Source organism: Phoca vitulina, unplaced genomic scaffold, assembly GCF_004348235.1.
Source record: "Phoca vitulina isolate PV1807 unplaced genomic scaffold, GSC_HSeal_1.0 scaffold74, whole genome shotgun sequence".
Taxonomy (NCBI): domain Eukaryota; kingdom Metazoa; phylum Chordata; class Mammalia; order Carnivora; family Phocidae; genus Phoca; species Phoca vitulina.
In genome coordinates, this window is record NW_022589777.1 from 792,461 (window position 1) to 864,549 (window position 72,089).

Here is a 72,089-nt window from a genome sequence, read left to right on the forward strand (position 1 = left end):
ATCTTTGAAGGCACAGACTTGGAAATACTTACAGAAATACTTCAGGGCTTACAAGGCTTTCTGAACAGTCCAGTAGAAGCAATGACTGTTCTGAAGATCATACACCACTGTGGCCTTAGAAAACTCACATATATTCAATGACATCTTGGTAAAGTGAAACTAAAAATAACTAGTTTTTTTCCCCTCCTGCATTCTCTATTTTGATTTTGCTAGATATCAGCAGATTTAGATAAACATAAGAGAAATATTACCTCTGCTTGGGAGTATCTATTGCTGCAATAGCTACTATAGTACTAAATTTTGCAGTCAAGGGACTGGTGTAGCTCTATACTTATGTGATTGTAGAATCACTGAACTTGGGAAAGTGAACACATGAGAAACTAGGGGCTTTGGTTTTCAACATTAGAGTGTTCTAAGTGAAATAACTAGATATACCTGCTCCAGGGAGAACATAACCCATGATGTAGCTGATGAAGACATGCTCCACCCTGGCCAGAAATGAGGGTGCTTTTAGAAGAAATAAGGGAAATAATCAAGAAGAGAGTTTGAGGTTCCAACTACCTCAGGGGTGGGGGGGTTAGATGAATTTTATATTTATATTCCTATTTTTTTATTTCTTTTTTTTTAAAGATTTTATTTATTAACTTGTCAGAGAGAGAGAGAGAGAGTACACACAAGCAGGGGGAGTAGTAGGCAGAGGGAGAAACAGACTCCCTGCTGAGCAAAGAGCCAGATGCAGGACTTGATCCCAGGACCCTGGGATCATGACCTCAGCTGAAGGCAGACACTTAACCGACTGAGCTACCCAGGCGTCCCTGGTTTTTTGTTTTTTTTTTTTAACAGTTTATTAAAGGAGGCACAGGAGGTCATTCATAATAAAGCATTGTAACATTTGGGCTGTTGAGGTGAATTAGTCTGGAGAATGTGGGACAGCATAATATAAAAAGTAGATTTAAAATAAGGGGATGTGAAGTTTGGCTTAATTTACAAAGTGGTTTTGAAGTTAATTATTGTCCTGACTCACTTAAGGGACTTCTGAGATTTTCAGTTAAACCCTCTATTTCACTGGTCAAAGACACAGAACAATGACTAGACCTTACAGGCAGCCATGTAGACATAGAGAGAGGCTTTCCTTGAAACTCCAGTGATCCATCTCTGAGTGATCCATCATAGGAGTGACTGCTTAACTGAGCACAAACCGAGCCACAAGCCACATGGGGGAACTGAGGCAGTAGGAACTGCCCTCAGTCTGTGTGCTGTCTCTCATTCCTTCACTCCCTATTCTTCCCAAGGGAAGAAAGGAGAAATTTCTAACCTTACACATGAGAGCCCAGCATGTTGACTGGGAGTCATAGGGTCAATGTGGCTTTAAAAGTTATGCATTGCCCATGGCTGCCTTTATCTCTCTCCTATTTCCTGTACTCATTATGTATAGGACTTGATAAGGCAATTCAAGTCCTCTTCTCTCAGCATACATGTCTAAGGGTGCTGCTCATTGAATTGAGTTCCTAAACCATATAGGTCAAAGACGATACGACTGGTCATCTTTAATTTGGGAGGAGAGAAGCAGCCCCTCTTAGATCTTAGATTCTAAATCATAGGTACCTAGCAGTTCCTTCACCAGAGTTTTACATGGAGTAATTGGAAACTAATCTAACAAATTTTCATGTGGGACTTTGTGTTCCATTCAGTTGCTCTTCCATGTAGCTTCTTTTAGAAACTTTTTCCATACAGGTTAATATTGAGAGGGCAATATTGCTCCATCCTAGTCAAATGCCATCAATACCAGCAATATACAACAGACTGCTTATGTGCTCCATACATTTATTTTCTACGGGCTAAATTCTGCTTTACCTATTCTTCAGCATAGTATTTTACAAAATTCCTTCAGAAATGTCTCTGCTGGTCAGGATGATTAACACATAACCCGGGTCTGAAAATACAAGCCAAAGTTTCTCTAAAGTTCTGTAAAACAGCAGAGCAGCAGCAAAAACAACAACAAAAATAATAATTATGCAACTATAAGATATGGCCAACTTATGTTTTTAATTATGTTTTAACTTAGTTATTACTGATTAAAACCAATTGAGCAGGGGAGGTAAGGAATCAGGCTTTGTGATCATGCAGTGTGGGTTCGAATCCCAATTTTCCATTTACTAGCTGTGTATCCTTGAGCAAGTTATTTACCAAACTTTGAGCTTCACTTTCCTCATCAGTAGAAAAGTATGAAAGAAAAAAAAAAATCTACCTCGTTGGTTTAATATGAAGATTAAGTTATTGTGTATAATATTACAATGTATGCACAATAAATGTTATCTTTTTTTAGATATCCCCCTCTTTTGCACATCATATACCTCTAGCCCAGTGTCTTCAGTTTCCAGGAGTAAGCCTGCTCTAGTTTGAGAAGCATGAATCTAGGTGATGAGAGCCATTTCTGGAAGATGCATTCTCTCCTCCAGGCTCTTTGCTCTACATGGACAGACACAGTGATTTGTTCTACATTTACTTCAAAGAATTAGGCAGAAAGGCACTGTCCCAAGTTGCCTTACCCTAGGGAAATGGATTCACAGTTTGCTTTTGGTTTAACTAATCCCTTCTTCCTCTGGGCTGTTCATTTTTGTTTCTCTTTTTAAAAGTCTTCCAGATTTGTCCATGCCTTCTAGCTATTCCTGCTGTCCAGAAGGCAATGATGGATTCTAATATAGCAACGACAGCTGGAGAGTTCCACATTTTCCTTTGGGAGATCCCATTGGTTGGTGAAACTGAAAATGAAGACATTTTTAGGCATTTCCCTAAAAGCGCTTTTCTACCATCCTTACAGCTAGTTTGTTTGCTCACACTGCTCTAGCAGAGGTCTGTTAACACAATGATTGCAAAACATCTGGGATAAATATTTAGATATAAGGGGTTGCAGGAGTAGCTTTTATTGTTATTAATGAAACCAGCTCACCATTTGGCACAATGTCCTATGTCTTCCGAATGCTGTATAAAGTAATGCCTGATTGCCTGAGATACGCTTTGTCCCCAGGATTCACTGCCAATTAAAATAATAAATAAGCAACACAAGCTATAGAGATTAGAGGGAAGGATAATTGTTCTTCCTTGTCAAGTAAATGAGGGGCTAGCTGGGACAAAGAAGAGAACTAGAGAGGTATGTATTTTCCTCTCTTGTGGTGTCATGTTTATTGTTATTTTATCTACATGACAATGGGTGAAAGGGAAGATTAAGTCACATCACAGTAATAACAACCATCTGAAGTATCCTCATCCCCATAAGCCAGAGACAGACAGTTTCCTTTCAGTAGTTCTGACTAAAATCCTATCTCAAGTTCCCCTCACGACTCCTGTACGAAGCTTGAACACAATTACTTCATCCAAGTAACAGGAGTAAGTGAGAAGAGTCCATTAGCTTTATCCTAATGAGAGAAACCAAGAAAGGCTGAATGAATTCAGCAACTAACTAACTAACTAACTAACTAAATAAATAAATAAATAAATCAAGGATAGTCTATCTCAGACTGAGAATAATGAATTTTTTGTTATTCGTATAATCTAATTGTAACATCATCAATAATGGCTGTACTCTGTAAAGTGCTTACTGTGCACCATTCACTGTGCTTAAGAAATAACCTCTATTATATTATATAATCTCTTACAACAGTTCTGGAGCTACTTTACCTCTGTAAAAAAATGAACAATTAAAATTATGAAAGAAGATTCAATCGCTATCCTCCCATTCTGACTTAATCTGTTTTAATGGATTTATTATCACCTAATATATTACTTATGTACTTGTCATCTGCCTCCTCATGGTGGAATATAAAGAGGCACTTTATTTCATTACTGCTGTATCTTCAGTGTCTAGTGGGCCCAACACAGCCCACCCCTTGTAAGTATAAATAAAATTTTATTATAACACAGTGCCTGTTCATATTGACTATGGCTACTCTGCCTGAGTTGAGTCCATGTAAGAGAGACCATATGGCCACAAATCAAAAATATTTACTCTCTCATCCTTTACAGAAACAAGTTTGCTAATCCCTGGTCTAGAATAATACTCGCATGTAGTGGGCACTCAATAAATATAACTGATAAGTAAATGATAGAATTAATAAATTCAAGGCATTAGTCTTAATTATTTAATGTTGTTGGCTAAATTAACCTTTTTGAGCTTTATTTCCCCATCTGTAAGATGGGATAATAATTATATACATCTTAAAGGACAAAAGTGAGCATTATATGAAATATATGTAATTGGCAAATAGACATATCAAAAAACAGAAATACTCATTCCCTTCCCTTTCTCGCCTTGAAATGTTGTGTCTATGAAGGTGATTTCACTGGCTTCTTGGGGGATCCTTTAATCAGGTAGTTGGAGCGTCAGCAATATGAAGCCAACAGAATAATATGGATTGACCCATGTAAGATGTCCTCTGTCCTTGGAAGTTGTGAGATCTACACTGTATAGTTGTGACAAAGGGTAGAAACCAAGAAAAATCACATGCCTCCAACTTCCAAGTCATCCCAGTCCTTTAAAGTCAGTATATCACTATTAACATTAATATTATTGTGGCAAAAAAAAAAAAAAAAGCAGTAGATAATAAACAGAGACATTTGGGATTGATAAAGATACTTGGAATACTTTCCTAAGGCACTGGCCTTCACCTTTCTAATCATTCCAGAAAAGCCTTTCATTATTCATGGCTTTCTCTACGGTGTCGTGCATCATTCAATGCAGCTGTCAAGACCATTCAGACTCTTAATGTTTTTTGTATTTTTTGTTATTTTTTTTTCTTATGGTTGTTGGATATCCAATGAGGAAGTTTTATTATTTTTTTTAAAGCCACTGAGCTTTTAAAAAGTACTAGTACTGAAAGCTATTATAAGCTTTTCTTAAATACACACACTCAACCAAGGGACATATTTTCAATTTTATTTTGAAAAGGGAATTGAACATTAAAACTGAAGCCTTTGGAATTGACAGTTGCTAAGCAAGAGAAAGTAGAAAAGGCAGATATTTCCATTTTCAAAAAGATATTATCAGGTAAAAAAAAATACAACAGAGAGAACAGAAAAAGTTAGAAAAATAATGCTATGAAAAACACAAGTGTTCAACTCTATCTTTTAGGCACCAAATACTCCTATATTGCCTGCAGCAGCCTCAAATCACATTATACGGGCGCCTGGGTGGCTCAGTCAGTTAAGTGTCTGACTTTGGCTCAGGTCATGATCCCAGGGTCCTGGGATTGAGCCTCACCTCCCTTGGGGCTCCCAGCTCAGTGGGGAATCTGCTTCTCCCTCTCCCTCTGCCCCTCCCTACCCCACCCCTCACCACCCCTAGTGCTCACACTCTCTTGCTCCCTCTCTCTGTCAGATAAATAAATAAAATCTTTTTAAAAATCACATCATAAATAGCATAATTCCTATTTTCCCTGATATCAAGATCTTTTGTTATTCATTAAGCAAATATATAGTGACTTTTTGCATTTTGTGACACAGTATGCGAAGTAATGAGGATACTACAGAGAATGAAAGCCCAACCCTGACCTCAAGCTCACTATCAAACAGGGGACATGGACTCAAAAATATATTACATACAAGTTACTAACTCTGTGAAAAGGCAATATTAACTTTTCTTACAAAGAAAGAAGACTAGTTATAAACAACATGTATAAAAACATCATGGGATAAATATCATTCATTCATTTGGTTGACAAATATATTTTTACCATGTGTTAAACAATGCACAAGGGGCCGAAGAAGACCATAATACTACCTCAAATAAAGCTTATCATAATAAATATTTTATAGGAATATGTATGAGCTAGGAATATTTTTCACATTTGACTTTTGTCCAGTTAACAATAAATAAATTTCAACCAAATTTAAATGATGTGTTAAAAAAGAATGGTTTGCAAACACATTTTAAAGATGGTATACTTTATCTACTTGTGTTTCATCTAAAGTTTTAAATCTTAAATTTTTGAAATTTATGATATTAAAAGAGTAATTGTGATTATTCTCCTACTTTGTTTCTAAATGGTGAAATAAGAATTTTTCAGGGTGGGGCACCTGGGTCGTTAAGTGTCTTCCTTCGGCTTAGGTCATGATTCCAGGGTCCTGGGATCAAGCCCTGCATCGGGCTCCCTGCTTGGCGAGGAGTCTGCTTCTCCCTCTTCCACTCCCCCTGCTTGTGTTCCCTCTCTCGCTGTGTCTCTCTCTGTCAAAAAATAAATAAAATCATAAAAAAAGACTTTTTCAGGGTGCTATTTGCACTTTTCTCCAAATAAAAGATTTAGGGTATGGATAGTCTTGGTTGATAGTAAATGAAGAACAGATTGTATATATAGTCACTATTTTTTTTCCCTCTCTTTAACAGTGGCTTTGAAAAATTAGAGACATCTTGATGAGTTACATAGTTTTGATCAAATGACCACATTTTAACAAACCTAGTAAATGTTGGCTTACTGTGAATTTGCAGATTTTTTTTATTTTACTTTGTGATCAGCATTATCTGATTTTTAGCTTGTTTACATAAGGTACAGATGTTACTAGACAGTTTCTTCAGTTAGACTACCTGAGTTCAAATCCTGCTTCTACCCTACTGTGGGAAAGAATTTAACATCTCTGAGCTGCAGGTTTTTGAACTGTAAAATGAGTATAATAGCCCCAACTACTTCCTAGAGTAGTTGTGAAAATTATGTGAATTAGTTCAGGTAAAGTAGATTGGGCATTTTAATACTTACATACTAGTACTTCAAAGTATTGCAGAAAAATCAGTGTATATTACATGGAGAGAACATGGTGGTACTTTCAACTCTTCAAATTCTCCACATGGTCTTATATAAATCACTAAGCATATCAGAATCTCAGGTGCTTTTTTTTTTTTCATTTTTAATAATGAAAATACCTACTAAATAGGCTATTCATGAGGATTGAATTGAATAATAAATGTAAATTAGCATACTCATTGGCCCATTGTAGTACTGCATTCCTATTTTTAAAAGATTTAGTCAAGGGCGCCTGGGTGGCTCAGATGGTTAAGCGTCTGCCTTCGGCTCAGGTCATGATCCCAGGGTCCTGGGATCAAGTCCCGCATCGGGCTCTCTGCTCCTTGGGAGCCTGCTTCTCCCTCTGCATCTCTCTCTCTCTGTCTCTCATGAATAAATAAATAAAATCTTTAAAAAAAAAAAAAAAAGATTTAGTCAAATTCATGGGAAAATATAACAGAAACACACCTAAAAAGCAAGTCGCAAAGGGCAGAAAAATCTTGCTATAAATATAGTAGCAAGGTTTATATTTTTTTCATATACAAAGAGTTTTTAGAAATCAGTTAAAACCCCACTAAAATTTCAATAGATAAATGGATAAAGAACCAGAGAAGGTTAATTGCTAGAAGAGAAAAACCTAATGGCAAATAAATATATATATATTTTTAGATCAACCTCATTATGTAATGAGAAAAAAAATCAGTTTTTTTTTCCCACTTATTACAGCGTGCTTCCCATGATGTGCTGGCTCAATCATATAGTCTTGCTGGAACCTCGGGATTAGTATAACCTCATGAGACCTTTAATTATTGTAACCTTTGTAGAGAGCAGATTGACGATATGTATCCAGATCTTTAAAAGTGGTCATAGCCTTGGGCCAAGTAATTCATGCAAAGGAAATAATCAGAAATGCTGAATAACTATTATGCATAAATTTGTTCATGCATATCATAATATTTTAAAAGACTTTATTTATTGGAGAAAGAGAGAGTAGGAGTGGGGGGAGGGGGAGAGGGAAAGGGACAAGTGGACTCCCCACAGAGCCCAGGGCTTGGTGGATCATCCCATGACCTTGAGATCATGACCTGAGCTGAAGTCACTCAGGTGCACCATACCTTAATTTTTAATGGCAAAAAAATTGTAAAAATTCCAATTTGCAACAAGAGAGGAATTGATTTAAAAAACAAATAATACTAAGTGAGAGAAACTATTTATAATGTTAAATGAAAACAGCAATTTGAGTTCTGTTTCTATGTGCGTGTTATTGATTACACAACCAGGTTATTAATGAGCGAGACTCCTTAAGGTTCAATTTGGAAGAGTTTTACTTTTCCCCAACACTATATTCAATATGCTTTGCTAGCTCTTTCTATCACATCAGCAGGATAGTATCTTTAGCATGTCACATAGCTGCCCAGTCATTAGATCGCTCTTACTTTAAGGAACTGAGAAATCTAGTTCACAATGGCTGCAGTGGAGGAAACATTAGAGTGCATTCTGCTCCTATGAAATCCATTCAAGAAATCCTCTTATCTTTGTCATCACAATAAAACTTTAGCCATTTGTACATAGCTTGGCAATATGTGATGGATGGGCTATCTGGAGCTTCTGGAATGATTTTGGCCACCTCTCAGCAAGTTCAGAGGTGATATATCAAGCACTTCTCAGAACAGGTGGGTGATCACCTGTCATCCTGAGCTGTGTTGTTACTCCAGCTCCTCTGTTCAGAATATGTGGGCAATTATCACTTACAGTACTCAGCGTTGGGGCCTTTGTTAAAAAACTAAGTAAAAACTACTTTCCAACAATCTTTTAATTTTGGGACTGCAGATCATTTCTGTTCTCTTCTTTTTTTTTTTTTTTTTTTAAAGATTTTATTTATTTGACAGAGAGAGACACAGTGAGAGAGGAAACACAAGCAGGGGGAGTGGGAGAGGAAGAAGCAGGCTTCCCGCGGAGCAGGGAGCCTGATGTGGGGCTCGATCCCAGGACCCTGGGACCATGACCTGAGCCGAAGGCAGACGCTTAACGACTGAGCCACCCAGGCGCCCCTGTTCTCTTCTTGATATTGTATCTGTAAGTTTTTTAGGCGTCTGATCTATATTTATAAGAACGAAACAGTAACTACTAAGTAATTCCATTTTGTTGGTACCAGTGTGTATTATTCACATCACCTAAAATACATTATAATCTTCTTGAAGACAATGATCATTTCTGTTTTTTATACAAATCATGGGTACTGAATAAAATCACTGCTTAGAAAAAAGTTGGCAAAGGTAGATAATTAGTTAATCAATATAGATCTTTGAGAGGGAAGAAGGAAATCAGATTTGGGATGCATTTTACTCATCCAAATAATAACATGGTATATCTTTACTACTACCCCTGCTTCTGCTTAATAGCACTACACTACTTCTGCTCACTGTGGGTTAAACTCTATGCTAAATGTGTTATACAAAACTTTCTAGTTTTGTCCCATGATATCTCTAAAAATAAGAACTGGTCACTTCAGACAGAGGTTTTAAGAAGTGGTATATTTTTACCAAGTTTACTCAACTATAAAGTTGGCACAGCTGGTATTCAAACTGGCTTGATATAACTTTGCTTCAGACTAGAGAAACAATTTATTAGGAAAACTGTGGAGCATGGTGTTATCATTATATTCAAAATTCCCTCTCTTGCCAAAGTGAAAAATCACCATGGGTCTCTGGTCCTGGATAATGAAGGTACACAAGATTATTGGTATCTGGCATTTTTGGATAAAGAAGATAGCTAATGTAAATAGGATATATAATATATAAAAAATCTGATACAGTGTAGCATAACATGTTCCCATGCAGAACTTATTTTGTTTTGTAAAGGGAGATTTAATTATTACAGCTTACAAAATCCGCCTTTTATTGAGATTAACAAGGTAGAATGCTGTAGCCACATGCTGAATCCCAAGGCTGGCTCGAATCTAACAAGGACCAGTTGCTTCATTCAATTTCTTTCTTCCTCCAAAATGCAATTAACAGACCATGATTAGTTGAACAAATTCCAAATCGTATTCAAATGAAAGCAATTTACCCTGAGTCTGGTCCAACAGGTGATCATTTTCAAAGCTCCTGGAAGAATTAGATGGTTTCATCTAATTGTTCTCAGGAAGAAATGGACTTAAATGCATGATTCCAACAGGCCCCTCCAAGCACAGCTCATGTGGTGGTTCAGTGCTGGCCTTTCAGCTTCACTAACCCAAAGGGTGGCCTTGTAATTACATCTTGCTTCCAAAATATTCTTATGATGAACTAAAATGTTTCAATCTAACACAAAATAACAGCTGAAATTTCCTAACTACTAGGCAAAGAAAGTTGTTGGGGTATGTGTGAGGGTGCAGGGTCTTTGTGGGAAGGAGGGTTGTTATTCAGAGGAGGAAGATGGAGAGGAGAGTAGCAAAAGACTAATAGTAAGCATTGTGTGCTGGACGTAAAGCCAAAAGATACCTTACTTACTTTTTTTTATTGTGAGGGTTAAATGGGCCATGGAAACCATAAGGTGTGCATTATTTTCTTCATTATTCCAAGGAAGAAAGGAAGGCTTAAGAAGTATTAATAAAATTTGCATAAATCAAACATGGATTGAACATGGAGAAGCAAGACATTTAAAACCACATAGCATAGGTCCGCACTTAACCACAGGGGAGATGTTCCAAAATCCCTAGTGGGTGCCTGAACCCTATATATACTACATTTAATATATAGTACTGGACCCATCTTACTATGTTTTTTCCTACACATACATACCTGTGACAAAGTTTAATTTATAAATTAGGCACACTAATAAATTAACAAAATAATAATAAAATAGAACAATTATAACAATATACTGTAATAAAAGTTATATGAATGTGGTCTCCGCTCTCAAAATATCTTCTTGTAATGATGTGAATGATAAAATGTCTATGTGAATAGATAAAGAGAGGTGAATGATGTAAGCATTGTGACACAGTGTTAGATTACTGCTGACCTTCTGACAATAGGTCGGAAGGAGGATCATCTGCTTCCCAAAAGAGGTGGATCATGGGTAACTGAAACCATGGAAAGATAAACTGCAGGAAGGGGGGATTACTGTATAAATACATAACATTAAAGGCCTTTTTATCTTTCTTCTCCATCAGATTGCCTTTGTTTGTATTTTAAACACCATAGAAATTTAGCTGAAACCTTTTATCTTCAGTTCACCTAAGAAAGTCTAATTTAAAAAGAATTGCACACAACCTCCCCACCCCCCACCACAGACACACACTCTTTTTGGCTTCCAGTTCTGCATATAAAGAAAGAAGGAGCTTCAAAGTCACAGCTCCATTATAACAACAAGTAAAAAGGTGACAGACTGAAAATCACAACTCTTCTTGGATCTGTAAGAGAGCTGAGGGCATAGGGCAAACTGTTGCCCTCATGACTGGAGAGACAGGTGGGTGAATTCAGGGAGTCATAGTTTATAGGAGCAGTGACTCATGAGCGGAAACCACCTTGTATGCCAACGCCTAGGTAGAAAAATCTGAACCCTAACTGATGAATTGCTGACGGCTCGGTATAGACAAGTCTGGAAATTAAAAATATCAGGGGGACCCAGAGCTATACACTTTTGTGAGTTTTACTTCAATAACTTGATCAGGATATCACCATAAAAGGCAAAGAAAATTCCTCTCATGCTTTCAGTAGGGAGAGGGGAAAAGGAACCATTTTGGAATATACCAGTGCACTTTGTTCTTTTTAACTGGGCCTGCCCTCATGAGAAACTAGTTAACTAGCACCTTACCTGCCAGGGGAATTATCGTAGTTTAATTAACATGGTTAGTTAGACTAGTCTGGCGATCCTTTCCCAGCCAAGGAGGAAGAAAACAAACAAACAAACATACCCGAGAAGCACTTGGGAAGTTCACAAAGCAGAGGCATAGGCCTACTGAAAGAATGACACCTAATCATAGGACGATAGAACGCTTTCCCCATCGTATTGCCACTACATTACCAAAGCAGTTATCTTCACCTGGTATGTCATACAACACTGTCAAGAAAAAATTACAAGGCATACTAAAAGAAAAACACACATACCCACAATTTGAAGAGATAGATAGGCATCAGAACCAGACATGACATGGATGTTGGAATTATCAGGGTAGTAACGTCAAACTATGATTAATATGTTAAGTGCTCTAACAGATAAAGTAGACAACATACAAGAACAGATGAGCAATGTAAGGAGAGAAATAGAAATCCTAGAAAAGGACCAAAAGTAAATGTTAGACATCAAAGCTCTGTAACAGAAAGGAAGAATATCTTTGATGGGATAACAACAAAAGATGTAAAATATGCATAGAATACCAGAAAGAGAGAAAGGAGCAGAAGAAATATTTGAAACAATAATGAATGAAAATTTCTCCTAAATTAATGTCAAACACAAGGCCACAGATCCAAAAACTCAGAAAACACCAAGCAGGATAAATGCAAACAAAACAAAACATAACAACAGCAAAACAAAATGACCCCCCAAAACTATACCTAGGCATATCATTTCAAACTACAGAAAATGAAAGATAAAGAAAAAAGTCCTGAAAGAATCCAGAGATGTGGGTAACACTTTACTTATAAAGGAACGAAGGTAAGAATTACATCCAACTTTGCCTCAGAAACTACACAAGCAAGAAGACAGTGGAATAAAATATTTAAAGTGTTCAATGATGAAAAAACCAAAAAACAAAATCACCAACCTAGACTTTTGTACCAGCAAATTATCTTTCAAAGGTGAAGGAAAATAGACTTTCTCTGAAAAGCAAAAATTGAGAGATTTTGTTGCCAGTAGATTTGCCTTGCAAGAAATGTTAAAAGAAATTCTTTAGAGAGAAGGAAACTAACACAGGTTAGAAACTTGGATCCACAAAAAAAAAAAAAAAAAAAGAGAGAGAGAAGTAAATGAAAGTAAAATAAATTTAATTTTTTTCTCATTCTTGATTAAATCTAACAGATAACAGTTTGTTCAAAATAACAATAGCAAGAATGTATTTAATAATATATGTGTATATGTTTATATGTATATTTATGTAAGTGTGAAATGGATGACAGCAAGGACATAAGGGACAAGAGGGAGGAATCATGAATTTTGTTATTGTAAAGTACTCACACTACCTGTGAAGTAGTGTGGTGTTATTTTTAAAAATATATATTTATTGGGGCGCCTGGGTGGCTCAGATGGTTAAGCGTCTGCCTTCGGCTCAGGTCATGATCCCGGGGTCCTGGGATCGAGTCCCGCATCGGGCTCCCTGCTTGGTGGGGAGTCTGCTTCTCCCTCTGCCTCTGCTGCTTCCCCTGCCTGTGCTCTTTCTCTGTCAAATAAATCTTGAAAAAAAAATATATTTATTAAGCATATAAAATGTTAACGTTATGATGTAGGCACTGTGGGAAATGCAAATACTACATGTGGTTTCTTTTTTCACTTTACCTTTTAGGTAATTATACCGTGAAGGTTACAGAAGTCTCTCCCCTATGATAACAATATAGTCATATAACCTTAGGTATATAAAATATTTTTTTTTTGCTTTCCTTAAATAAAATAAAATAATCACTATTTACCCAATATCCACTCTAAGAGAAAATCCTCTTGATGCTGCCTTTAAAATATACTCATAATTAAACCAGTTTTTAACTCCTCTAATGCTATCACTCCATCCAAACCGTCATCAGGTTTTGCCTGCACTCTCCCTGCTTTTAATCCCAACTTTCTTCAGAAGGATGATTCTTTTAAAACATAAGACAGATCGTGCCATTTCTCTGCTCAAAACTGACCCCTGGGGCTCCTGGCTGGCTCAGTTGGTTGTGTCTGCCTTCTGCTCAGTCATGATCCCAGGGTCCTGGGATTAAGCCCCGCATCGGGTCCTTGCTCAGCGGGGAGCCTGCTTCTCCCTCTCCCTCTGCCTGCAGTTCCCTTTGCTTGTGCTCTCTCTCTGTCTCAAATAAATAAATAAAATATTTAAAAAGTCTCTCCATTGAGTCTCGATCTCACTGAGAAATCCTTCAGTGGCCAACAAAGATCTTGCATGACCAATCTGCCTTAGCTCCCTAATTTCATATTTTGTTTCTCTCTCCTCCCCAGACACACCATTTGCTCCAATCCAGCCACACTGCCCTCTTCACTGTTCTTTGACCATGCCAAGCACTTTGCTGCCTATTCCCTTTGCCTGAAATGTTTCTCTCTCAGATCTGTTTCATAGCTAACTTCCTCATTTCCTTCCAAGACCTGTTAAAATATCACCTTGTTAATGAAGCTTTTTCTGACCACCTGTTTCAAAGTAGCAACTCACCCCCATTCAGCCAATCCCAATCACACTTTTTATTTTCATTTTTTTAAGGATATAATAGACAAATGAAATTGTATATATATAAAAAGTATAAGAGGCGATGGTTTGACATACATATATTTTATGAGATGATTACCATAATCGGGTTAATTAACACAAACATCATCTTACAAAGTTACTTTTTTGTTTGTTTTGTGGTGATAATGCTTAAAGCCCACTCTCTTAACAAATTTGTAGTACATAATGTAGTATTGTTAACTATAATTGCCATGATGTACATTAGATCCTCAGAGCTTATTCATTTTATCACTAAAGGCTTATACTCTTTAAATAGCATCTCCCCATCTCCTGAAACATCCAGCCCCTGGTAACCACTGTATAATTTTCTGTTTCTATGAGTTTGACTTTTTTTTGCTTTAATTCAACTTGTAAGTGATAAATGAGATCATAGAGTATTTGTCTTCATCTGACTAATTTCACATAGATCTAATGTTCTCTAGGTCCATCCTTACTGTTGCAAATGGCAATTTTTTTCTTTCTCATGGCTGAATATTATGCTATTATATATATATATAAAATATATATAACGTGTATGTATATTATATATATAAACCTATGTACACATGTATATTTTATATATCACATACACACACAAACCACATCATCTTTATCCATTCATCTGTCGACACTTAGGTTTTTTTATTTCAGCTATTCTGAATAATACTGCAGAGAAAATGGAAATTCAGATATCTCTTCAAGATACAGATTTCATTTCCTTGAGATGTATGTTCAGAGATTGGATTGGTAGATCATATCACAGTTATATTTTTAATTTTTTTAGGATCCTCCATATTGTTTTCCATAATGGTTGTACCAATTTACATTTCCACCAACATTAATTTTTGTGAGTGGTGGAAGATAGGTATCCAATTTCATTCTTTAGCATGTGGATATCCACGTTGGCCAATACCTTTAATTAAAGAGACTATGCTTTTCCCATTGTGTGTTCTTAGTGCCTTTATCAAAGATTAGTTGAACACAAATGCATGGAATTATATCTGGTGTCTCTCTTCTGTTCCATTGGTTTATGTGTCTGTTACTATGCTGGTATCATACTGTTTTGTTTTCTATACCTTTGTAATATATTTTGAAATCAAGAAATGTGATGCTTTCACTTTTGTCTTTCTTTCTCAAGATTGCTTTGGCTAGTCAGTGTTTTTTCTGCTTTCAGCTAAATTTTAGAAATTTTTTTTAAACATAAGACATACAATTTTACTTCTTCCTTTCTTATTCAAAAACTGTTTATTTCTTTTTCCTTTTGCTTAATTGCATTGGCTAGGACTTCTACTATGATGCTGAGTAGAAGTGGCAAGAGTGGGCATCCTTGTCTTGTCCTGGTTTTAGAGGAAATGTTTTCAGCTGTTCACCACTGAGTTTGATGTTAGCTGTGGGATTACAATATATAGCCTTATTATGTCGGGGTACATTCCTTTGATGCCCAATTTGTTGAGAGTTTTTATCATGAAAAGATGGAGAATTTTGTCAAATGCTATTTCTATATCCATTAAGATGATCATATAATTTCTATCCTTCCTTTTATTAATGTTGGTGTATCACATTGATTTATTTATATTGAGCCATTCTTGCATCCTAGCAATAAGTCTAAATTGGTCATGATGTGTAATGCTCCTAATGTGCTATTTAATCTGGTTTGCTAATAATTTGTTGAGGGTTTTTTTTTCATCTATGTCCTTCAGGGATATCAGCCCTATATTCTCTTTTTCCTATTGTGTCCTTCTCTGGCTTTGGTATCAGGGTAATGCTGATCTTATAAAATGAATTTGGAAATGTTCCTTCTTCTTCAATTTTTTGCAAGAGTTTGAGAAGGATTGGTATTCTTCAAACATTTGGTAGAATTCCCCGGTAAAGCCATTATGATCCGAGCTTTTCTTTGTTGAGAGGTTTTTGATTACTGATCCAAATTCTTGACACATTATTGGGCATTCAGAATTTTTGTTTCTTCATGATTGATTCACTCTTATTAGGTTATATGTTTCTAGGAATTTATCCATTTATTTAGATTATCCAATTTGTTGGCATATAATTGTTCATAGATATCTCAGGATATTTTGTATTTCTGTAGTATCCATTGTAATGTCCCTTCTTTCATTTTTTATTTTATTCATTTATGTTCTCTCAATTTTCTTAGGTCAGCTAAAGATTTGTCAACTTTATGTTACAAAATGCTCTTATTTTCATTGATATTTTCTATTATTTTTCTGTTCTCTTTTTCATTTATTTCTGTTCTGATCATTGTTAGTGCCTTCCTTCTGCTAATTTTAGGATTTTTTTCTTCTTTTTCTAGTTCTTTGAGATGTAAACTTCTTTATTTGGGATCTTTCTTTTTTTACTTAATGTAGGCATTTATCACTGTGAACTACCTTCTTAGAACCGCTTTTGCTACATCTCATCAGTTTTGATATGCTGTACTTCATTTTTATTTGTTTCATATTTTTATTCCCTTTGGATTTTTTCTTTGATACAATGTTTTGTGAACTAACATATGATCTATCCTGGAGAATGTTTTGTGTGCAGTTGAGAAGAATGTATATTCTGCTGCCATTGCATAAATGTTCTGTATATGTCTATTAGGTCCATTCAGTCTATAGTATGGTTCATGTCCAGTTTATCTTTATTGATTCTTTTTGTCTGAATAATGTATTCATTGTTGAAAGTGAGGTATTAATGTTCCGTATTATTATTGATGTCTATTTCTCCTTTCATAACAGTATTTACTTAATATTTTTAGGTGATCAATGTTGGGTCTATAAATTTTTAGAAGTGTTATATCCACTTGATGAGTTAGTTACTCCTTTATCATTATATAATGATCTTTTTGTCTCTTATCAAAGTTTTTGACTTAAATTTCATTTTGTCTGATGTAATATAGCTATCTTTGCTATATTTTGGTTTCTACTTGCCAGGAATATCTCCTTCTATCCCTTCACTTTGAACCTATGTGTGTCCTGGAAACTGTGTGTCTCTTATAGGCAGTATATAGTTGAATTTATCTTTATGCATTCAGTCACTGTATGCCTTGTGATGGAGAATTTAATCCATTTACACTTAAAGTAATTACTAATAGGTAAGGATTCTAAGTCATCTTATTAAATGTTTTCTGGCTGTTTAGTTACTTATTTGTTCCTTTATTCCTTTCTCACTTTCTTCCTTTGTGAATTGATGATTTTCCATAGTGGTTTCCTTTGATTTCCTTCTCTTTATATTTTGTAGATCCACTGTAGGTTTTTGTTATGTGGCTACCCTGAGGCTTACATAAGACATCTTATTGTTATAATAGTCTATTTTAAACTGATAATAAACTTAACTTTGATCACATACACATTTTATGTTTTATGTTATAATTTATGTCTTTTTATATTGTGTATCCATTAAAAATTATTGTAGCTATAGTTTTTTTTTTTTAAAGATTTTATTTATTTATTTGACAGAGAGAGAGGGTGAGAGGGAACACAAGCAGGGGGAGTGGGAGAGGGAGAAGCAGGCTTTCCGCAGAGCAGGAAGCCAACATGGGGCTCGATCCCAGGACCCTGGGATCACGACCTGAGCCGAAGGCAGATGCTTAACAACTGAGCCACCCAGGCACCCCTGTAGCTATAGTTATTTCTAATGCTTTGGTTTTTTAACCTTTATACTAAAGTGATTAACATACCACATTACAGTCTAGATTTTTTTTTGACCACATATTTGCCAATATGTTTTATATATTTATGTCAGTAATTAGCAATTTCAGCATTTGTTGTAAGGCAGCTTTTTTTTTTTTTTTTTTTTTTTGGTCTGGGAAAGGCAGTATCTCTCCTTCATTACTGAAGGATAGTTTTACCAGACAAAGTATTTTGGGTTGGATTTTTTTCTTTCAGTGCTCTGAATATATCATCTTACTCTCTCCTATTCTGCCAGGTTTCTGCTGATAGATTTAAGAGGGTCCCTTTGTATGTAAAAAAGTGTTTTTTTGTTTTGTTTTTGTTTTGTTTTGTTTTTTGTTTGTTTTAAATATTGCTGCTTTTAATGTTCTCTCTTTGTCTTTGATTTTAGATAGTTCTATTATAATATATTTTGGAGAAGATCTCTTTGGGTTGAATCTTTTAGGGGATCTATGAACTTTATGAATTTAGATATCCATAAGTTCCCCCAGATTTGTGCTATTCTCAGCCATTATTTCTTTAAATAAGCTTTCTACCCCTTTCTCCCTCTATTCTCTTTCTGAGACTCCAATAATATGTAGATAGCTTCATTTTATGGTATCCTATAATTCCTATAGGCTTCCTTAACTTTTTTGTTGTTGTTGTTGTTCTCTGAATTATTTCAAACAATCTATCTTTGACTACAGATTGTTTTCTTACGCTGCATCAAGTCTGCTATTGATGTTATCTATTGCATTTTTTAATTTAATTTGTTGTATTCTTTTGCTCTAGAATTTTCTTTGGTTCCCTATTATAATGTCTATTTCTCTGTTAGACTTCTTGTTATGTTCATGTATTAGTTTCCTGATTTCATTAAATTCTGTTTGTCTCTGTATAACTAACTGAGCTTCTTTAAAACAATTACTTAGAATTCCTCATCAGGAAAATCAAAGGTCTTCATTTCTTTGGGGTCATTATCGGGAAATTATTGCATTCCTTTGGTGGTGACATGTTTCCTTGATTTTTATGTTCCTTGAAGTCTTCTGTTGTTTTCTTTGCAATTGAAGAAGCAACCACCTCCACCAGTCTTTACTGATTGGCTTTAGGAGAAAAGTTCATTCTGTCAGCCCTGCCAGGGATTTTGAGGTGTTGTCAGATCTTTTCTATGGATATGCCTACTCTATATTTCTTATTTCCTCTTTGGGGGAAATTCTAAATATTGTATGTCTTCTCTGGATCCTGCAAAGTCTGGCTGGGTGCCGACAGCCTCCTGTTTGCTTTCCCCGGGGTGGTTCTGAAAGTTCAAGTTTGTGTGCTCTCTCCCAATCCTGCAGACTTCGGCCAACTTTCTGAGTGTCCTAACTACCTAGCTGCAAAGTCTCCTACTTACCACCATCAGGTGTGTGCAGTGAGCTGGCCATGGGGTTGGTGTGTGTGTGTGAGGGTAAGGCATGAAGAGTATTGGTGGTGTCTGTGGGGTTGTTGGGCAGATTTGCCAGTGAGATGACCCTAGAGGCTTGTGGGTGTGCTTCCTGATAAGTTCCACAAAGCAATTAGTAAGATCCAAATCCCTTTGATATCCTTGGAATCCTGGCTGCTGTTTTCCCAGCTCTTTACTACACTCCAGGTATGCAGCGCACCTCAGTATTCTAGATGGGATAAGAAAGAAGTAGGCCTCTTCGGCAGGGTCCCACACAGCTGAGAATGGCAGGCACTCACTCATAAACTCTCACTTTTCCTTATGGGGGAAATTATAGGCTTAGAAGTTCTCTTTGGGCGCTAAGATGTGTTGACTTAAGGGTAGGGTGATGTGGGTAAAGTGAAACTGTTCCTCCTACCTTCTTCATTGGGTCCAAACTCAGATTTTTTTTTTTTTTTAAGATTTAGTTATTTATTTGAGAGAGAGAGCATGGGGGGAGGGGCAGAGGGAGAGAAGATCCAAGCAGACTCCTGCTGAGTGCAGGGCCCAATGAGATGTTGGATCCCACAAACCATGAGATCAGGACCTGAGCTAAAACCAAGAGTCTGATGCTTAACTGACTGAGCCACCCAGGAGCCCCCAAAACTCAGATTTTTTTTTCTCAGATTGTGTGTTGTAACCTCTTTGCTGGACTCCCAGAATTCCACAAAGGCACATTTGTCCATGGCTGATTGTCAAAAATCAGTGTTCTTTGAGGAAAATACAGTATTAAACTCCTACTTCACCATCCTGCTAATGTCCACCAGTTACAGTGTTATTTGAAAGTGAACTTGGATTAGTTATAAGTGTACATTACAAACTTTACCCAATAACAGAAGTTAAAAAAAAGTCTCTGATATGTTAAAAAAGGAGAGAACATGAAATCAAATAAAATGCTCAATTAAAATCACAAAAAGCAGAAAAAGAGTGAAGATAAAAATTAGAACAAAAATTAGAAACAAAGAGAAAACAGAACAAATATAGTAGCTATTAATTCAACTATATAAATAACCACTTTGAACATTGATGGTCTAAAAACACTAATTAAAAGACAGAGATTATCAGAGTAGATAAAAAAAGACACAATTATATGTTGTCTACAAAAACCAAAAACACTTTAAATATAAAGACAGATATAGATTAAAAACAAATAGATGGGGGAAATATACCATGCTAACACTAATAAGAAGAAAGCGGCAGAAGCTACATAAATTTCAGCCAAAAAAGCAGGGAAGTTATTTGTGATAAAGGAGGGCATTACAAAATGATAAAGGAGTAAATTCTCCAAGAAAAATTCACAATTTAATGTGTATGCACCTAAAATCAGCATAAAACTACACAAGGCAAGAACTGGTAGATTTTCAAGAAGAAATAGATAATCTACTATCGTAGTTGGAGACTTGAGCATTCCTGTATCAGAAATGGACAGATCCAGCAGGCTAAAAATCAGTAAGGACATAGTTGGATTCAACATCACTATCAGTCACCTGGGTATAATTGACATCTATGGATGACATTATCCAAGAATACATATTCTTCTCAAGCTCACATGGAACATTCACCAGCATACATCTTATTCTGGCTGATAAAACACACCTTGATAAATTTAAAAGAATAGAAATCATATGTCTGCTCCCAGACAACATGGAATTAACCAAAAAATCAATAACAAAAAGAGAACAGAAAAATTCCAAAATGAATGAAGATTAAACAACACATGAGTGAAAGAAGAAATCTTAAGAGAAATTTTAAAATATTTTGAACTTAACAACAAAAAGACCCCCAGACAATTTGCCAAAATGGGTTGGATGCAGTAAGAGCAATGCTTAGAGGGAAATTTATAGTATTGAAAGCATATGTTAGAAAAGAAGAAATAGCTAAAATCAATCATCTAAGTTTGTAACTTAAGTAACTAGAAAAAGAAGAGCAAATTAAATCCAAAGTAAGCAGAATAAATATAGGAATTAGAGCAAAAAACAATGAAATTGAAAACAAGAAATACATTGTTTTTTTTCTTTTAAAAAGCTGGTTCTCCAAAAAATAATATCAGAAATAAAATAGGAGACATCACTACAGATCAAAAAGACAATAAAATGATAATTAAAAAATACTATGAAGAAGTCTATGCCCACAAACTTGATAACCGAGATGAAATAGAACAATCCCTTGAAAGACACAATTTGCTAGATCTTATACATGAAAGAATAGTCAACTTGAAAAGGCCTATATCTATATAATAATTGAATCCATAATTAATAACTTTCTAAAACAGAAAGGACCAGACCTAGATGAGTTCACTGGTGAATTCTACCAAATATTAAGGAAGAGATTCTAATTTTCTAGAATTGGAGCACAGAAGCAGAGGGAGTACTTCCTAATTCATTCTGTGAAGCAAGAATTACCCTAATGCCAGGGTGCCTGGGTGGCTCAGTCATTTGAGCCTCTGACTCTTGATTTCAGCTTGGGTATGATCTCAGGGTCATGAAATCAAGTCCCATGTCAGGTTCCATGCTCAGCACAGGGTCTGCTTGAAATTCTCTCTCTCCATCCCCCTCTAGTCCTCCCTCCTCCATCTTGTGTGCTTTCTCTCTCTCAAATAAATAAAATCTTAAAAAAAAAAAAGTTACCCTAATGGCAAAGCCAGAAAGACATTACCAGAAACAAGATCTACAGACCAATATCTCTCATGAACGTACATGCAAAAATCCTCAACAAAATAACAGCAAATCAAATCCAATAATGGAAAGAAATAATAATATAGCACAACCCTACAGAATTCATCCCAGGTATGCAAGGCAGTTTCAATACCTGAAAATCGATTAAAGTAATCCATCACATCAACAAGCTAAGAAAGAAAAAAATCACACAATCATATCAGTAGATGCAGAAAACCATTTTACAAAATCCAACACTTATTCGTGAAAAAAAACTCTCAGAAAACTAGGACTAGACGGGAACTTCCTCAACTTCATAAAGAATATCTACAAAAATGTACAGCTAATATCACATTTAATGGTGAGAAATTAGAAGATTTCCTACTAGGATCAGGAACAAGGTAAGATGTCCCCTCTTGTCACTCATTTTCAACACTGTACTGGAAGTATTAGCTAATTCAATAAGAGAAATAAAAGAAATAAAATATATACAGTTTGAGGAGAAAGAAATAAAACCATCTTGTTCATAAATGACATGATGGTCTATGTAGAAATTATGAAAAAAATGACAAAAAAAACCTCCTGGAACTAATAAGTCAGTAGAGAAATACTGAAAGATACAATGTCAATATACAACAGTCAATAGTTTCTTACATATCAGAAGTGAATAAATTGAATTTGAAAATAAAAGCACAATACCATTTACATTAGCACCCCAAAATGAAATATATAGGTATAAATCTAACAAAATATGTACACGATCTATATGAGAAAAATGACAAAACTGATAAATAAAATCAAAGAAATACTAAATAAATATATCTATATTTCATGTTCATGGATAGAAAGACTGTAATTGTCAGATATTGGTTGTTCCTAACTTGATGTATAGATTCAGTGTAATCCCAATCAAAATCCCAATGAATTATTTTATAGATATCAACAGATTCTAAAAGTTTCCATGGAGAGGCACTGGATCTAGAATATCCAAGAGAATATTGAAGGAAAAAAATAAAGTTGGGGGACTAAGACTACTTGACACCAAGACTTACTATAAACTATAATAATCAAGACACTAGGTTATTGGCAAATGAGTAGACAAATCAATAGAACAGAATAGAGAACCCTGAAATAGACCCACATAAACATAGTCAACTGATTATTGACAAAGGAACAAAGGCAATACAATGAAGATAGTTTTTCAACAAATGGTGTTGGAACAACTGAACAGCTACATGCAAAATTGAATAAATAATAATAACAATATGGACACAGACTTTACAACCTTCACAAATACTACTTCAAAATGAATCACAGACCTAAATGTAAAATGCGAAACTATAAAATTCTTAAAAGATAATATAGGAGAAAACCTATATGATCTTGGGAATAGTAATGCCTTTTTTTCCCAAAGATTTTATTTATTTATTTATTTATTTATTTGAGAGAGAGAGAATGAGCGAGAGAGAAAGCACAGCTGGGTGGGTAGGAGAGGTAGAGGGAGAAGCAGACTCCCTGCTGAACAGAGAGCCTGATGTGGGGCTTGATCCCATGACCCTGGGATCATGACATGAGCCAAAGGCAGACGCTTAACCAACTGAGCCCCCCAGGTGCCCCTAATAATGCCTTTTTAGATACAATACCAAAGATATAATCTATGAAAGAAATCACTGGTAAACTGGACTTCATTAAAATTAAAAACTGCTCTGTGAAAGACAAAGTCAAGAGAATGAGAAGCCAACCCACAGACTGGAAGAAAATATTTACTAAAGACCCATCTTATAAAGTACTGTTATCCCCAATACACAATAAACTCTTAAAACTCAACAATAAGAAAATAATCTGGTTTCAAAATGGGCCAAAGACCTTAACAAGCATCTCACCAAAAACGAAACAAAACAAAACTAAAAAACAACAAAAACCACACAGGTGACAAAAAATGAAAAGATGTTCCACATCACAGCTATGAGATACCACTACATTTGAACTGCCAAACTGTGACACCCACAAATACCAAATGCCCCTGAGGATGTGAGCAACAGGAACTCTCACTAATTGCTGCAAAATGGCACATTCATTGCTACAAAATGCAAAATGCCATAGCCACTTTGGAAAACAGTTCCACAGTTTCATATAAAACAAAACATACTCTTACCAAACAAACCAGGGATCACACTTCCTAGCACTTACCCCAAAAGTTTAAAACTTATTTCTACATAAAAACCTGCGTAGAAATGTTTATACCAGCTTTATTTATAATTGTCAAAACATGCAATCAACCAAGATGTCCTTTGGTAGATGAGCTGATTAAAAAACTGCAGTCATCCATACAATGGAATATTATTTAATGCTAAAAAAGTAAAAGTTATCAAGCCATGAAAAGACTTGAAAGAAACTTAAATGCATATAGTAAGTGAAAGGAGCCACTGTGAAAAGCCTATATACTCTATGAATCCAATCATACGACATTCTGGTAAAGGTAAAAGATACTACAGAAAAAATACAAAGATTAACTGTTGTCAGGGATTCATGGAAATGAGGGAGAAGAATGAATAAGAAGAGGAGGAGGGGGGAAAGATGGCGGAGGAGTAGGGGACCCTATTTCAACTGGTCCCTGGAATTGAGCTGGATATCTACCAGACCACTCTGAGCACCCACGAAACCAGCCTGAGATGTAAGAAGATCTGGATCTCTACAAACAGAATATCGCAGGCAGTTGGTTTTGAGGTACGAAGCGGGGAGAGCCGTGATTCTGCGGGCAGATATCGGAGGATAAATGGCAGCGGGAGGGTGCCTGGACGTGGGGATCCTACACTGCCGGTGAGTGACAGCCTCGTGCCTGCAGACGGGCACAGACTCGCAGACCGGTAGTGTCGGGAAAGGACTTTAGGGCAGCCCCCGGGGTGGAAAACCAGACCGGCGGGGTCACGCGCACGCGAACCGCAGCCGCCTGGACAGAAACCCGGAGCGACGGTCGCGCGCACGCGAACTGCACCCTCCGAGACGGAAACCCAGTGCGCCGAGGTCGCGCCGGTGAACTGCAACCTCCGGGGTGGAAACCCCGAGCGGCGGAGTCGCGCACACGCGAACTGCAGTCCCCAGGACAGGACCCCAAACAGCGGAGTCGCGCGCGCACGCGCGAACTGGGAGGGCTGGTGGTTTTAGAAGCACAAAGGGCAGAGACGTGCCCGACCTGGAGGCAGGACTGGGAGTGCTGCGGAGGGGCGCACAACCCAGGACGCTGCAGTTTATAGCAGCACGGACAGAAACGGAGACGGTGTGGCCTAGAGAGCTCACTGAAGAACAGATTGAGGTCTCTCTGCTCTGAGGCAGAGGGTTGGAAACGGTCTCTTCTGCTCTGACTCGCGGAAGAGACGCGGAAAGCCGCCAGGGAAAGGCGCCAGAGAACAAAAGCCCCAAAGACCGATTCCCACTGAGCCCATCCCCCGCCACAGGGGCGCAGGGCAACTCCGTCCAAACAGGGTTGCCCGAGTAACAGCGCGGCAGGCCCCTCCCGCAGAAGACAGGCTGGGAAAACAAGAGGCCAGCAAACCTAAGGTCCCAAGAAAACAGGTGCATTTTGCTTGGGTTCTGGTCAATAATTTGGACTCTATACATTCCCTCAAACACCCATCAACAGAATGACTAGGATGAGGAGCCCCCAAAACAGAAAAGACTCAGAGATTATGACCAATGCTGCAGATTTACAAATGGATGCAGATATAACCAAGATGTCGGAGATGGAATTCAGGCTAGCAATTGTGAAGACAATGGCTAGAATGGAGAAATCAATTAATGGCAACATAGTCTCTAAGGGCAGAAATAAAAGGGGAATAGGCAGAACTTAAAAATGCTATCAATAAGATCCAATCCAATCTAGATAATCTAACAGCTAGGGTAACTGAGACAGAAGAGAGAATAAGCGATCTGGAAGACAGTATAATAGATAAAAAGGTAAAAGAGGAGGCCAGGGAAAAACAACTCAGAATCCATGAAAATAGAATCAGAGTAATAAGTGACACCATGAGGCGTTCCAATGTCAGAATCATTGGAATCCCAGAGGGAGTGGAGAGAGAGAGAGGGCTAGAAGATGTATTTGAGCAAATCGTAGCTGAGAACTTCCCTAATCTGGGGAATGAAACAAACATTCGAGTCCTAGAGGCAGAGAGGACCCCTCCTAAGATCAAGGAAAACAGGCCAACACCCCAGCATGTAATAGTAAAACTTGCAAATCTTAGAACCAAGGAAACCATCTTAAGGGCAGTTAGGGGGAAGAGATTCCTTACGTACAGAGGGAGGAACATCAGAATAACGTCAGACCGATCCACAGAGACCTGGCAAGCCAGAAAGGCCTGGCAAGACATATTCAGGGTACTAAATGAGAAGAACATGCAGCCAAGAATACTTTATCTGGCAAGGCTTTCATTTAGAATGGATGGAGAGATGCAGAGCTTCCACAACTGGCAGAAGTTGAAAGAATATGAGACCACTAAGCCGGCCCTGCAAGAAATATTAAGGGGGGTTCTATAAAAGGAGAAAGACCCCAAGAGTGATCTACAACAGAAATTTACAGGGACAATCTATAAAAACAACATCTTCACAGGCAACATGATGACAATTAATTCATATCTTTCAATAGTCACTCTCAACGTGAATGGCCTAAATGCTCCCATAAAATGGCACAGGGTTGCAGATTGGATAAAAAGACAGGACCCATCCATATGTTGTCTACAAGAGACTCATTTTGTACCTAAAGATACATCCAGACTGAAAGTGAAGGGATGGAGATCTATCTTCCATGCCAGCGGACCTCAAAAGAAAGCTGGGGTAGCAATTCTTATATCAGACAGATTAGATTTTAAACTAAAGTCTGTAATAAGAGACACAGAAGGACACTATATCATTCTCAAAGGGTCTATCCAACAAGAAGATCTAACAATTGTAAATATCTATGCCCCCAACATGGGAGCAGCCAACTACATAAGCCAACTGTTAACCAAAATAAAGAGTCATATTGATAACAATACATTAATTGTAGGAGACCTCAATACTCCACTCTCAGCAATGGACAGATCATCTAAGCAGAAAATCAACAAGGAAACAAGAGCTTTGAATGATACATTGGACCAGATGGACCTCATATTTACAGAACATTCCACCCTAAAACAACAGAATACTCATTCTTCTCGAGCGCACATGGAACTTTCTCCAGAATAGACCATATACTGGGTCACAAATCAGGTCTCAACCAATACCAAAAGACTGAAATTATTCCCTGCATATTCTCAGACCACAATGCTCTAAAACTGGAACTCAATCACAAGAAAAAATTTGGCAGAAGTTCAAACACTTGGAAGCTAAAGACCACTCTGCTCAAGAACGTTTGGGTCAACCAAGAAATCAAAGAAGAACTTAAACAATTCATGGAAATCAATGAGAATGAAAACACATTGGTCCAAAACCTATGGGATACTGCAAAGGCGGTCCTAAGGGGGAAATACATAGCCATCCAAGCCTCACTCAAAAAAATAGAAAAATCCCGAATTCACCAACTAACTCTACACCTTAAAGAACTAGAGAAAAAGCAACAAACGACGCCTAAGTCACGCATTAGAAGAGAAATAATTAAAATTAGAGCAGAAATCAATGAATTAGAAACCAGAAACACAGTAGATCAGATCAATGAAACTAGAAGTTGGTTCTTTGAAAGAATTAATAAGATTGATAAACCACTGGCCAGACTTATCCAAAAGAAGAGAGAAAGGACCCAAATTAATAAAATTATGAATGAAAGGGGAGAGATCACGACCAACACCAAGGAAATAGAAACAATTATTAGAAATTATTATCAACAGCTATATGCCAATAAACTGAGCAATCTGGATGAAATGGAGGCCTTCCTGGAAACCTATAAGCTGCCAAGACTGAAACAGGAAGAAGTTGACAACCTGAATAGGCCAATAACCAGTAACGAGATTGAAGCAGTGATCAAAAACCTCCCAAAAAAGTCCAGGGCCTGATGGATTCCCTGGGGAATTCTACCAAACATTCAAAGAAGAAATAATACCTATTCTACTGAAGCTGTTTCAAAAAATAGAAACAGAAGGAAAACTTCCAAACTCATTCTATGAGGCCACATTACCTTAATCCCCAAACCAGGCAAAGACCCCATCAAAAAGGAGAATTTCAGACCGATATCCCTGATGAATATGGATTCCAAAATCCTCAACAAAATCCTAGCTAATAGGAACCAACAATACATTAAAAGGATCATCCACCACGACCAAGTGGGATTTATCCCTGGGATGCAAGGGTGGTTCAACATTCACAAATCAATCAATGTGATAGAACACATTAATAAGAGGAGGGAGAAGAACCATATGGTCCTCTCAATTGATGCAGAAAAAGCATTTGACAAAATACAACATCCTTTCCTGATTAAAACTCTCCAGAGTATAGGGATAGAGGGAACATTCCTCAAGCTCATAAAGTCGATCTATGAAAAACCCACAGTGAATATTATCCTCAATGGGGAAAAGCTGAGAGCCTTTCCCTTAAGATCAGGAACACGTCAAGGGTGCCCACTCTCACCACTGTTGTTCAACATAGTACTAGAAGTCCTAGCCACAGCAATCAGACAACAAAAAGAAATAAAAGGTATTCAAATTGGCAAAGAAGAAGTCAAACTCTCTCTTTTCGCAGATGACATGATACTTTATGTGGAAAACCCAAAAGACTCCACCCCCAAATTACTAGAACTCATACAGCAATTCAGTAATGTGGCAGGATACAAAATCAATGCACAGAAATCAGTTGCTTTCTTATACACTAACAATGCAACTGTTGAAAGAGAAATTAAAGAAACGATTCCATTTACAATAGCACCAAAAACCATAAGATACCTCGGAATAAACCTAACCAAAGAGGTAAAGGATCTATACTCTAGGAACTACAAAACACTCATGAAAGAAATTGAAGAAGACACAAAAAGATGGAAAAATATTCCATGCTCATGGATCGGAAGAATAAACATTGTTAAAATGTCTATGCTACCCAGAGCAATCTATACCTTCAATGCCATCCCGATCAAAATTCCAATGACATTTTTCAAAGTGCTGGAACAAACAATCCTAAAATTTGTATGGAATCAGAAAAGACCCTGAATCGCCAAGGAGATGTTGAAAAAGAAAAACAAAGCTGGGGGCATCACGTTGCCTGATTTCAAGCTATATTACAAAGCAGTGATTACCAAGACAGCATGGTACTGGCACAAAAACAGACATACAGACCAATGGAACAGAATAGAGAACCCAGATATGGACCCTCAACTCTATGGTCAAATAATCTTTGACAAAGCAGGAAAACACATGCAATGGAAAAAAGACAGTCTCTTCAATAAATGGTGCTGGGAAAATTGGACAGCCACATGCAGAAGAATGATACTCGACCATTCTCTAACACCATTCACAAAGATAAACTCAAAGTGGATGAAAGACCTCAATGTGAGACAGGAATCCATCAAAATCCTAGAGAAGAACATAGGCAGTAACCTCTTTGACATCAGCCACAGCAACTTCTTTCAAGATACATCTCCAAAAGCTAGTGAAACAAAAGCAAAAATGAACTTTTGGGACTTCATCAAGATAAAAAGCTTCTGCACAGCAAAGGAAACAGTCAACAAAACAAAGAGGCAACCCACAGAATGGGAGAAGATATTTGCAAATGACACTACAGATAAAGGGCTGGTATCCAAGATCTATAAAGAACTTCTCAAACTCAACACCCAAAAAACAAATAATCAAGTCAAAAAGTGGGCAGAAGAGATGAACAGACACTTCTCTGAAGAAGACATACAAATGGTTAACAGACACATGAAAAAATGTTCATCATCATTAGCCATCAGGGAAATCCAAATCAAAACCACACTGAGATACCACCTTACACCAGTTAGAATGGCAAAAATGGACAGGGAAATAAACAACAAATGTTGGAGAGGTTGTAGAGAAAGGGGAACCCTCTTACACTGTTGGTGGGAATGCAAGCTGGTACAGCCACTTTGGAAAACAGTGTGGAGGTTCCTCAAAAATTTAAAAATAAGCTACCCTATGACCCAGCAATTGCACTACTGGGTATTTACCCCAAAGACACAGATGTAGTGAAAAGAAGGGCCATATGCACCCCAATGTTCATAGCAGCAATGTCCGCAATAGCCAAACTCTGGAAAGAGCCGAGATGCCCTTCAACAGATGAATGGATAAAGAAGATGTGGTCCATATATACAATGGAATATTACTCAGCCATCAGAAAAGATGAATACCCAACTTTTACATCAACATGGATGGGACTGGAGGAGATTATGCTAAGTGAAATAAGTCAAGCAGAGAAAGTCAATTATCATATGGTTTCACTTATTTGTGGAACATAAGGAATAACATGGAGGACATTAAGAGAAGGAAGGGAAAAATGGGCAGGGGGAATTGGAGGGAGAGATGAACCATGAGAGACTATGGACCTGAGAAACAAACAGGGTTTTAGAGGGGAGGGGGAGGGGGGATGGGTTAGCCCAGTGATGGGTATTAAGGAGGGCACGTACTGCATGGAGCACTGGGTGTTATACGAAAACAATGGATCGTGGATCACTACATCAAACACTAATGATGTATTGTATGGTGACTAACATAACATAATAAAATTAAAAAAATAAAAAAAAAGAATGAATAAGAAGAGCACAGAGGATTTTTAGCCCAATAAAAACACTCTGTATAATACTGTAATGATGGCTACACACAATTATACATTTGTCCAAACTCACAGAATATACAACATCAAAAGTGAACTTTAATGTTAAGTATGGACTTTGGGTTTTAATGATGCTTCAAAGTAGGTTCATCACTTGTAACAAATGTACCACTGTGGTTGGGAATGTTGATCATGGTGGATGTTATGCTTGTGTAGGGGTAGGGTTATATGGGAAATCTCTGTACTTTAATCTCAATTTTTCTGTGAACCTAAAACTACTCTAAAAAATCAAGTTATGTATAATATATAAAATAAAACATATTATTTCTACAAATAGTATATATAATAAAGTTATATATAATATATTATAAAATATATTCTTTCCACCAATATATCAAAATCATTAGAGATGATACTCACCGTGAGGCATCATATTCAAATAGTATTCTAACATTAAAATTAAAGGTTATTTTGAGGAACTAATCTGAATCTTACTCACCTTTTATAAAAACTTCAGTCTTCATATTATTTGGGGGTGGAAAGCTTGATAACGGGGTAGAATAGAAAATGAAAGACACCTAAAAACACACCTAGTTACACCACTTGGGGACTGTGCAGGCATAGGCATTTATGCCAATTTTCTAGATTTTTTAATAGAAAGATTATTTTAGGAAGCTATTCTCAACATGAAATGCCTATGGTGATAAACCATTCTTTCATAAGTTCTAAGGAATAAAACGAGATGTTACAATACCATTAAGAATCAAAGAAAGCAAATACGTGAATGACTCTGCTGGGATCCCATTGTATTTTGGCCTGTAGCTTACAGTGCGTTATCATTATCTCTTGGTGTATCTCCATCATTACACCCTGAGATCCTCAAAGGGTCAGGTCCTTTTTTATTGCAGTTGTTTTATTGCCTGCATAAAGTTGCTCACTGACTGTTTACTGCTATAATCAACACATTGAAACCATTTCATACTCATAACCTACATTTCAACCCTTCCTCCAGCCATCTTCCTCCTCATCATTTCTCTCCATCAACATGGAAGGCAGAATACCTTATTATTTCTTCTAGAAAAAATTCCACTACCAATAAAGCATCACTGAATATTATATGGATTGAATTGTGTCTGTCCAAATTCAGATGTTAATCTCAGAATGCGACCTTCTTTGGAAATAGAGTAATTGTAGAAATCATTAGTTAAGATGCGGTCATACTGGAATAGGGTGGGACCTAACTAGACAAAATGACTAGTGTCCTTAGAAAAAGAGTAAATTTGGACACAGACATGCATACATGGGGAACCCTTGTCAAGATTAGAATTATGCTGCCCTAAACCAAAGAACTACCGGAAACTAGGAGGGAGCTCTGGAAAAGATCTTTCCCTGGCACCTTGAGAGAAAGCATGCCGTGCTGACACCTTGATCTAGGACTTCTAGTCTCCAGAACAGTGAAACAGTAAATTTGTGTTGCTCACCCAGTTTGTGGCATTTTAGTACAGTAGCCTTAGCAAACTAATACAGTGAGTCATGAAAACTGTATCATTTCACTTCCCTTGCTCAAGCAAACACCTTAAATTTCCTTAATAGATGCATTTTTTCCCTAGTCTTTTATTGGCACTAGTAGGTATTTTATTTTCTTTGTCCTTTCTCCAAACCAAGATCCTTTTCTTCTACTCCCCAACTTCATATTTTTATCTCATTAGTATGCAGAGCAATTCAAAACTACCCCCATGTTCTACTCCAAGTAGTAGCATAGTGATCTGAATTACATACATTATTTTCTTTCCATTCTTATAAATTCCTACATTCCAGGTGTTATCATATTCAGTTGACAGTTAAAGAAAATGGAACTCCAAATGTTAAGTGGCTTAAGAACACACAGCAAGGAGGTGGGCAGCCAGTGTTCCAACCCAGATTAGTGTTTTCATAGTCAAAAGCACATAACTTCTGTTTTGCTATGCCCACACATACAGGTAGTTTTACTGAACTGAACTTTCGGTTTAGTTTAAAAATTGGTCAGATTGAAATGAAAAATTAACTAAATTGAAGATAACTTGACTGATGGCTCCATTCAGTCTAGTCAAACTAAGTGAAATGGCTCCATGTTAGATAGTCTGTGACTCCCTTTACTCTTATTGAGTAAATCACTTGAGTATTTCCCTGAGGAGCCATAGTCAAGATTCCTTGCTATAGAAGACTTTGGCCTGTGCTTTAACATATGTTCAGCAGTGTGCACATCCTTCTGGGACGTTCCTGCTAGATAATCAAATGGCTGATTATTATTGTGAAAACCACAGGAGAGACATCCCCTCCCAACCCACATTCCTTTCACAAAAAGTTAATGTATTACTCTTCACATATCAAACTTATCTCTTCCCTTTTTCTCCACTCCTACTCTCTGTCATGTCTCATATTTTGTAATTCACACAGACATATCTGATAAAGGCCCATCAAAACCACTGAAATTCATCCTTTGTCTTTCCAGTTCTCATCACTCATTAGCGACACATACAGATAAGTCTTTGACTATTTTGCTCTCTCTCTCTCTCTCTTTTTAATTCCTCATATTTTAGTGTGCACAAAGAGCCAGAGACAAAGGCTCATCAAAGCCATCATTAGGCTACATTTATCTGCTGTGAAATGCCTTTGTCTTCTATTAGTTTTTAAAATGGTCCCAGTCCTTGTGTTGCTAGCTGGATTTTTTCATTACATTAGTTCCTTTTTCATCTGTTACTGAATAGCAGTGCTACTTGGTGACTTTTTTGTCTTGTATTTCCAGTGATGAGAGTATCTCTGAGCAATCTTCTAGAGGTTTGAATTCAAAAGAGAAGATTTTTTTAATTAAAATATTAAGTGCTGCCTGCATTTATGTTTATCATCTGTATTCATTTTTCATACTCATCCCCTTGTAGTTTGAGAGCATTATTATGCAATGATTATTCCCAATGCCAAGCTATCAACAGGAGTATTTTGAGATAAACAATGTGTTTACAATAGGAACTGTAGTGGTGTCTTTTGTTTTGGAAGATGTTGGCATTTGTATTATTATTCTGCTCAGGAATGAGCCTGTCTTTCTCAGCCCATTGGAGAATTGCTGTAATTTTCTCAGTGATTGTACACAGAATTGGACCTTTCCTCCATGTCACCACCAGCTGAGGTAAGGTCCTCTAGTTTTTTGGTGACCCTAGTTACTTTATTCACTCATTTGTGCATTCATTTATTCAAACACTCATTTATCAACCCCTAACGATGCAGTTTAAAATACTAAGAAATAGTCCTTGCAACATCCTCTCTCATCAAACTATTAATCTACGAATTGGCAGAAAAAATGTTTACAGTAACATGGAAAACTCAAACAGACAAATCTAGGAGGGATTTTCACTAATTTCCTGGCTGAGTGATATAGATTATGAAATCTAAGTGATAACCTATTAAGACTTGCCATCACGTAACAGAAAGTAGAGAGGAAGTTCATTGTCTCTTCCATTCTTATTTGATACCTGGAGTACAGTGACCCCAGCTTTAAAACAAACAAACAAACAGATAAATGAACACTATATGCCTTTGCAAAGATCATCTCAGAAATAATGGATAAAAGGTAAGAGGAATTATGTGAGGAGATAGGGAGGTAATTTGGAGGAAAATGATGGTACTCCATGTTATCATAAGGGGCATATTTCTCATATGTAGTTCTTCAAACAAGATCTTGGAAATAAGACTGGTGATCATAGAAATGCATTCTGGCCCTAAGAGTTATTTATTTGTGTCCTCTTGTCCTCTCCACCAAATCTCAGGAAATTCAGCAATAAGAGCGGAAAACAACCTGTCTCAGAATAGCCACTGCACTAGAGAGGACCTATTCAACCCAGGAAACGGGCCTACTTGTGTATATCAACTTGCCTCTCAGATCTGAGGAGTGCTCACTCAGTTTGCAGATGTAAAGGAGCAGAGCCAAATAAAGTACTGTACTATACTCTGTTATCAAGTGGCAAATCAAAACAAAAAAGTAATAGCCTATAATTATCTATTTATTAATTTTGTGGCTGTATCACAGATTTCTGGTAGATGGCCTATTCTAGATAAACTTCTATGAATGCTTTATTTTGAAAGACATTATTTGAAATTAGTAATGATTATCAGCTCTAACTCTGCATTCAGTGGTCTATGTCTTTTAACAAACTATAGAAATGATCCCTGAAAGTATAGTCTTGGTCTATGTCTTTTAATACCTAAAGAAATAGCTTATAGAAGTTTAAGATACCTTTGAATATTCAGGTTGATATTCTCTTTCCCTTAACATGTACTATTAGGTGTTCTATAATTTTTCCATTTTTCAAATGACAAATATAGATATGGAGGTACAGGGCAAAAGGGAGGAAGTATGTTTACTGAAGTATTACAGTGGACTCAATTACAGAAAATGTAAGGTTCTTATTCTAAGTTGAGACCCTAAGGACAGTTACACCATGGGTCCTTGTGCTACCATACTTTAAATAAGTGGGGATTTTTGTTTACATACTGTTTGAGAGTCTAATATAGGATGTTAGAGTTTGTTTAAGACTTTAAGGTCAAACAATGGTTAAATATCCATATACTAAAGCATCCTGGTATTGCTTCTGCTGCAATTCATTTTCTTTAAAGCTTCTCATAGAATTTGCTTGGTTTAATAAAGGGTATTGACTTTGCACAGAATAATCTGGATTTGAATCCAGGCTTTATTAGTTACTATTTTTGTGATCTTGAGCAACCTGCTTACATCTCTGAGCCTCATCAGTAAAATGATAATAATGATTATATTTGATTACCAAATGAAATTACCCATATAACGCACCTAGGGAATGAACACTCAAAGTTTGTTGTTGTTTTTTTTTTTCTAGTGCATATTGCTAGTGTATATACACATCCATACACACATCCACATGCCCCAGGTTTTTAGCTCAAAGACTTATGGAGGCAAGTTGATTACTATCTTAAAAATATTTTGCAAGGGCCCTCTCTTCTCTGTTTTTTCTTTTCTTTCTTTTTGTTTTTCCAAGAGCTCTCTGAAGATAGCCTAAGAGAAGATTGGTCATCACGAAATTATCAAATTTTATTTTTTTAGAACCTTCTTCTAGGGGCGCCTGGGTAGTTCAGTCGTTAAGCATCTGCCTTCAGCTCAGGTCATGATCCCAGGGTCCTGGGATCGAGCCCCGCATCAGGCTCCCTGCTCCGTGGGAAGCCTGCTTCTCCCTCGCTTGCTCCCCCTTCTTGTGTTCCCTCTCTCACTGTCAAATAAATAAAATCTAAAAAAAAAAAAAGAACCTTCTTCTAGAGAGAGTGATTTTGTTGACATTTGCTGACATCCATACTTTGAATGTATGTATTTGTTTGTAAACTTACCTGGGCTCAATGTCAGACATTTCCCAGCTTCCCTTGCAATCAGAATTTTCCAGGAGTTCTAGCCAGTGAAATAGAAGGTCCCTCTCAAGCCTGGTCCATAAGAGTGTCTCATATGTGTTCCTCCCTTCTCTCCTTTCCCATTTCGGCTGGCTGAAATAGAGGAGGCCTATGGGAAATCTTAGGAATCCCAAATTGAAGATTGGAGAGGCCTAAGGTACTAGGAGTTTGAGCATTGCTTGGAGGACAGCTGCCCAACCAAGATACAGACTTATCTGAGCAAGAAACAGACATCCTTTGTATTAAGCCTATATTGCCTTAATCAGTATAAGTACTTAGCATAACACTTAGTACACAGTAAGCATCCAACAATTGTTCTCATTTTCCCTGATCAGCACATATTAATTCAATACATAGTCTAAAATCTGGACAAACTTTGGATATAATCTCTGATACTGCCCAACTAATAAGTTTCTGACCTAACACTTGTTTATTTACATGCTTTCCACTACCATGCTGGTAACTTTTGAGCTGCTTAAAAATTGATAGCTTTATTCACTGTCCTATCTCTGTTGCATTGTTCTAGATGCTTAATAATGTTTCTCAAATGAAAGAAAGAAAAATATTATGCAGGCAGATCAGGGCTAGAAAAGAAAGTACAGCTAAGACCAGGACATGTAAAGCATAGTGGTTAAAAGCTCAGATTCCTTTAGTAGGAAAGCCTGAATTTTGTTGCCAGAACCCTAAGTAAACACCTTATTAGCTGAGGTTACTTGACCTCACCAAATTTAATTTCCTCATCTATAAACTGAAGATAATAATAGTACTCATAGGATTAGCCATGGTTACTGTGTTATTATTGTTATTATCATTAGGAAGAGAATTTGTAGGTATGTGAAGACACTAGAGAAAACACACATTCTTCAAAATTCCTGGAGTGATAGAATCTGTCTCAGATTCTTACAGTGAATATTAGTTGCTTTACAAGAACAAGATTCATAGACACACCAGGCATTACTAATCAGTTACTCATCCATAGCCCCAAACAGTATTGTTAATGTCACAGTGACTCTCAGGTATCTAGGAAACATCTTAACTTTTTGAAATTTTGAGCAAATTGAACTCATGCCTGAAACTCAAAAGAACAACCACCAAAAAATAATATAAATAAATAAATAAAAAAGAAAGAAAGAGAAGAAGAAAAAGAAAAGGGAAAAAATAGAAACCCAAGTAAATGAAATGAGAAGCAGTTTGTCACTGAATCAGAACAGGAGAAGAATAAAATAGGTGTATGTGACATAATCGCTGCTTACAGCTGAATTAGCATTGGCAATGTTAGCATAATTTGACATCTAAATAAAGATATTGAAAGTGGGAAAAAAAGGTGACGTTTCAAAAGAGTGAACTGTGTGATTAGGCAGTGCAAGAGTTGTTTAAATATCAACCTTACAAATCATTTAGAAAGCATTTAACACACAAAACAGTTGGAGATTGGAAAAATAAAATGCTTAGATGAAGACAAACTAGGTGGTTTTTAAAGAGTATAAATTATCAGGGATAATAGAAATGATAATTCTGTAGATATTACCTTTGCTTATAACTCTTTCATTTCTTTTACTTCAAAAGAAAAGAAAAGAAAAATGTAAATTATGCAGTCCCAAAACCTTTTTATTTTTTTAGATTTTATTTATTTATTTATTTATTTATTTATTTATTTATTTATTTGACAGAGAGAGAGACAGTGAGAGCAGGAACACAAGCTATGGGAGTGGGAGAGGGAGAAGCAGACTTCCCGCTGAGCAGGGAGCCTGATGTGGGGCTCGTGACCTGAGCCAAAGGCAGACGCTTAACGAATAAGCCACCCAGGCGCCCCCCAAAACCTTTTTATTTAGAATCTACACTCAGTGTGTGTTCTTTCCTTCTTTCTACAAATTAGAAAAGCTGTTCAGGATAAAAAATGATAGATGCCTGATTAGGGGAAAGTCTATCCTAGAAGGAAGTAGAAGATCATGGTGTTTCAAGACTCCTGAATGGCAGTGCCAGAGGGATCTTTAAGGCAAACATAGGTAGTTTCACATTCTAACTCCACTGCATACCAATCATGGATTATTTCATCTCACAGACCCTCAGTTTCCTCTTCCATCAAAATGGATAATAATATAGAACAGATCTGGGATATTGAAATATTCATGAATATTCTTGCTTGTGTTCTCCAAGGTCTGAAAGAACTCCCTTTTCCTTGCCCAAGATCAAATAGCAAATTAGTGGCAAAGACAAGATTACAACATACATGCAGTCCAATCTCTTATAAATCCATTTATTAACAAGTAATTGTAAGGCCTCTGCTATGTATTGGACACTATTCTAATTACTGGCCATGGACTGATAATCAGTGGAGACATATTGTTTGACCTTGAGGAGCCCATGGCCTGTCCAGGGATAGATGTGGGAGGGCAGAAGACAGAAAATAAACACATAAACAATACATATATCAGATGGTGATAAGTGCTAATTAGAGAATGAGAATAGGATGTTTTGATAGAAAGGTGGCTCTGTTAGGGTTTTTAAGGAAGGCCTCACCGGGGAGATAATATTTAATCTGTGATCTGAACTACATGATGAAGTTAGCCATGCAGAGGAAACTATTATTGAACCAGTAGAGCAGGAATAAGCTTAGCATATTCAAGAAACAGAGTGAGGTCAAACAGAGTGGACAGAAATATGGTGGTATCAGATAAAATCAGAGAGGTGGGCAGATACCATTCATCATAATATAGGTGTTTCTAAGCCAAAGTAAGAGTTTGGATTTCATTCTATGTGTTATCAATAAAACAAAACAAAACAAAACAAAAAAACAAAAACAATAAAACAAAACAAAAACATTGGAAGGTCTTAGCTGGAGTAGATCCTAAACTGAGTTCCAGCCATGTTTCAACTCAGGGACACGAAAGTTCTTCCTTGGGATTCCCCTGATTAGAAAGTGCAGAAATCTAACTGTTAGGAGTGGGAAAATTGTGATTAACTAGTAATAGTAATTTTAAAAAAAAAATGTAAGAGGGAATCATGTACATATCAACTCAATGGATCCTTACTGTAGGTGGCATTATAAGATTACCTTCAGGATTCATGTCCCCTATACAATCCTTTTTCCCTTGAGTGTGTGTGGAACTTGTGATTGTGATGGATGTCACTCTTGTGAATAGGTTACATTATATGATGAGGTAAAGGGATTTGCAGATGTAATTAAGACTCCTAACCAGTTGGCATTGAGTTAATCAAAAGGGAGATTATCCTGGGTAGACCTGACCTGATCAGGTGAACCTTGTAATAGAGAATTTAGTCCATGCATGAAGAGAGAAATTTGAAGCAAGAGAGCTTTCCCCGTTTGCCTTGAGGAAGTGAGATGATGTGTTGTAAGAGAGCCCATGGGAACATGTGGCCAGGATCTAGGGACTGAGGCCAGCAATCAAGTATATGGTATCCTCAGTCCTACAAACTCAAGCAACTAAAGTCTTCCAACAACCACACAATCTTGGAGAAGAACTCCAAGCTCCAGACAGGAATGAAGCCCAGTCAACACCTTGTTTGTAGCACACTGAGACCTTATGCAGAGGACTCAGTCTCAGTCTCTAGAACCTAGACTCCTGACCCAGGGAGACTGTGAAATAGTAATTGTATGTTGTTTTAAGCTGCTCAATTCATGGTAGTTTGTAATGCAGCAATAGAAAACTAATACAGTCCGTGGATAACATTTATAGATCTATATATAGTGTTGTTGACTGTGAGTTCAATGTTAATAAATATATACGAAATAAGGTATCTTTAAACAGAGACACACATAAACTAAGAATATGCATTGATTAACTGACAAAAATGTTGTGAACAGATGCTCACAGGAACCTAACTTTATATTTCTCTTAGGAACAATGATTCAGTATTTGCTAATTCAGTGTTCACAGCAACTTTATAGAACATAGCTACTGCAGATAATGAGAATCAGCTGTACTTGGTACATTTTTTCACTGCCACCTAAGAACTCCCAAATGTGCCCTGTTTTCTCATATCACTGCTTCATCTGTCCATTCATTCACCCACCTGACTGTTCATTAAATATTTGTTTATCCTTTTTGCCAGACACTACTTGGGACTGAAGATGCAAGGACAAATAAAAGAAGTGTTATCCTTGTTTTCAGGAACCTCACAGTCTAGCAGTGAATAATGTGAAATGGTAAATGCTACAGTGCAACAGATACCGCATTTATGAAAGTTCACAGGATGAAAACCAAACTTAGAGTAGGATGTCAGGTGCTTCTGAAATAAATAATAAATAAAAAGTAGCTGGGTGAAGGATGTTGGCAGAAGGAAAGATGGTTCCTGAAGTGTGAGAGAACTTGGCACGAGTAAAGAATTGAAAGAATTCTAGTATAGCTGGAGGGTGGCAATTCAGAAAGAGAGAGAGGTATGGGATAAAGCTAGAGATACAGATGGAAAGGATTTAGTATACTTTTGTAACAAGCTGTTCCTCTGCATAGAAAATGCTCATTAAAAACTAATGTTGGGGCACCTGGGTGGCTCAGTCAGTTAAGCGTCTGCCTCTGGCTCAGGTCATGATCCCAGGGTCCTGGGATCAAGCCCCAAATCAGGCTCCCTGCTTGGTAGGAGCCTTCTCCCTCTCCCCAGCTTGTGCTCTCTCTCTCAAATAAATAAAATCTTTTATTTTTTTTTTAAAGATTTTATTTATTTATTTGACAGAGAGAGACACAGCGAGAGAGGGAACACAAGCAGAGGGAGTGGGAGGGGAGAAGCAGGCTTCCCACGGAGCAGGGAGCCTGATGCGGGGCTCGATCCCAGGACTCTGGGATCATGACCTGAGCCGAAGGCAGGCGCTTAACGACTGAGCCACTCAGGCGCCCCTCAAATAAATAAAATCTTTTAAAAAAAAGTGATTTTCAAAAAGAATAATAAAAATAATCAATACATGATGGCTGAATGAATAAACTGAATTTTATATAAACAACCCAAAAGGTACATTTTTCAAATGGATTTATTCAAAATGAGTAGCAGTTACATTTTAAGATACATATTTATATGCCATTAATTAAATTAAATGTTCAAATGGTAAACTTAAAACTCTTGAAAGGTTAAAAATCAAAACAAAACAAGCAAATAAGCAACCCAACAACCTGATAAAACACTTATAAAGCATTTTGTGTAATAGAATAACTCAATTCAATTTAAAGAGTGTCTTGCCAATACTTATTAATTTTCCATCAATCAGGTAAATTAATTCACTATTGATATGGCTTTTGAAAGCACATAATCCACTAGGGTTTATAAAACATTAATATAGGTTTATCATATCATAAAACAAAAATTCTCATTTAAAATTCCACACCTGATGAATTTTTATTCCTGCCGCTTCTACCAAAACAATAACAATAGGCTAATTGTTTTCCCTGAAATTCTCATAAAATAGAGGTTTTTATCCTGTTAATTTTAATGTTAATAGTGCAGTCTTAAGTTTTTAAATTTCTTTTAAATTTTAAGTTTTTCATGTACTAATGACTTCTAGTTAGGTTAAATATCTCTCAAAGTAGATGCAGGCTTGTTTCTAAACATGTGGGATATTAACTATTTGCATTTGTACTTTGTTGAGTCCTTGTGGATCAAGAGACTTTTCTGTTGACTCTCAAATCACCCAGCCTGTGACCACAGTTCTTTGTGAAATTAAATTACTATTAAAAATGTCAGCACTGATATTAATCCTGCTATAAATAAATACTTATAGTTATTCCACTGAGAATACTGAAGCATGTAGCCCACTTAAATGGACATATGGTTATCTATTTTGAAAGGATATATGGATCTGTATATCTGTATCTATATATACATCTCCATATAGCTATATCTATATATTTATATCTGTATCTCTATATAGCTCCATCTCTATAGAGAGAAGGAAGGAAGGAAGGAAGACAGACTTATTCAAGGACTACTAGTTCTTGATTTTTCCTGAGTCTCCAAGGAAATTTACCTCATGTTTTGTGATTTAAGTAAATAGGAATACGTGAAAGAAAGCACACATGATTAAATCAATTTCTGAATGTATATCATACTGCTTTATTTGGCAGAGTACAAGGGAAGATTAGTGTTTTTTATTGTGTGTTCCATGGCATAGTAATTTTATGGGAAGTTAATGGATCTTGCTTGAAAAAAGAAAGAAGGGGCTGTTTATAGGATCAGAAGATCATTTCAGAGAAATGCTGAGCTGCAGAGGAAAGATTGACCTTTACAAGATGCTGATCACACCTGAAATATGAATGAGAACAATAAGGAAAAAAGAGATGGTTTTCATTTATATGACAAAAATAAAAAAGAATGATACTATTCAGAATTGCATGTAGGGGAGTTGATTTCTAGAAATAGGGAATCAAGCAAAAATAAATGGGCCTTTATGTTGACCACTGCATTTTATAAATAATGTATTTTATAACACTGCAAATTAAGACATAACCTAAACATTAAGCATGGGATGTCAATCCCATACATTGTGATATATTAAAATGAAAAAATGTGAGGGTCATAAAATGATTATGGAAAGACAGTCATTATAAAATACATTGTTAAATATGGAAAAGTATATTATAGTACTATACAAATGAATACTCATGAATATGTTAATAAGTTTAAAAAGATAAGGACAAAATATTAACATTATTATTTCTAGATGGATAAATGGCTTACTAATGATTCTATTTTATATTTATATTCTTTTTTATATACTTATATGATTTTTAAATTTTTCTACAATGATTAAATGTCATCACATCATATATGTAAAACAAATTTTAGTTAATATCTAGCACTCTATTTTCTCATATGTTCCTTCCTCACCTCCTCAAATGATTTTAGTTTTGCTAGGAAGTAGCTGGAATAGAGTGGTGTTGTCTTATTGAAGTTAAGGATGAGCTTCCCATAGGCTGTTTCAGCAGAAGAGGAAATTTATAAGGACTTCTACAAATTCAACCTTCAAAATCAGTTTCTAAACTACTCGTGGAAGGGTTCACTTAGGCATGCAATTACCCATCGCAGGTCTAATTGCCCATTTGCATGCACAATTTAGAAAGGCACAGTTGAAATTTAGTCCCAGGCTCTCCAACGCTAATTTTCTCCCTTGAAATTGACATTTCAAAGAACATCAGGTGGCTAAAACCCCAGATTTGTTATTTATTTCAACAGGAAGAAAACTTTCTTTCCTTTCCAAGTTGAAGGTTTCGTTTAAAAAAATTAAATTAAAAGATGAAAGGGAAAAGACAAACACACAAAAGAGTATACCTCCCTCTACACTATTAAGAATAGACTCTTGTTTGCCTTGAAAAGAGTTAAAATGTGCCTGGTTCTCCAATTAGCAAGACTTGTCCCTACTTCCGTATGGGAAGGAAAAGATATTTAACCATCTTGTAGTTTTATGCCTCCATTTATAAATATCTCTATCCTCCTCTGTAAAATTAGGGATAACACCACATATTTCTTGGGTAGTTTTGAGAATTAGAGCTGATAATGCTTATAAAAAAATTTATATTGAGGCCCTCAGCATTAGTCCTCTCTTTGTTCTCATCTTCTTATTTTCTATACTATAAGGCTTCACCTTCATAGGTAATAATATACAGAATTGATTTGTACCAGCTTATGACTGAAAGGATTAATAAGTGGTAAAACAGAAACCTCCCTTATTTGCCAAGTCAGTTTTGGGAGTCTTAATTGTAGAGATTGGAAACAGATATATTTATTAATTTGTTAGTTAGGCTCACTCATTGAGCTGTTTAAAATAGTGGTTATAAACAGCTATTATCAATGGGAAAGAAAAGGTGAAGTTCCTACTAACTGGCAGGTATCGTGAAAATCTAGCAATCAATCTTGCCTGTACCATAACGCATTAAAAACAAAACAAAACAAACAAAATAACAACTGTGGAGGTCCTTGGGAGTGTATTATACACATAAAAGGAAGTGTCATCCTTACCCCAATTCCACCATCTCTCTAGGCTATTTCTTCCAGTGACTACCGATGCCATATGTAAAGCCACTGGAGATATAATATAGTATAATATAATTAATATAAATATATTTAGTTCTGGTTTTATAGCTAAGCTCGAGTCCCACATGTTCAACAGCCTTTCTGACATCTCCACTTAGGTATCTAATAGCCATTTCAAACTTAACACGAATAAAAAATTATTTTTGTATCTCTACCCACTGGAATACCCACCCCCATTCTTTTCTCCTCTGATGTTTCCATTCAGTTAAATGGCACAACCATATACTCAGTTACTTAAGCCAAATATCGAGGAATTGTCTTTAACTCCTATCCTTTTCTCTCTTTACCTTACATTTTTACCTACTCTAGTAGCAAATCCTGCCCAGTCCAAAATATATTGAAAATTCAACCACTTCTCTTAATTTTCCTTTTCTCCATCTGCCCTACCCAAAGCCACCATCATCTTTCTCCCAGACTACTGTAAAACCTGTCCAATAGTGTCTTGACTCCATTCCTACCCACCTACAATCTAGCAACTAGATCTTTTAAAAACAGAACATGAATCATACAATCTCCTCACCCATGACCTTGACATAACATCCTCCAATAGGATCCAATTTGTATTTGTAACAAAAGCAAATTCCTTAAAACAACCCTACATTGTTGAAACCTTAACTCTATTTCTCACTCTCAGCTCATCCTCCTTTGGGCACATGACTTTCTTTCTATTCCTATTTTAGAGACTATTCCTCCTGCTTAAAATGGTCTCCTCCCACACACCATTAGTCTGGTAACAAGTCCTTCTGTCGTTTAGATCTAAGCTCAAATGTTACATCCTCAATAGATCCTATCTACTAACTCAATTACCAATCTCCCTCCCTCTTTTCTTCATTGTACGTAGCACTCTGAAAATACTTTGTTCATTTATAAATTCACTTGCTTGTTTTCTTTATTTCCCTACAAGTATGAAGGCTTTTTTATAGCACTTGGCATATTGTCGATACTCAATCATACAAATTTAGGAAATAATGTTCTGAATATTGTGGCCCCCCATGCTGGCCACAGTCATAAGTTATCTAGTGAGCTGAGAGGAAATGCTGCAAAAACTTTACTTGAGTACATAACATTTACTAAGAGCTAAGTATGAGTTAGAGACATTTTTCTAAGTACTTAGCATGCATCGACTCCTCAACCACTCTGTAAGATAGATACTGTTTTATAGATGAAGAAAGCGAGGCACACAAGAGTAAATAAATAAGTTGCCTAAGGTCTCATCCCAGTACTTAGCAGAGCTGGACTTTGAACCAGGATCTAGCTCCAGGATCTGTACTGTAACTGCCATGCTTGGCTGGTGGCAGGAAACACCCTTATTAGCCAGACCACTCAGAAACATTCTCTGGGAAAGTGAACTGAGGAGATACAGAGAGCCAGTCATTATGAGAAATAGGCAGGCAACAGAGACATGAAACAGCAGAGACTATGAGAGACATTTTGTACAGAAGACACAACCAATCAAAATCCCAAAAATATAACTAGAGATCAGACAGGTGGTTGGTAGCTTGGAGAAGCAGAGAAACAGAATGATGTCACCTTTGCTTTAGAGGCCACAATAAATATCCTGATCACTTGCTTCCTTGGATTTAAAATGACAGTTTGTCAGTAAGGGTCAGTTTCAAGCTATGGGGCTATTTTTTTGTTTGTTTGTTTCCTCGTGATATTCCTATTGCTGTTGTTATTATTGTTGTAATCTCTGTGTTTATAATAAATTGCCAGTATTTGAGTTTATCTGCCTGAATCTCTGTTCCTTGCAAACAAAATTTCCCAGTATAGCAGGCAGTTATTACCTTCACAATTCCCATTTAACGACCTCTTTCCACTCTCAATTAGATGTCAATGAATTACTAAGAAAGTGTTACTTACTAATTGTAGGTCTGGTTTAAGATGGCTTCTCCACTGAAGTGGTCCTGGGGGCAAGAGAGTTGAATGGGTGCCCTTGGAATTTCAAGGCACAGCACCTGCAGTAATCACTGCAGGAGAAAAAGAACTTTGCAGTCTTGCACATTATCTTACAAATCCAAATGACTTTTGTATTCTTTCATGATATGACCATGCTTGTTTTACTATAAAAACTGTTTATTTCATGGTTTTGAGGACCCCCTCACAATGTACCATGTACATTATTTTGAAAGGCAGAACATTAAAGTGTAAGCCCTTTCAAAAATTGTATGCAGTTTGAAAGCAGTCATCACAAGATGGAAAAAAAGAAACAAAGCCTTCAACATCTAAAAGCGTTTAGTTTTAATAGTGGAAATCCAAATAATGAAACTGCTATTTGCTGACATGAAGTCCTGACCTGGACACCTCTCAAAGAAATCTGTAGATCATATGAGCTGCAGAGGCATCTGCATATGACACCATTGGTTATTTCTGTTTCTATTTGTCTTTAGACCAATGACTTCCAGGTATTTTCTCATGACTCAAAATAAGAAATACATGTTACATACCAACCTAGTATACACATCCATGAAATAATAGGGTATCTTATTACATATTATACTCACTGTTCCAACCTAATCTTATTTTCTAAGATGTGCTAGTCAAGATCCACTGAAAAGATTCTACAGCCCAGGAATATGTCACAAAGTTTGAAAGACTATGCATTAGACAATGTCCTTTCATGCTTCATGCTTCATACAAGGGCAACAACTTTATATATGGGAATGACACAGATGTGAATTGGACAATAGGAAATCAAGCTTAAAAGAGACATACTACATCCCTCAAATGAAGTTAAGAGCCTATGAGGTCACCATTTAAAGGATCTTACTTATTTTTCCTCATAAGAATCATAATATCCAAGGCTCTACTTGAAGATATAGTTCTCCCTTGACGAGACTGCATTCACTGCATCCCCTCCAAGTGACCCTCAGATATTGGCTTTCATCTCTTTATTATAACACTTAAGCACCATGACTTGCCTATTTTTTTATTTGAAAACTGGAAATTCACAAGAGAAATGTTTTAAAAATCACCTGCTATACTGTCACTTATTAATTTTTTAAGTACATAAAGTCTAAAGTGAAGCTTCCTTCCCCCATCCTTCCTTCTCATTACAATTTTCAGAAACAATTATTAACAGTTTGATACATAAACTTGTAACTTTGATTATTCAAGCATATATTAGCCTATGTATGTTATATAGAGATAATTTCATACATACACATATGTATTTTAAATGGAATTTTGTCATATATAGTTCGCAATTGAGTTTTCAAAACAAAACCTAATATATATCTTTTGAGTGTAGTACATATACATGTACTCAACTGATACTTACCTATTGAATGGCATTTAATTTCTGCATTGTTCTCAATATTACTACGTGCTACAATGACTCTCTTACCCATATATATTTATAAGCCCAAGATATTTTTGTGGTAAATCCCTTAAAATTAAGATTGGTGTGTCAATTTTTAATTGAGCCTTCAAATTACCCTCCAAAATATTTTTACCAATCTATGCTTTCACTAATATCTGAGAGTGCTCATTTCCCAGATCTTTGTCAACACTGATATTATGAACATTTAAAATTTTTGTTAAATTTTAAGAACAAAATATGCTTGTCTCATTATTATTTTTGTATTTCCCTGAGTTTTGCAGTGAGTTTAAGCATCTTTTCATGCCATGTGTATTTCATTTTTTTTCCCTTCCCTGAATTACTAGTTCACCTATGTTGCCCATTTTTCTATTTGGCTCTTTACCTTTTTTAAAAATTCATTTATAGAAAGAACACGTGATACGGTTTCTGTGTCTATTCTACGTACTCCATTCTTTCCTTAGCAAGTCTCTGTCTTTTAACATGTTTCATGTTTAGCCACAGAAGTATCTTATATTTAAATTTGCTTATTATTAGACATGCACTTAAATGTGTTGCTATTTGTTGATGACCACAGTGTTTGGCCACACTAAAACATGCTTCTCCACTTTAAAGTTAAAAAGCAGCCTTGTGGATTAAAAAAAAAAAAAAACTTTTAAAGCAATGTATTTTTAAATGTAATATTCTTGATGTTTATTTTTATGTAATTGGGCCAATTTCAATAACTTATGTTTTTGCTAGAAAATCATCCATTTTATATACTTCAAATTTACTTGCATATGTATAGAAATAAAATTCTCTTATAGTTTTGTTTAATCTCACTTGTATCTATAGTTATAACTCATACTTTTTTCCCCTGATACTGTATATTTTTGCTTTTTAAAATTTTCCGAGTCAGGCTTACTAAGTGCTTATTGATTTTTCTGTAGATTTTTTTACCAAAATAAATTTTACTTTTATTATCCTTTTTATTTTAGTTTTATAAAATATTAATTTTTTTATCTTTACTAACACTTCTACTTCTCTATCTTGGTTCATTTTGTTTCGTTTCCTAGTTTCTGAAGCTGAATTTTAGTTTATTTATTTGTAATAACTTTATTAAGGCATATAAAATTATAAATTTTGTTCTGAGTTCAGTTACAATTGCATTCCATAACTTTATAAACCAAATTGTCATTTCTGTTAATTTTCCAAATAGTTTATATTTAATATTTTGATTTCCCTTTTGAAATATCTATTTGAAGCAGCTGTGAACATTTGAATTCAGTTAGGAAATTAGACACATCTAGGCATATCTACTAAACTAGAAAGAGCTATATGACTAAATTCTCTTTTTCCTGTACCTGTGGAGAATTTCAGTAGGGTTGGAAGGGGGAAGTAGCAGTTCCAGAGAGGAAGGTAGGAGGGAAGAATGAGTGTTTTCCTAAGAGCTTGGGCTAAAGCCCAGTGAAAGGAATAAGATATTTGCCTTCAGTTTTCTTGAAGAAAGATCTGCCTGAAGAAGTGTAAGGCACTGTTTTCACAAGGGGCTCTCTCCCCGACACAATAGCAAAAGCAAGCCAGCTTTTGAAACCCAGTTGGATAGTAAGACAGTGAAGGGAGAACACAACTATCTCTGTGCTTCTACATTGACCATAATGTGACTCCAATACATTCAGAATTCCAGCAAAGGCTTTGGTACCTCTCATTTATCCTTTATATAAATGTTCTTAAGCACCTGTTTCACCAAGTACTGTGCACAATCCTGGAAAAGCAGCAAGGGACAATGTTGACTACATCGTAGACTGAATCCTCAGCATAGACGACTGCTCTGTCATACTGGATATTGGTAGCTGAAGGCAGTGGAAGGTTAGCATGGGGATCTGAGACCACTGTCACCCCAAGGGATTGCAGAAGTAGAAGGCCATAGAAAAGAGGGACAGAGAAAAACATGAGAACACATTAAATTTCTTTCCAGAACCTCCACAAATACTTGGGTGAAAACTTGGTGGGATTTGTGAGGGTTCTACATTCATAGGTTGCAGCAAGATCTAGAATTATGGAGGCTATTACAATTGGTGTCCCTGCATTGTTTCCGAAGGCTGGCAAAGCTATTACAGATACATTTGCTTATTATTGACACTAGACCAACTATTAGGAAAAGGATGGGACATCATCTTTTTTTCTATTGTACACTGACTTATCCAGTGTGTTCTCCAATATAACAAGAGGATTTCAAATTTATCCAAAAGCATATGTGTCAGATTTCCACATTTCTGGGGCTTGCGTACATAGCACTGTATTTTGGAGTAGAACAACTGTGTGTAGTAATTATCATCACCCCTGCTACAGGGTAAGAAATAGGCTGAAGAAGATTGAATCACTGACTGAAGTCATATCACGATCATAGGTAAAGTCATTCCTAAGAATTGCTCAGTCAGCCTCTGTTAAGCTAAGGATGATGTGAGCCACAGCTTTATGACTTGTTCAGTTGCAACAATTTAAATTGAGATTGATTGAGTGATATCCACTGAGTGATAGAAAAGAACTTGTAATTACTCCCTGTTTTAGAGTAACTTATAACAAAATATTTTTTAAAAAATTTCACTTATCACCACAGATAGTTTTGTAGAGATAGGAAAAGACATTATAATATGTAATTTTCTGAAGTGAAGCATTGCAGTGGGCACAAATAGGGAAGAAGTATTAGTTTTATTACAATTGTTCATTAGATTTAGTCATTTATTTATTTGGATGTATGCTTTGAACATCTCCACATTACCAGCTACTGTGCTAGACAGTATGAGAGAAAAAATATGGACTTTTTTTCTAAAAGGAATTTATAGTTTAGGAAGGTAGATGAGATTTGTATTCCAGATAGAAAGGATTGTCTGTCATCTGAAACAATAGTGCACAGTAGAAAGAACACTAGAAGTGAATTTCTGCCCCTACCACAGATTAGATGTGGATCTTCATGCTGTTGATGGGGTTCAGAGTAGGCCACCTCAAAATAAGCTATTTTGGCATGTAGATTATTTTTTTAAGATTTATTTATTTATTTGAGGGAGAGAGAGAACTGGAGTCGGGGGGAGGGAGAGGGAAAGAGAATCCTCAAGGAGGCTCCCCACTGCGCACGGAACCCAACACTGGGCTTGATCCCAGGACCCTGAGAACATAACCTGACCCGAAATCAAGAGTCGGATGCTTAACCGATTGAACCACACAGTTTTTGATTATTTTGAATTAAAGTTACTTAGGAAACAGCCAATGCAAGAACACTCTGACCTTCTTCTGTCCCTCTGAAAGCAGGAGATAAATTCCCCTGTGAAAGCTCCCCTGACTGCCCCTGGAGGGTGGAGGCATCCTAATACCCATAGGTAGGTAATTCAGGGCTGAGGAGGCCGTGTAAGCAGACTCTGTTACTTTTTCCACTCATTTGCTGCCCTAAGCCCAAACCCCTTCATCAATTCTTCACAAATACTTTCGTTGTCTCAAAGGCATAAAAAACTGCCTTCTTTGGGCACTTCGGGGAGTCTCATATTTCTGTGAGCTTCCATATATATGAACTTAAAATTTGTTTTTCTCTTGTTAATCGTTTTAATGTCAATTTAATTATTAGAGCAACCAAAGAAACTAGAAGGGAAGAAAGGAAAATTTTTCCTCCAATGCATCTTTATGTTTCCTCTCTGAAGCTCAGTTTTCTCTTCAGTAAAAGAAAGTAGTAGTCTAGGAGATTGCTAAAATCTCCAGTATTTTTTGAGTATAAGAATTTTATAAATTATTTAGGAGAGACTAATTCTACCTGGATTTGGAAAAATATCAAAAAGGAGGAAATGCATCTGAACCTATTATGAATGATTTAATTTGAAAACCATCATAACAGACAAAGGGGGAATAAGTCAGCTTTTAGGGAAAACATGTTTACTACTAGAATATTCTATTAAATCATGACATTGGTTTAACCACAAAACATCCTTTAGTCCTCAGCATCTATGGAGAGTGTTTGGGGAAGCAGCAGGAAGAAGTTGGAAGATCTCAGCAACAATGTTCTAAAGATTAGATTACCCCTTTTCAGTTTTCTAAAATTTGTGCCTTTACTATTATTTGGAAATTGTGCACCAGCATGCATTCTTTTTAATTTAATGGCAAACTCTTATTTATACAAGTTGCCCATGTTTCAACACCTTTCCTCTCATCCTATAAAATTGATATATCTTGTTCAAGAGTTTCTATTTATATTGAAATCATACCATTATCAATCTTTATCTTGCACACATTTTTGCAAATATGTCTTGATTGCCTACCCAACACTGAAATATTCTCATGAAAATGAAAAAAAAAATCAATTAATCATCTTGGGGTCAAGCAAACAGTTGGTTGACAGAACTATTCAGGTTTCATCCAGATGTTAAGGTATAGTAATCAACCAAAGACAGAATATATGTGTGTGCGTGCACGTGCATGTGCGTGCATGTGTGTGTTTTGCAGTATCTTACATATTTAAATATTTTCTTTGGATATACAGATCTTGAAATTCTCCTGGTTTTATCTGTGAATTAAATTAAAATCACTACTAATAGTGCCACCTTGTGTCTGAAATTTGAAATCAAGAGTGTATGTTTATACATTACAGATTTTTCAAGCTAAAAATAAGCATATATATCAATCTACTCCAAACTTCTGTTTTCAGAGGTAAGCAGTTGGAAGTTTTAGGGAAGCGAATTGACTTGTTTAAAGCCACTCAATCAGTGAGTGGTGCAGCTAGGACCAAAACCCAAGATTCCTGATTTTAGGTTTGGTCTTTTTTTTTTTAACATATCACATATTTTAGAGAAACTGACTTTTGATGACAGAAGAAAAGTGATCAATTTTAGTTTTATTAAAGCCAGGTATAGATACTATATTAAGTTAGCTTTAATTTATAGTCACAGTAGGGTTCAGTTTTGGTATTTAAGTGCTTTAAAATTCCCACAGTTAATGAATGTGTATAGCAATAATGTAGGCTCCTATTATTAATGGGTGTCAGGGACAATTAACTTGAAGAATATTATCATTTTAATTGTTTTTTTAAACATATTAATTTAAGAGAAGTCACCCAAGACATCTTCTCCCATATTATCTAATTTTATACTGAATTTAAGTCATGAAACCACATTCCATTTCAGAAGTAATTTTTAGAAGACGGTTCAGCGTAAACGGCACAATAGTAGTACAGCAACAAATGATGCAAGATAAGGGGCTTGACAGATCTTTCATCCATGTATTAGAAAGCTGGTTATCACGTATTTTCATAGAATATAAATGGAGGCCTCCTTTTATTAGACTTTAAATCAGACTTTTCCATTAACAAGGAATTGCTATGCATAGCACTCAGTTGGCCAGAATAGAATGCAAAAAGAGGTAGAGTATATGTTCTCCACCTTGAGAATACACAAGCATTCTTTAGTTATCTTTCAAAATTAAGTTTGGTTTACTAACATTGAATCAAAAATTCATGCAACTCCTATTTTTTTCTGGTCGTGGGGAAATGGAAAGCATTTTGAAATGGAGGGTAAAGAAAGAAAATATTTCTTATTCACTTTTGCTATGCTAGGAACATCATAAACACTCTGATCCAACAAATTGAGAAAGGGCTTTAGAGATTATCTACCCCAGCTCCCACTGAACCCCCATGTTGCTTCCAGCTTCCAAGTTGCTATTCTGCTTTGCTAGCCCTTTTAGCCTTCCCTTGGTAAAAAGAACAATCTCTAAAAAATTTAGAGAATTAGGAACCCCCCTTCTCAAAAACAAGAGAGATTGGGGTGAAAATTGATTTCCTTATTATGTGGTTCGGGATCTGTCACCTGGGTAAAAATATAGAACAAAAGCTCCATTCATTCTGTCCCTTTTTAGATCTTGGAATTAAGAAATTAATGAATTCACCTCATTTGAATTGAAGTCTAGAATGATCTTAAAACATGAACTATGTTTTCTGGTCATTATTTCTAAACAGGAACAAGTCAAGCTAATGTACTATTTCCCAAGACTAAGGTTCCCAAGACTAAGGTATCAAATGTATCCAGTTGTCTGAGAAAAATTATCCTTCCAGAAGTGAAAGCTAATGCAAAGAAAGAACTAGGAACCATTTCCTTAAATGCCTCCATGATAATATGTAGTCATATCCCCTAAATCAAAAATTTGTCCTAAGAGTGTGCAAAAGTAAAAATCATGATTAGCCCCATTCTCCTTTAATGAATTTATGTAAATTCGGTTGTGTCATCCTGGTTGCCATGATGGAAGTGATACAACCAAGGTGAGAGTGCCTCGCACCATGCTTTAAAAGAGGGTAAGGGACAAAAAACAAAGCATGGCAGATGTGGAATAAAGAAGAGAATAAGCAAGGGGGACTCTTAAAGCCACAGCTGGGTTTATAGGATACCCCAGAAAGCAACTATTAAACTCAAAATGAAAACAAGCAAATAACTAGTATCTGCTATGTCAAAAATCAGGTCACTTGATGCATCATTCAAAATTGGCACAATCAGCTAAGAATAAAGTTCCCAAAAGTTGCTTTGCTCTGCCAGCTGCCTAATTAGGAAGGAGATCCGAGTACTAACCTTCAATACAAGAAAAAACAAAAAAACAAAAAACAAAAAACAAAAAACAAAACGTAGACCCAAATGCCAAAAAATACATAGCTTAGCTCACTGGCTTCTTTCCTGGTACTCATCTCTATTTATTAAGTGAGAATCTTACGAGTTTGAAAGATTTGGCTTTCTGAAGGTTGCCCTATAGTCACTGTTAAGACTTCTTTGCAGAACACTGTATTTTTAAAGAAATCACAATTTGCAGTGTTCCTGGTGAAATATAAATATGGTCTGCAAATATGACATCTTCTGGGGTAAAGGATAAAATAAAGGCTGTGTCAAGAACCAAAGAGATTAGTTTAATGCTATCTCAGCACTGTTAACTAACTCCTGGCATTTATGAAATATTAAGAGAAGGATTTATCTACTGACCTGAAAGGGAAATGAGAAAACTATGTACTGAGTAGATCTAAAATATTTGTCCCAGCTTAGGGACTTGATAAATTAACATGCTTAAGAATCAGTCCTCAAATCAATTTTTAAAAAATTGGAAAGACCATTGTCTAGAAACATAAAGTGGGTGAAGAGAAAAGAAGTGTCTGAATCTCCTAGTATAATGTCTGCAAGGGCTTACAGTAGGAAAGAACACTGCACAGGCATTCCTCCCAATCTAGCTTAGTGTGAGCGGGTCAAGGGAAACCACACACACACACACACACACACACACACACACAAACACACTCTCTGCTACTATTGGTTTTACAAATCCCAGTGTAGGTGGGTAATTAAGGCCTACCCAGATACTATTTTTTTTTTAACGAAATAGAGTATTTTAGCATCAATATCCATCAGTGGATATTAGTGTTAAAGAAAAATGATCAAAAATCATTTGTTAAGTATGAGGACACGAATTAGAAAGCTAACTGATCATCATTCCACAAAAAAAAAAGCGCAAGAAAGCAAGCAAGCAAGAAAAAAATGTGTGGAAAATGTTTATTTTTAAGGTAGTAATTTGAATGAAGTTATGGATGACATTCGTCATTCCCTTGTTTAGCTTATCTCTAATTTAATTTTTTCCTATAAGCATATATCATTTTGGCAAAAAATAAAATCATTATATTAAACCAAATAAGCAAAGAAGAAGAAAAAACAAATATAAATTAGATAGAATTTTTCAAAGAATGATGGGACATTTCCTGGAAGCCAGAGGTCAGAGCTGTGGGTCCTGGGTCACTCAGAGTGTCATTCATCGCAAGCAGATGTGATATTGCTTTACATCCATATAGTGAACCTCCAGAAAGCACAGCAATGTACACAGTCTAAGAACAAGGCAATACCCAAAACAAGGTAAAGAGTAGGAAATGGATGAAGAGAGGAAAGAGAAAGAAAGGAAAGCTGGAAGGGCAAGGGAGAGAAACAAAGAAAAGTAAAGGGTGAAAAAAAAGAAATATGTAAAGATGTAAAATAAATCACACAATTCATTTATTAAATCTCATATGCTGTACTTCATACTTCCCACAAATGGTACTTTATAGTCTCACTGAAACCATTTTTTAAAAATATTTATTTATTTAAGAGAGAGGGAAAGAGACAGCATAAGCAGGGGGAGGGGCAGAGGGAGAGAATCTTCAAGCAGATTCCCTGCTGAGTGCGGTGCCCACGCAGGGCTTGATCTCATGACCGATGAGATCATGACCTGAGCCAAAATGTCAGATGCTCAACTGACTAGGCCACCCAGGCGCCTCTCACTGAAACCATCTTTAAAAATAGTATTACAATACTTTCCTCATATAAAGATTAAATTGAGAAACATAGAGAAAAGACTACTAGTGTCTGGCATATAGTTGGTATACATTGTACATGTTGGGTATTTTAAGGAGTTTAGTGATCTGGTTTCACTCTGTAGTAGATTGGAAGATAGAAGGTGAAAACAAAGCTGACAGCAATATAAAAGTGAGAGCAGATCGTTGGGAAAAGACAGAATAACTATGCAAAACTGACAAAATGGGAAATATGCAACATTGGTGATCCCATCCATATACCCTTTGGAAGGCATTGCTATTTTATAGCTTGCTATCATATTGAAATTCCAAATGATGACTCAGGTAATAATGAAAATGTTATATTATGTACAATATCCTTTGCTTAAGAAATCAGGTGCTTAATCTATTTAATTAAAGTATTTAAATAAACAAATATAATTTTTAATTAAAATGTCAGCCAGGACAGGAAAACACTAAAACTTCCTTGTAATGTTGGTGGTAAAGTACAGTGAACATTATTTGAGAGAAATAATGTATCATCATTCATTATAAACTGCAGAATTTTTTAAACCTTTTTATACAGCAAGCCCAAGAAATTCAGATATGAAGAAATATATATGAATATACATATATGATTATCATAGACTTATTTATCATAGTGTTTGACATGGTAATGTTACCTAAATGCTTAGCAATATGGCACCAGTTAAATAAATTATAGTATATCCTCTTTGTGGAATATAATGAATGCATTAAAAGTATTGTTCTGTGCCACTTCATAAAAATAATACAGTATATGTTAAAAAAAAAGAAGAAGAAGATAGCAGGAGGGGAAGAATGAAGGGGGGAAATCGGAGGGGTAGACGAACCATGAGAGATGATGGACTCGGAAAAACAAACCGAGGGTTCTAGAGGGGAGGGGGGTGGGAGGATGGGTTAGCCTGGTGATGGGTATTGAAGAGGGCACATACTGCATTGAGCACTGGTGTTATATGCAAACAATGAATCATGGAACACTACATCAAAAACTAATGATGCAATGTATGGTGATTAACATAACATAATCATAATAAAAAAATTCTAAAGTAAAAAAAAAATATCTATGATACCAAGTTAAGGAAGTCAGAATGCAGAAAGAGCATAAACTCTGCAACTATATTAAATATGCATCAAATAGCTATTGGAAAGTAAGATTCTAAAAGACAATATTGGTTGAATTGAGATGGTGATATAGGCATATTTTATTTTTGGCATTTCTTTCTTTTCTAAATTATTCTGTATTATTACCTTAATTTTTAAAAGGTATGTGCAGTAGAGTGTTTTGCTATGAAACATGAGAATAAATGTCCAATAGGTGTAGGTATGTAAACTTACACATATATAAATAAATTCATTTGGAGTTTATTGGAGTTCATGTAAATAAAATAATTTGGAAGTTCTCCAAGTTATTTTATTTAAACATTTCCATCAAAAAATGTTTAAAATATTTAAAGCAGTAGTGGCCTCTAAATAAACACTTTTGGACAATAGAATTTACTGTGCATAATCTCATGGGGTTATTGTTTTGTTTTCTGTTATTTTTGACTTTTAATTTGAGTGAACGATCTGTTGTTTGCTGACGTGTGGAATATGTGTGCAGAGGAAGGCAGCTATGTGAGTATGGCCCAGGCTGAGTGAACGTATTGGGGTGGGGCAGGAAATAAAGCCTATGGGCTAAGGAGTTTGGTCTTCGGCTTGTGTGTGGTGTGGAAACATTGATATATTTTACTCAGAGGCATAATATGAATGTATGTGCATTTTTAAAAGTTTTTTCTCACTTAAAAGTTCTGATTTTGTCCTAATTTAGCCTACAAGGAGTGTTTGCATGACTCTCTCTTCTCCATTGCTTGGGAGGTTGGCTCCAGCTGGAGGAAGAGCCGGTATACCACACCTCAGGCTGCAACTTACTTTTATCTGCTGGTGTCCACCTCTCTGGCTAGATGGTGGATACTTAATGGTTTGGTTTGGTTTTGTTTGTACTAATATATAGATTATGTTGCTAAATAACTGAAATAATAAGAATGAACAGCAACAGTCCCTTGGTTTCTTATTCAGTGTTTGTCTAAAAAAAATATAAAATTAAGAAAATGCATTTGTAAAAATTCCCTGGAATGATTGAATCAATTATGGCACAGTAACAGAATTATGGACATTTACATTAGATAATTCAGACAAGCAACCTACTTTGGATTTTGATCTGTATGGGAAATGACAACAAACAATAGAAAATGACTTAACAAATTGCCAAAATGCCACTTGAATTTTGATAGTACGTATCAAGTTAATTTTTAACCTCTTTAAATTTTAGATATAAGAAAGAAATGTCCATGTGCCAGGCTCTATGAGTTCCTTTCTTTATAAATTATTTTATATTTTTTAAGTAAAAATCATTTATATCTTTCATAAGCATCTATCATGTCATTATGCTCTTAAATTCTTTCTACCACCAAGTGAATTTGGTGACATTACCCTCCCAATCCTCACCCATGTTCCTCATTCTAAACTGAGAAGTAGATAATGTAAATGCTTTGTTAAAGTCACATAGTAACACTCTGTGGCCTGATTCAAAATAGACATACATTTTCATATTAACTATCTGTCAGGGCTCTGAGAATTTTATAAAATGTCATCATATCTTTTTCTTCAGTATGTGCTATACTTCCAAGACCCCTTACACTCTTTTTTGAAAGAATTATCTCATATTAAGAAAATGTTTTATCTTTTATTATACATAAAAATCTCAACAAAAATGAGAATATGAAACTTTGTCCAAAATTTATTTCTATTCTATTATTCTTATCCTACATCTAAGTAGACATAGAATATTTTGATCCTATAATCTGAATGGAGGCCTCTCTTTACTATCTAGCAAGAATCCCTTCAAGCTTAGTCATATGAAAGTGAATCCTAATGGTTAAGATAAGAGGTAAGGGGCACTGGGATGGCTCAGTCCCTTAAGTGTCTGCCTTCGGCTCAGGTCATGATCCCAGGGTTCTGGGATTGAACCCCGCATCAGGCTCCTTGCTCATTGGGGAGCCTGTTTCTCCCTCTCCATCTGCCCCTCTGCCCGCTCGTGCTCTCTCTCTCTTGCTCTGTCTCTCTCAAATAAATAAATAAAATCTTTAAAAAAAGATAAAAGTATTACTTAACATGTTGAGAAGTTTTATAATTAAACTGAGGGTCTGTGATACTAAGACTTAAAAAATTAAGGAGGGCACGTATTGAATGGAGCACTGGTTGTTATATGCAAACAATGAATCGTGGATCACTACATCAAAAACTAATGATGTAATGTATGGTGATTAACATAACATAATAAAATAAAATTAAAAAAATAAATAAAGATGTATAGTCAACTATACAGTTGGGCAGTGGCTGCTCAAGGATATCAAATAGTCCTAACCACATCTTGTTGGATTAATCTAAACATGGTCAGGACTTTGTTCCTGTGTCACTGCCTGGTCAAGTTTGCCCTTCAGATACTCCTTTGGCTCCCATCCTCACATCCTCAGTGGTGTCAACTACTCAAACATCCCCTGATGAAAGATAATGTCCTTGATTACTTTTACTCCCATACACTATATTGCTCTTTTCTGATTTATTTTAATCAAAGCCCTTATCACCACAAATATGTCACATATTTTACTTATCTATTATTTCTTTTCTATTTATTTTAGCTATGATTTCTTATCTATAATTATCTATCATCTAATATCTACCTCCCTTCATGAGAATACAAGTTCCACAAGAGAAGGTTTTTGACATTGTTTTGCTCATGAGAATCAGAGTGTCTGGCACATAGTAAACAGCCTATAAATAATTGTTGACTGAATTGAATACGTGAAAAGAATGATGTGGACCCTACCAAACTTAGGTTATAGTACTAGACCTGCCTCCAATCCATGGGTAATTATTGGCAAAAATCGCCTTACAAGCTGGGGAAATTATAAGAAGGGGGTTTTTGAAGCCCAGTGCTTGGAAGAAACTTGAAAGAGTAAGGGTAGAGGGGAGAGCATGGCATCTGGATGCCCTTTCCAGCAGATGAATGAAATCTGAGTCTCAGAGAGGTGGAAGAGTACTATAGTCTCAGGGCACTGAGATCTTAAAATGTGAACTCAGAAGGACAGAGGGTCAAACTGCATCTATCCTCTATCTATCTATCTATCTATCTATCTATCTATCTATCTATCTATTATCTATCTATCTATCTATCTATCTATCTATCTATCTAAAAATAAAATGAAGGGAATGGAGTTTGTCCCCTGAGCCACCTCCAGAACAAAGAGGAAGAGTGAAAATGGCAAATGCATAGCAGACATATAGCACAAAAAGGCTACAAGATACAGTAGTATCTGATGAGAAAACTACCAGAATCTTCCAGAAATAAATGGCAATAGGGAAGTTTGTATGAGTTAGATGGCCTATGAGACATGAGTATGGTATCATATTGAAAATTGGGATAAACAATGGAAGTATGACTGCATTTGAACTCACAGGGTAATATGGGATACACAGTCAACCATAGAGAAACAAGTGAAACAAGAATGAAAATCATTTATAGTTACTTATTAACCACTTCAGGTTATTAACTCCTCAGATATATTGAGATGAAAAAAAATTAATCATTTCACCAAATATTTAATGAACCTGCTATTTAAGCCAGGTAGTGTATTAGGCGCCAGGCATATGAAGATGAATAAAATAAATCTCTGCCCTTGACAAGTTAGGATCTCATCTCATCTCTCTCTCTCTCTCTACTCCAGTGTGGCAAATTCTGTAGTAGAGATAAATGGAAGTCTCTTCATCTTCATAGATCATGATGAATATATGGTAAGTATACAAATACTGGTTAATGGTTTTAGTTTACATACTAATGGGGGGGAGAAAAACAACTTTTACACTTAAATAAAGAACTGACTTGGAAATAAATGATTAAAAATAATTCATGAAATACATTCATTCCATAATAGTTTGGTCACAATCCCCAGACTAATAACGACACTCACTAATTCATTCATCTACAAACTCAGTTGCCATACAACACTAGTAGAACATGTACAGAAAATTTCTAACTACATGTTGTGATTAAGTTAAGGGGAATTTCACTCAATACTTACAAGATCAAGCAAACACTGATGTTAGGTGATGCACTTTTTATAATTCAATCACAATATTAAATTGGAAAGATCAGTTTGAAAATGCTTGGTGTAGCCACCTCTAACGGTAGACAAGATGTCCAGCTACAAGCAGAGGCCAGTACTATTATTCCTAGAATTTCAAAAGAATGAAGAACTCTGCTCTACTCTAGCAACTATGATGTCTGCAAGAGCTTTCTTTCTAATCTAGGGTAAAACAGAGTATCATGTCACAAAGCCTAGACTTTGCCTTTCCACACCCACAGTGATACAAGATATGGTTATAAAGATGTCCTCAATACCCACTGTTTCCTGCTGATAATTGTGAAGACTTCTTTTTTTTTTTTTGATAATTGAATCCTTGTGATGGAATAGTACAGGTAAAAATGATATCTACATTTCTGTGATAGTACCAGAGGAAAGGAAAGAAAAATAAGTTACAGAAAAAGAAATAGAGGGAGAAACAGAGGAAGACACACCACCCGATAATAAAGCCTAAAGTTTTTAACTATTAATCCACAGAGTATACAGTGGTCAAGGCCACCTCAAGTAATCCTGAGATATCTGGGAAGAAGTAGGATAGAATAAGGGTTATTCCTTTCTCAGAGTTTTATTAAACTTTGTGTTTCCTTCCTCATAGCTGACCACTAAACTTTCTCAAGGCTCTATCTTCCTATATCCCATATATATCTTCCTATATCCTAATGATGATACAGTTTCTTACTGTCAACTCTTCCCTTTTCAGTGACTCTGAAAGCCCCATCCCATTGCTTCTCCACTGCCAGACCAACTGAACCAGAATTTGCTGAACAGAAGCCTAAGAATTAGTATGTTAAAAACTCCCAAGGAGATACTTTTATTTTTAGTTAACATTCTGGACTGAATGTTTGCACCCCCCAAATTCATATTAGTTGACATTCTAACCCCTAATGGTTTAGTATTTGGAGATGGAGCCTTTGGGAGATAAGTAGGGTTAGATGAGGTCATGAGGGTGTGGCCCTCTTGATGGCATTCTGCCAGTATAAAAAGAAACACCTGACAAACTCTCACTCTTTGCAGATGATATGATACTTTATGTGGAAAACCCAAAAGACTCCACCCCAAAACTGCTTGAACTCATACAGGAATTCAGTAAAATGGCAGGATATGAAATCAATGCACAGAAATCAGTTGCATTTCTATACACCAAGAATGAGACAGAAGAAAGAGAAATTAAGGAGTTGATCCCATTTACAATTGCACCCCAAAGAATAAGATAACTTAGGAATAAATCTTACCAAAGAGGCAAAGGACCTGTACTCAGAAAACTATAGAATATTCATGAAAGAAATTGAAGAAGACACAAAGAAATGGAAAAACTTTCCATGCTCATGGATTGGAAGAACAAATATTGTTAACATGTCTATGCTACTTAGAGCAATCTACACATTCAATGCAATCCCTATCAAAATACCATCAACTTTTTTCACAGAACTGGAACAAATAATCCTAAAATTTGTATGGAACCAGAAAAGACCCTGCATAGCCAGAGGAGTGTTAAAAAAGAAAACCAAAGCTGGTGGCATCATAATTCTGGACTTCCAGCTCTATTACAAAGCTGTAATCATCAAGACAGTATGGTACTGGCACAAAAACAGACAGATCAATGGAAGAGAATAGAGAACTCAGAAATGGACCCTCAACTCTATGGTCAACTAATCTTCAACAAGGCAAGGAAGAATATCGAATGGAAAAAAGTCTCTTCAACAAATGGTGTTGGGCAAATTGAACAGCTACATGCAGAAGACTGAAACTGGACCATTTCCTTACACCACACACAAAAATAGACCGCAAAATGGATGAAAGACCTAAATGTGAGACAGGAGTCCATCAAAATCCTAGAGGAGAACACAGGCAGCATCCTCTTCGACCTCAGCCACATCAACTTCTTCCTAGAAACATTGCCAAAGGTAAGGGAAGCAAGGGCAAAAATGAACTATTGGGACTTCGTGAAGATAAAATGCTTTTGCACAGCAAAGGAAACAGTCAACAAAACCAAAAGACAACTGACAGAATGGGAGAAGATATTTGCAAATGACGTATCCGATAAAGGGCTAGTATCCAAAATCTATAAAGAACTTATCAAACTCAACATCCAAAGAACAAATAATCCAATCAAGAAATCAAGGAATGGGCACAAGACATGAACAGATATTTCTGCAAAGAAGATATCCAAATGGCCAACAGACACATGAAAAAATGCTTAACATCACTCCAGCATCAGGGAAATACAAATCAAAACCACAATGAGATACCACCTGACACCAGTCAGCATGGCTAAAATTAACACGTCAGGAAATGGCAAATGTTGGAGAGGATGTGGAGAAAGGGGAACTCTCTTACACTGTTGGTGGGAATGCAAGCTGGTACAGCCATTCTGGAAAACAGTATGGAGGTTCCTTAAAAAGTTGAAAATAGAGCTACCCTATGACCCAGCAATTGCACTCCTGGGTATTTACCCCAAAGATACAAATGTAGTGACCAGAAGGGGCATCTGCACCCCAATGTTTATAGTAGCAATGTCCACAATAGCCAAGCTACAGAAAGAGCCCAGATGTCCATCAACAGATGAATGAATAAAGAAGATGTGGTGTGTGTGTATATATATATATATATATATATATAATGCAATATTACGTAGCCATCATAAAATGAAATCTTGCCATTTGCAACAATGTGGTTGGAACTAGAGGGTATTATGCTAAGTGAAATAAGTCAATCAGAGAAAGACAATTATATTATCTCACTCATATGCAGAATTTAAGAAACAAGGCAGAGAATCATAAGGGAAGAGAGGAAAAAATAAAACAAGACGAAACCAGAGAGGGAGACAAACCATAAGAGACTCTTAATCTCAGGAAACAAACTGAAGGTTGCTGGAGGGGAGGGGGTTGGGGGAATGGAGTGGCTGGGTGATGGACATTAGGGAGGGTATGTGTTGTGGTAAGCACTGTGTATTGTGTAAGACTGATGAATCACAGACCTCTACCCCTGAAACAAATGATACATTATATGTTAAAAAAAAAAAAAAGAAAGAAAGAAACGCCAGAGAGCATCCTTTTCCTCTTTTTCCCATTGAGTGCACCAAAAGATCACAGGAAAACTTAGTGACTATCTTCAAGCCAAGAAAAGAAGACTCACAATGAAACCTACATTGCTTCCATCTTGATCTTGGACTTCCTAGCTTCTAGAACTACAAGAAATGAATTCCTGTTATTTAAGCCCCCCAGCCTGATATTTTGTTATGGCAGCCTGAGCTAAGACAGGCCAGTTCAATACAGTTTTACTCCCTGGGCTGGCAGGTCTCCTTGTGAGTTATCTGGAAATTCCTATTAAGATTTAACATTTGGGTCTCACCTTGAGAGATGCCTTCCATAAAGTTTACTATTAGAACAGTCCTCATTTGCATACATCTAAGTGATCCTATGACTTATGGAGGTTTGAAGGGCAGGGAACAACAGTTGAATTTATCCACATGGCAAGTTTCTACAAAGGAATCTTCTATTTTTTCCTTGAAGAACATGGCTCTATTTGCATATCGGTTTTCAGAAAGCTATTGCATTTCTTGCTGGAGACATTTATTGGAACCATTTAAAGGATCTTTTGGGAATGGGTATAAATAAGAAAAAGGAAAGTAGGCAAGTTTCCCTTTCACATTTTTTTTTTTTTTTCCATTTGGGATGTTTGGTTCAGGGGAGGAATTCAAGTATCAAAATGTATGGGGGGAAATGGAATCTTCTGTGATTCTAGGCCTTGTCATCTTAAAATATGTATAAAGAGAAAGTATGTCAAGTGCAGAGGTTTTTATTGGTTTTGTTCATTAATGTGTCCCAATGCTTAGAATAGTTCCTCACCCTTTATAGGTGTTCCAGAAATATTCGCTGAAAGAACGAAATGAATGGATGAGGAAGAATCCTCAAGAAAAATTTCTCTCAGCTACATGGATGGTCACAGTGGCAAGCTCTTCCATGAGGGAGAGGTAAAGCAAATGTGATACAAAGGAACTGGTGAATTTAAATAATGGGTATGCAAGTGTTCACTTTACTTTTCTTTCACCTACTCTGAAGATTTAAAATGTAACAAAAATAAAGAGTGGAGGAAAAACATAATGATATAATAATTGATATATACTCCTATCCCAGTCTCTGTTGACCTGATTCCATTTGCTTCCATAGATAACTATTTTTATTAGTTTCTTGCGTATCACTTGAAAAAACTTTAATGTAGATACAAGTACATACGAATAAATATTCTTATTTTCCCCTTTCTTATATAAAAGACAACATAACAAGTAGTTTTGTTGTGTGCTTCCTTCATTCCTCCTCTCTCTTCCCCCCCTTCATTCTCCCTCTTTTTTCTCCTTCATTCTTGGTTTAATAATAAATTCTGATGCATTTTTTCATATAAGTTCAAAGAGAGCTTTCTTATTCTGTATTTAGCAAAATATTTCGTAGAGTGATTATGTCACCAGTCACTGGTTAAAAAATCCTATAATTAATAACTTTTATATTAAATTCTTATATATATATGCATACATATATATACAATATGATATTTAATATAATTGAGGTTTTATATAATATGTTTTAATATCTGGTAGGGTCAATTCTCGTTTATTTTTTTTTTCTTTTCTAGACTTTTCCTCAATATTCTTGATTGGTTATTTTTTTCAGATCAACTGTAGAATTAGTCCTGTCTTGGGAAAGCGATCTATATGTAGATAGATGGATAGGTTGATTGATAGATTAAATTACTCAGGGAACATTTTATATTAAATTTATAAATAAACATTGGGAGAATTTTTCTATTTCTGTTGGATCATTATATTTAAAAACATGATATATCTTTCCATTTGTTTTATGTATTTTTCAAATTCTTCATCAAGCATCAATTGTTCCTCTGAGAATACACAACTGAATCTCAACATAGTTATTTCTCCATTTTCTCATCTCATCTATATGTTACCATGTTTTCTATCATTGTAAGTATCATGCTATGATCAAATTATTCCTTTTTATGACTATATCCCTTTCTGACAGTAATTTCCATTCGAGAAGGAGTCATGGATTTCATATGAGGAACTCAATATGTATCTGTTGGAATGAAGAAAACTATGAAGTAGACTTTCTCATTATTCCCATGTAATAGTTTTCTAAGGTAAGATTTAGAGATTTGTGACTTGGATAATCTTAAAATTACCAAGCTATTAAGTGAAGCCTATTCTTAGATGAAGACCCTCTGATTTAAATCCTATATTCTTCCATACCCTATGCTATTTAACAGGAAAGTTACATGCTAAAATGTTATGGTTTTTCAATTTTATGTCTTTCTACCTCTAGAGAAATTAGCATTGTCTCACAAAATTGTTGTGATAATGTGAAATCTAAAGACATCTCTAAGTGATGAAATTTCATGCTATGGCACCAGGAAAAGAGATATGCTTGGCCATTTGATCTTCTTACTAAGGCTAAATTACATCATCATCATCATTATCATCATAGAAACAAAGCATTATGCATCAGACTTTGAATCAATATTTTAACATGATTTCATTAAACTTGTCAACATTGGTATTATCAGATTGCTTTTACAGATGAGGAAACTGATGCTGAGAAAATTTTAGTAACTTGTCCAAGGTCCTAGGATTGGTTGGGGCAGAAGCAGAAGTCAAATCCAGATCTGCTTAACTTCAAACTCAAGGTCTTTCTGTTGAGATGCTTTCCATAAAGGTGGCATGTACTCTACCCATGTTTAAAGTTTGTGCTCAAGGATATTTCCTTGGAATTTTCAGTTTTCATCAAATTAAGATGGATTTGGAACAAGGTAGCAGGTAAAAAAAAAAAAAAAAAAAGAGTGCCCTCTCCTCTTGGTAAAGTATTCAGTGTCACTATTTATTTATTTTTAACCAAATGGCCCTTGGAGATTTTAGTATTTCCTCTCTGTGAAAATATATTTGCATATCCTGTAGCTGAAAAAGTCAATTAGTAATTCATGAGTAATTTAGGAAATGCTGGCTATAAACTTGTAAATATTTACATAGTTCCCATAAATTATAGTCAAAAACTATAATTTGTTCAATTGGAATTCTGGTAAAAGCTTGCATTTACATAGAATATCCAAATGCCAAATGTTAACATGCATTTTAAAACCAACATATTGGGGCTATTTCCTTATATAATTTAAATTAAATTCATACTCTATACCAGAAGCAATAAGGTTTGTTTTCTTCTATCGGGGGAAAAAAAGACAAAAGTATTTATGTGCAGTTAGAGGCAAGCACATGGTGGAAATAACTGCAAACCTACAAACATGACAGGAGCAAGAAATGTTTAACAAACATAAATAAACTGAGTAACATATACAATGCAAATATCTGTTACATAAATAGAATGTATAGCACCCTTTACAGAATTAGCTATCAGAATAAAATTACAAACAAATTGAAAAAACTAAATGAAAGTGTGGTCAAGAAAAGATGACATTTTCTGAGCGGAGAATATTGTGGGAAGAGGCGGTTTATGTTGGGAATCAAGGGATGAGCTTTGGATAGTTTCAGTTGGAGATCCCTAGCAAATGTTCACAGAGAGATATCTGAGTAATCCATTAGATATAGGATACTGAAATGCAGGGTGAGGTTGGGCTGTAGAGATAAATGGGAAATCATTACCATATAACAATACTTAAACCTGCTACAAAAACAAACATGATGCTAGATGAGACTTTCTGGGGGTCATTCCTGGGGGAATGATATAGATGGAAAAGATGGCATATTCAGGATGAATTCCTATGGTTTTCTAACATTCAGATATGGAATCAATGAAGAGGAACCCACAAAGTATACTGTAAGGAGTTACAAGTAAGGCAGGATGTGGAACAATAGAAAATGGTAACTTAGAGCCAAGTGAAGAAGGAATCTAATGAGGAAGAGTTGGTTAATTATATGAAACCTAAAAGCAAAGTAAGATAAGGACCAAAAACTGTCCGTTGTATTTAGCATCAAAGAGGTCATTGATAATGTTAATCAAAGATACTTCAGTAGAGTCATGTGTATGAAAGTCTCACTAGAATAGGTTCAAGAGAAACTGGCGGGGAGACAATAGGGAAAAAGAGGAGTCAGCTATTTTGAAGAATATGTAAAGTGGAGCAGAGAAGTGAGGTCATAGGAGAGAGAATTTGGATCTGAGGAGAATTTTTTAAAGATGGGAAACAGGATAACACATGTTTGTGATATAAATGATCAATAAAGATAAAGACAGAAATACTAATGATACAGAAGAGAGAGGAAACTAAAGGGTAAGAAGAGGTAAGAGGAGGTGAGATTCAGTGTATAGGTCAGTCAAGGAGTTGCCTGAGGGAGAAGCAAAGTTTATTGACCAAATAAAGAAGAATTTTCCAGCTTGACTTAGTGATAATAACTGTTCTTGTCTGATTTCTGAGGACCTCATGTGCTCTGAAAAAATGTGGCATTAATCTCTAATATAATGGTGGCCTTCACTATATGTTGAGTAGATCGCACATTCAATGGCTTATGTGAGTGAACCAGTGGAAACAAATGCGGTGTTAAGTAGCAAAAACTTATCTTCAATAATAAAATATCAAACCCATAGCTTTCATTCACAAATGATTTTGAGAAGTGTTTTGAGTTCAATTGAACTGAACTAAATCCTTTTTAGGGGGCTAAAATATGATAGTAAGGGTTTCTTTCTTAATTTATTCAACAAACTTCTACTGAAACGATATAAAGATGGATAAAATATAGTTCTTGCTTTTAAGGGGCCAATAAGGAGAGTGTAGAAGAAAATTAGCAATTATAGTACAGTGTGATTAGTGCAATGATAAAAGTTAATGCACATGGAAATATAGGAATAAAGAGAAGTAAATCATTAGTGAGATAGAGCAGGACAAATAAAGACCTCCCCTATACAGATGTATAACCGAAGTTTTGAAGGATGATTTGATAACAAGATGAACTGTGAAAAGTAGTAGAAGCAGGACAGTTCAGAATGAGGAAGCAGAACAAAGGTGAGAAACACTTGAGGGCATTAGGCCAAAGGATCTATGCTGTTGCATGCTACCTCCCCTGGCTTGTGAGTTAGTACAATTATAATTACTGTTGCACAGCATTACCAAGCCTCCCATACTTAATATCAACTTTTATTGTAAATATATGTGTGAACTGCAAATTAACATTCACATTCCATTAATTTATCATTATATTACAAACCAGAACATAGACTAGGAATTATAAAACCTGTGTGAAAAAAATTCTCTTTTAATTTCACAGTAATTCTTATGTATGTATTATTAGAAATACTTCAATGTCTATCACTGGTTCTCTTTCATAAAATAATTTCTTATTTTAGAGGTTCCAGATAGGATCTATTCAGTTTGACACACATCTTAACTGTTAAATGTTATTTTTCTATTAAAATTCATAAAGTCAAGGAAAACTTCAATTCAGTGCAAGTTAAATGCCTTACCTCCCACCTGCCATCTGCACAAAGCATATAATTTCCCTAAAATTATGCAAAAATTAGCTAATTAAGATTTAATTTGCTAATCCTTGCTCAGTTAAACTAGTGACATATGCAAATTGCCTGCTGAGCCCTTTAAAATTTTTGAAGCAAATGATAAACAAGATTTCTTATGAGTTTAAAAAAAATGTAAAGAATCTGGTGATTGACACAACATAGCAGTAGATAGTTGCATAAATACTTACTATAGTTTTATTAGAAGCACAAATTGTCATATTCATAAAAAACTGATGAAATGCTTGTATAGGCATGTTAATTACAATGTCTCTAGGATCATAAAGGCATTAGAACAAGAGGAAATTAACAGTGTGGACCTCCAAAAAGAAAATATATTCCCTTCCTTATTTATACAATTATGGAAATTTTCATAGTTTTTCTAAAACATTGGTTCAGTGCTTTTCACCTTTGAAAAAATCCTCTTCAATGAGAAACAGAATATCTACTATATTCTGGGAGGAATTACTTGGAATGACTTAGCATTGAGTTTCCTTAAGAGTCAGTGAATATCAAAACAATTCCTTAAGTCAATATGGTGTGTGAATGTTTTCTAGACTCCAAAACTCTAGTTGTCTTATTGAATCATTCAGTGCTAAGGAAGCTGTGTTGGTGTTGTATAGAAATGGATCAACCAAGAGGAAAGATACGTTGTGTGTGTGTGTGTGTGTGTGTGTGTGCTGTGTGATATATGAGTTTATACGAATAGTTGACTTTTCAAATAGTTAAAACAGAGAGGAGGACTAAACAGATCCACATTAAGTACATCCTAAAAAAATCTTTTAAAAAGAATTTATCTGTTGGCAAATGGTATTTCCCCTTGTAATATAACATGATACAATGTTGTTTTAAATAGTTGAATATTATATATTTGATGATCCCTAAAATGATATGAAAAATTCTCATTTGTTTATTTTATAATATAGAACAAACACTCTGCTGGGTCTTTTACATATACTGCTTAGGAACATCTTTGGACATCTGATCTCTGGAATTATAAGATAACACGTGTGTTGTTTTAAGCAACTAAATTTATTGCAATTTGTTACAGTAGCAATAGGATATTAATACAGCTACTTATTATTATCATTACTGATACTATCTACAGAGAACACTTATTTTGCAGCTGGACTGGGAAAATGAAATGATTATCTCTGGAGATGTCTGGATGTCTGGTTTTGACTATTGGCTAAATAAAGGGCAGCGAGATTGATCATGTGCTTGTTAGAGTTTGAAACTCCCCTGGGGACCAGCAGGGTCAGTTTGTTTACTGATGGTTTCACTTAGCAAATTGATTAGATAATCTGGCTTGGCTATGTGACCAGAGGGGTAAAAAGACCCCACTGGAAATTTGTCCTTGAATTTTCTTGAAGTCAAGGTTCACAGCACGGTTTTTGGTGGTTCAGTCTGGAGACAAAGGGTTTCCATGTGTGAATTCTGGATCCTTGGAAGCTTAAACTTGGATGTGTCTCTACCAATAATGTTCATCTGCACTATCTTCCCTTACTATACATATCCTTTGCCTTTAAATTAAAGCTTTGTATATATATGCTTAGTAGAGCCCTGTAAGTTCTTTCAAATATCCAAACTTGGTAAGTTTTTACACTATTATTTCACATGTTTTTAACATTTATTAGGTTTTATTTAACATAATTATTTAACATAATTAGGTTCTAGAAATGGCATCCACTCCCTAAGATATCCAGGAATCCCTGTAAACTCTTATTACAGGGATTCTTGGATATTTTCAAGAAGTTTGTCGTACAATGTCTTATTAATTACACTAGGATATGACTCTACAATTTTGTTTCTTAAATGTTTACATCTCCCCCCAAAATTATTGTGAATGTACTAATCACTGAACATTGTGTTAAGCAATCTGCAAAGGAAATGACTGAATTAATCTTACACACACAGACACACACAGACACACACACAAACTATACATAATCTCAAAAGATATGGCTTTTAGCATCATTTGCATCATTGACTAATATTTCATAAATGGATATTTCTTTAGAATGTTCATTAGAATGCCTCAGAGGACCCTCAAAACAATCGTCAATGTGGCAGATTAGCAAACATGCAAAGAGCCCACTTGCTATGAAGTGCATTTCATGTTATAGCAGCAGAGGGTAATCAACCAGAAATTAATTCTTTTCGTGTTGTGACCCATATAACTGTGAAGCAAAATGTGATCTTGACATTGGGAATTAGAGTTGCTTGCAATCAGGCAGGAGTAATGCTATTCAAGTGACACCATTTTGTGAGGTTTCAATTAGTTCACATAATAGGGGGCTTTATGATGATAGGAGCACAAGTCAAATCAATATCAAGGGGTTATCAAAACAGTGTTGTTTCAATTAATCAGTCAACCATTCCCCCTTTGCTCATCATTGAGTTTAGATGTTGCTCTCAAGAGTTGGTTAGTATGGAGTCTTGTGGAGGCTTGGATCTCAGATGTTGAAGTCAGGTGATCTTTTATTTTTTATACTTCCTCCTGTAATACTTGCTTCTTTTATCATGTGATAATGATGAAGGCATAAAGAATCTCTACAGGATTAATGATCTGAGGAAGGTAATTGTAAG